The sequence below is a fragment of the Emys orbicularis genome, chromosome 2 (genome assembly GCF_028017835.1).
Source record: "Emys orbicularis isolate rEmyOrb1 chromosome 2, rEmyOrb1.hap1, whole genome shotgun sequence".
Classification (NCBI taxonomy): domain Eukaryota; kingdom Metazoa; phylum Chordata; order Testudines; family Emydidae; genus Emys; species Emys orbicularis.
In genome coordinates this window covers 42,998,444-43,070,532 of record NC_088684.1, presented here as the reverse complement: position 1 = coordinate 43,070,532, position 72,089 = coordinate 42,998,444, and the positions used below count along the sequence as shown (strand labels likewise).

At 42.3% G+C, this 72,089-nt stretch overlaps 1 protein-coding gene across 1 annotated transcript; it reads left to right on the top strand.

Annotated features, from left to right (window-relative positions):
- Nucleotides 1-22,734: 22,734 nt before the first annotated feature.
- On the top strand, nucleotides 22,735-58,465 carry PLEKHF2 (pleckstrin homology and FYVE domain containing 2). The gene is made up of 2 exons (XM_065398736.1): nucleotides 22,735-22,813; nucleotides 55,049-58,465. The coding sequence occupies exon 2, from the start codon at nucleotides 55,063-55,065 to the stop codon at nucleotides 55,810-55,812; it is 750 nt and encodes a 249-aa protein (XP_065254808.1). The 5' UTR covers nucleotides 22,735-22,813; nucleotides 55,049-55,062; the 3' UTR covers nucleotides 55,813-58,465.
- The last annotated feature ends 13,624 nt before the right edge of the window (nucleotides 58,466-72,089 follow it).

Sequence of the window (72,089 nt, the reverse complement as noted above, 5' to 3'; positions counted from 1 at the left end):
AATTTGTCCATATCTTTCCTGAAATGTGGCACCCAGAACTGGACACAATACTTCAGTTGAGGCCATATCAGCACGGATTAGAGTGGAAAAATTACTTCTCATGTCTTGCTTACAACACTCCTGCTAATACATCCCAGAACAATGTTTCTTTTTCTTTCTTTCTTTTTTTTTTTGGCGCAAGAGTGTTACACTGACTCATATTTAGCTTGTGATCCCTTTCTGCAGTACTCCTTCCTAGGCAGTTATTTCCCATTTTGAATGTGTGTAACTGATTGTTCCTTCCTAAGTGGAGTATTTTGCATTTGTCCTTATTGAATATCATCCAATTTACTGCAGATCATTTATCCAGTTTGTCCAGATCATTTTGAATTTTAATCCTATCTTTCAAAGCACTTGCAACCCCTCCCAGGTTGGTATCATTCACTAAGCTCCAGGTTGGGACCCCAGGTTCAACAATTCCTAACCTGGGGTTACAAATGAGTGTAGACACTCAAGCCCTAGGTTAATGAACCATGGTCTTCTAACTTGAGTTCTGCTAACTCCAGGGTTTATATTGCAGTGTAAACATACCCTGTGTACCCAGCAGTTGAATTCAACACAAAGTAGTGCAGAGACTGACCCTATCACTTCCATCCAAGGATCTTAACCATTGCTAATAAATTCTCACAACAGTTGTAGGAGATAGTTGTTCGTATTCATTGTACAGATGTGACAACCAAACCATGAAGAGCTGAGTGATTTGCCTAAGGTTACATCAGAAGTCTGTACTGTAACAAAGACAAGAGGTTCTGACCTATACTCCTATATTTTAACCACAATACTATCCTTTACCTTTTAATGCTGTCTCAAGAAAACAATGTGAAAGGGTTATGGTCTACCTCAAAATGCTAAGAGAGAGCTGAATTTCTGCTCCACGGGTCAGATACTGAAAGACTGTAAGTGGGAGTCTTGAACCCCTTTCTGCCCACTCTACTGGGTGACTTCTGCCATAACAGTCTGTGTAGCAGTGAATGGTGGAGCATTGTGAGCACGCCAGAGGAAGTGGCGGGAACATAGCTAGAAGATTCATGCAACTAGGGATTCACTAGTCTCCAAATTCCACATATGAAGAGTAGTGGGATATATCTCTTGTTCTATATGCCTGCTGTAGAGTTCAGGGAGCATCTACAACCCACTTACTGCAGGCTGCGGCTAAGGATTACTCAATCCTGTATGCATTACTCTGAGCACATGGCCCATTTACGCCTGCTATGAACTGGGGGCCAGATCAAAAGAGATGGGACTGTAAAAAAGTCTATAAATTATCTAATTCTCAACAACCCACGCACATGGCTGGAATTTGCCTAGAAATAGAAATCCTTTCCTTGACATGGTGCACAATCCACAGCTCATTTTAAACTGTATGTAGGCAGAATGTGACAAGCGAGGACATTTTTCTTTAATTTAGCTCTAATTGATTTGTCCTTCTTTAAAATTAGTTCAGTTGTAGCTCGTCAGCCTGAACCCAAATATCATAATTTTTCCTTAAGTACCCAATGAATCAGTCTGCCCCCTTAATCTTCAGATTCACTGGCAACCTATAATGAGTCTCAGGATCTCTTTTACTAAACATGCCAACCCACATTGTTTTCCTAGAATCAAAACCAGACAGGAATAAACACTGGACTTTCTTTAGTAAGCAAATCTATTATACAGACATCCCAATGCTGTTTTCAACCTGATATACATCCATGATGTCTATAAATGGCAGTGTTCAATACTGAGGATTTTTTATAAGTCAATTAAGGATATGTCTATATTGCAGCTAGAAGGTGTGATTCCCAGCACAAGTAGACAGTTTTGTGCTAGCTTAGCTCTAGCTTGTGTGCTAAAAATAGCTGTGTGGACATTGCGGCACTGGTGGCAGCTTAGGACACACTCAAGTCCAAGCCCACCTGATCCCCTGGGTCTGAGCTCAAGTGTCTGGCTGAGCTACTGCCAGAGCCACAATATCCCACTGCTAATTTTAACCCTCTAGCTCAAGCTGAGCTATCTGCACTGGGAATCGCACCTCCTAGCTGCACAGTAGACATACCCTAAAAGGCCCAGATGGATACCAATATCTATGGCATTTATAAGGTGTCTTTTACAGTGGTATCTAAACACAAATACTAATCAAAAACTGGATTTGTACATGTAAACTGGCACTTAGGTACTTATCTGATTTTCACTGCAAATGCAAGATATATCTATGTAGATATAGGATAAGTCTAGCTATATGCACTAGAGATGAGCAGAAGGGAGGGGGAAATATGTGAGTGCAAGAGACTCATTAGGCCAGATTTTCAGAGGCAGGGTGCCTGAGGTGTGGCTACAGAAACTGCATACAGACCTGTTGTGCCTACAAATCTTGCATTTGCAAGTGAAAATCAGATAAGTGCTTAAATGCCAATTTGCATGTACAAATCCAGTTTTTAAGAACAGGTATTGGTACTTAGATACTAAAGTAAAGACGCCTTATAAATACCATGATAGATTAGATTAGATTTACTGATTGTCATGGATGTACACAGAAACGCTGCAGGCACAATATAAGTACTTGCTGATTTGAAATTTTGGTCCAAAACGTTTTGCAAAATGTAGGTTTGCTGTGTTTTAAACATTCACTGAAAAATAAAAGGGAGCCACAGTACACGTGCAGTAGGCTTCATAGCTGGTGACTGTAGTTTAAATCTTGGTTTGTTTATAAAAGTAAAATCAGCTAGGTGGCTTAATCTATTATGTCTCTATGAAATATTGTCCACTAGCCAATTTACCATGATTGACAGAAGAGCTGATGATTATAATGGTTATAATCATTATAATCATTAGGCTATTCAGGTCAGGATTGAGCTGCATTAGGAAAGCTGGTAGAGAACCTGCCTGCGCTATGCTTGGTTATAAACTCCCAGTGTTATTAGTCTCCTACTTGCATAGAATTTAAAAAAGGTCCAAGAAAATCCTCATTTAGTCAGTTTAAAAACAAGGTAAGGTAAGTCTGAATCCCTTTGAGTTGCAAAGACAGCTCTATGAATGTAGTACTGTTATGTTTGCAATACAGACTGAAAGGGTACAGAAACAGGTGTGAAATTCCTCCATTTACATGAAACTGAATTTAAAAGCCTATTTTAAATAATATAATTTCTAACATTTTAAAGATAGATGATCTAAAATCGGAGCAACTGGCTTCAATCCTTGACACTAGATTGCATCTTTAACCATTACATTACACAGTAATATTTAATATCTCTACCTGTGCATGTTTTTTAAAAAAAAACTTATGATTTGCTCCTGACCACACAGACTAGTTCAAATTGTGCTGTGGCTTATTGGTTTAAGTTCTGTGGCAGATAGTGCTCCTAACATCAGAATTCACTGGACTGCTGCTCAAGTGTAAATTTTCTTTCCAAAGAAAGTGTGCTCCTCAAGCAGAAAATGAAGAGAAGGGGAGTAGGATTTGAGATTGTAGGACAGATTAGTATCCATCCTGCCTCAGTTTAAATATGGCACTTAGCAACCAGATGGGAACATTTCACAAGTGCACTTTGTCCCCTCTTGTGTGGGAAATCCATTTCATATCCTTGCAGTGTTGGCAACCATGGCAGGAGAAATCTTTTCAACTACCTATTCCTAGTGAAAAGGGTGCTTTCAGTAAGGGTATGTCTGCACGAGAGCTGGTGTAAATTCCAGCACAAAGAGACATACATGGGCTAGCACGCTAAAAATAGAAGTGTGGTCATGGTGGCACGTGCATTGGGAAGGGCTAGCCACCTCCAGGACAATCCCATCGGAATGTACATCTCCTTGAGTTGGAATTTTCACCTTCCAGTTCCAGTGTAGACATTTCTTGAAGGACCGAAGACCTGCAGTGGTCTTTTCTTGCCATCCAATAATCAACAGTAATCAGATGCTGTTTCTACTGTTTAGGCAAAGGAAAAGATACAAACACAGCATAACATCCACAATAAACCTGCTTTGTTTGTCTCTTCCTCCAGATAGGAGCAATAAAATGTGCAGAGAATGCACTCCAAAGATAGCAGCCAATACATTCCTTTATATCTAGTTAGATTATGCACACTACAGTTAGAATTCTTGTTCACTGCAGAGCAGAATTTGTCCTGTCAAGTCTATAACTCTGAACAAGATAACCTATGAGAGGAATTCCTAACTTCAGTTTATGATTTATACAAAGATAAATGGGGTTGATTTCTTCTAGGTAAGGCCCCAGCAAATTCACGGTCCATTTTGGTCAATTTCACAGTCAGGATTTTAAAAATTGAAAAAGTCATGATTTCAGCTTTTTAAATGTGAAATTTCACAATGTTGTAATTATAGGCATCCTGACCCAAAAAATTATGGGGTGGTCACAAAGTTATTATAGGAAGGGTTGCAGTACTGCTACCCTTACTTCTGCGCTGCTGCTGGCGGCATCTCTGCCTTCAGAGCTGGGCAGCCAGAGAGCGGCAGCTGCTGGCCAGGAGCCCAGCTCTGAAGGCAGAGCTGCCGCCAGCAGCAGCACAAGAGTAAGGATGGCACGATATGGTATTGCTATACTTACTTCTGCGCTGCTGCCTGCAGAGCTGGGCTCTCAGTCAGCAGCCACCACTCTCTGGCTGTCCAGTTCTGAAGGCAGCAGCACAGAAGTAAGGGTGGCATGGTATGGTATTGCCACCCTTACTTCTGCACTGCTGCTGGCGGGGCACTGCCTTCAGAGCTGGGCACCTGGCTAACAGCCGCCATTCTCCAACAGTCTCTGAAGGCAGCACAGAAGTAAGGGTGGCAATATTGCGACCTCCATAAAATAACCTTGCGACCCCCCTGCAACTCCCTTTTGGATCAGGACCCCTGGTTTCCCCTGTGACATCTGTATAGGATAGGGTAAAAACACACAGGATGTACTTGATTTTAACTATTTTGTTTTTTAATGTAAAGTAACAGTAACAGTCTTTTAAGATATAAGTAAGTTTTCTGTAGACTGCCTTTTACTCATATCAGTATCACATGTAAACACCATAACTGATCTATTCTATGTATGTTAAATTGCAGTTCTACTCTGAAGTGACTCTATAAAAATGGCATTGTGGGGCTCCATGCTTGTCTCAATGATTTCCATAGCAAATATGCAGATGACACTAAACTGGGAGGAGTGGTAGATATGCTGGAGGGTAGGGATAGGATACAGAGGGACCTAGACAAATTAGAGGATTGGGCCAAAAGAAATCTGATGAGGTTCAACAAGGACAAGTGCAGAGTCCTGCACTTAGGACGGAAGAATCCCATACACTGCTACAGACTAGGGACCAAGTGGCTAGGCAGCAGTTCTGCAGAAAAAGATATAGGGGTTACAGTGGACGAGAAGCTGGATATGAGTCAACAGTGTGCCCTTGTTGCTAAGAAGGCTAACAGCATTTTGGGCTGTATAAGTAGGAGCATTGCCAGCAGATCGAGGGACGTGATCATTCCCCTCTGTTCGGCATTGGTGAGGCCTCATCTGGAGTACTGTGTCCAGTTTTGGGCCCCACACTATAAAGAAGGATGTGGAAAAATTGGAGGGAGTCCAGCGGAGGGCAACAAAAATGATTAGGGGGCTGGAGCACATGACTTATGAGGAGAGACTGAGGGAACTGGGATTGTTTAGTCTGCAGAAGAGAAGAATGAGGGGGGATTTGATAGCTGCTTTCAACTACCTGAAAGGGGGTTCCAAAGAGGATGGATCTAGACTGTTCTCAGTGGTACCAGATGACAGAACAAGGAGTAATGGTCTCAAGTTGCAGTGGGGCAGGTTTAGGTTGGATATTAGGAAAAACTTTTCCACTAAGGGGGTGGTGAAGCACTGGAATGAAGCACCTAGGGAGGTGGTAGAATCTCCATCCTTAGAGGTTTTTAAGGTCAGGCTTGACAAAGCCCTGGCTGGGATGATTTAGTTGGGGATTGGTTCTGCTTTGAGCAGGGGGTTGGACTAGATGAGCTTCTGAGGTCCCTTCCAACCCTGATATTCTATGATTCTGTGATTCTATGGTCAGTTAACCTGTAAAAACATTTTTTTCTAACTAGTCCTGGGCTCAGAGGGTGGAATTCTGGCTCCATTGAAGTCAACAGCAAAACTCCCACTGATTGCACTGGGGCCAGGATTTCAACCCGAGTCAAGCTGTGTTCTGTTCTTTTCATACACCATCAATAATAGAGCTCTTCTGTTCAAATTGGGCCCTCACTTACATCTGTGCATTGCCTTCAGTGGGTTGGCATAGGTGTAATTCATTAGAACTTGGCAAACAATTCTATTGATGTCCAGGTTGGAGTAGAATATAACTCTCACTCTTGGCTGTGCTTATAGGCATGTGACAATTCTCCAAAAAGGGCCATATTTTTGAAATGTAATGTACCCACGCTACACACACCCACATCATATATAATTTGAAAGCTTATTTTATGTACGTTTAGATGAGGAGCTGTCAAGTGGTGCGGTAAGCCTCTAGGCAAGGTGAAACAATGGTACCCAAAATGAGAAAATGTCATATTTTTCACAGTGCCAGAAACAGTTTAACATGATTATAACTTTTTACTGTTTAATTTAATTTCAACACCTTAATGTGATCTTTATTGGTCAAAGCTACCAAATGACAATGCATTAAAAGATTTGTATTGGTTTTACATGGGCAAGTTTTGTGTTTTTTTTTTTTTTTTTTTTTTTTCCAGAAATGAATAAATTTTTTTACCATGGGGCAAAAATGACAGATATCAACATTTTGCAATGTACTAACATGAAATGTTTCACACTGCACATTCTGAATTATCAAAGTATCTCACAAGCAATTATAATAATTTTCTATATTTTCAATTGAAATTTGCTGACCAGATCTGTCTCATTATGTTGTTCACCAGAAGCAGATTGCATGCCCATAGTTTGTACTGCATAGTGAGTAGATATAAATGTACATGATTTCCTAATCTAATGCTGTAGCAGCATATTCTTCATAGTAATATTATTATGATACGATTATGGCATAACTATCATGTATTTTATGCCAGATAGGTATGTAAGATATCACTGAAAAGGTTATGATTCACTGAATATGATTATCCTATTTGTATGCATATATCATTTTGGTATTTGAAGTTAGGAATATTGTCTATGCATCTATTACAAATGTGTTTATACCTGGGGAAAGTCCATTAGGCAGAATGCAATCAGTCTAGATGGCTGGCTGGGAAGGGCCATTAGGGAAAACAATAGGTCTTAAAAGATGCTAATCTCCCACCGGGGAGCCTTCCTGAGGACCCTACAAACAGCCTCTGAGTCATGGCTGCTGTGTCCCTACAGGGGTATGTGACCTAGTCACCTGGCACTGGACTCCATCTTGGAATACTAGTGTTTTTGCACTGACCGGGCATGGGAACCAAGTGGGGAGACAAAGGGTTCCTGCCATATGCAAAAGCTATTTAAGGCAGGGGAGTGACATCATCGTGGTTCTTCACTGACTCCCCGCCCAAAAAAATTGCTGGAAACATCTGAGGAACAAAGACTGGACTAGGGGAGAAGGGCTGAACCCAGGCTAGAGGGATTTCTAGCCTGTGAAAGGAATACCTGGAGTTTTAAGCTGCAAGCAAGTGCAGCTTACCCTCAAGTATAGGTGCTGGAACTAGAGCTGCGGGGGATGCTGTAGCACCCTCTGACTTGAAGTGGTTTCCATTATATATAGGGTTTACAGTTTGGTTCAATGGCTCTCAGCACTCCCCTATAAAAATGGTTCCAGCAACCCTGCCCTCAAGAACATCTGTTAACTGCCTAAAAAAAACAATTAGGGTGAGAATTTGCTACTTATATCCAATGTCTTTAGTATATTAAGCTTAGATTGCTTTTTTGTTTATTTGCTAAGTAATCTGCTTTGATCTGTTTGCTATCCCTTATAATCACTTAAAATCTATCTTTTGTAGTTTTTGTACCTTGTTGTACCTCTTTTGTACCTTGTTTTTGTTTTGTCTAAAACCAGTGTGTGGAAATCATAACTGGGGGCAGAAAGCTGTTGCATATCTTCATCCACATTGAGGGTGGGGGCAAATTTCATGAGCTTATGCTGCACAGTTCCCTGTGCAGCGCAAGATGGTATAATTTTGGGTTTACACTCCAAAAGGGGGGTGCATGCTTAGGAACTGGGACATGCCTTATCTGAGCCTTCCCATGCAGAGCTGATCTCAGCATCTGTGTGTAGCTGCAGCTGGGTGTGTCCCTACCTATATGTATGCTGGAGGAGGCTTGAGGGCCTGTCATAGCAGTACAGTGTAAAGGGAGCCCAGGCTGGTGAGTCAGGTGGGCTCAGTGGTATCCCAGTTCCAGGTGGCACCCATCAAAAATGCTGCTCCATGTGTAAGCTTTTGTACATAAAATGTAGCATTTAGTCCAGTGGTTCTCAACCTTTTGTACTGGTGACCCCTTTCACATAGCAAGCCTCTGACTGCGACCCCCCCTATAAATTAAAAACACTTTTTAATATATTTAACACCATTATAAATGCTGGAGGCAAAGCAGGGTTTGGGGGTGGAGGCTGACAGCTTGTGACCCCCCATGTAATAAACTTGTGACCCCCTGAGGGGTCGTGACCCCCAGTCTGAGAACCCCTGATTTAGTCTACCTGGTAGAAGGTTTTATTTTGTATTTAATCATAGAATCATAGGACAGGAAGGGACATCAATAGATCATCTAGTCCAGTCCCCTGCACTCAAGGCAGGATAATGTAATAATTAGACCATTCCTGACAGATGTGTGTCTAACCTGTTCTTAAAAACCTCTAATGATGGAGATTCCACAACCTCTCAAGGCAATTTATTCCAGTGTTTAACCACCCTGGCAGGAAGTTTTCCTAATGTCCAACCTAAACCTCCGTTACTGCAATTTAAGCCCGTTGCTTCTTGTCCTATCCTCAGACGTTAAGAAGAACAATTTTTCTCCCTTCTCCTTGTAACAATCTTTTATGTACTTGAAAACTGTTATCATGTCCCCTCTCAGTCTTCTCTTTTCCAGACTAACCAAACCCATTTTTTTCAATCTTCCCTCACAGGTCATGTTTTCTAGACCTTTAATCGTTTTTGTTGCTCTTCTCTGGACTTTCTCCAATTTCTCCACATATTTCCTGAAATGTGGTGCCCAGAACTGGACACAATACTCCAGTTGAGGCCTTATCAGCACGAATTAGAGTGGAAAAATTACTTCTCGTGTCTTGCTTGTTACGAACACTCCTGCTAATAAATCCTAGAACGACATTTGCTTTTTTTTTTTTTTTTTGCACAACAGTGTAACATATTTAGCTTGTGATGCACTATGATCACCAGATCCCTTTCTTCAGTATTCCTTCCTAGGTAGTCATTTCCCATTTTGTATGTATGCAACTGATTGCTCCTTTCTAAGTGGAGTACTTGCATTTGTCCTTATTGAATTTCATCCTATTTACTTCAGACCATTTCTTCAGTTTGTCCAGATCATTTTTAATTACAATCCTAGCCTCCAAAGCACTTGCAACCCTTCCCAGCTTGGTATTGTCCACAAACTTTATAAGTGTACTCTCTATGCCATTATCTAAATCATTGATGAAGATACTGAACAGAACCGGACACAGAACTGATCCCTGCAGGGCCCCGCTTGTTTTGCCCTTCCAGTATGACTTTGAACCACTGATAACTACTCTCTGGGAATGGTTTTCCAACCAGTTATGCACCCACCTTATAGTAGCACAATCTAGGTTGCATTTCCCTAGTTTGTTTATGAGAAGGTCATGCGAAACAGTATCAAAAGCTTTATTAAAGTCAAGATATACCACGTCTACTGCTTTCCCCCATCCACAAGGCTTGTTACCCTGTCAAAGAACGCTATCAGGTTGGTTTGACTCGATTTGCTCTTGACAAATCCATGCTGATTGTTACTTATCACCTTATTATCTTCTAGATCTTTGCAAATTGATTGCTTAATTATTTGCTCCATTATCTTTCTGGGTGTAGTAGTTAAGCTGTCTGGTCTGTAATTCCCTGGGTTGTCCTTATTTCCCTTTTTATAGACTGGCACTATATTTGCTCTTTTCCAATCTTCTGGAATCTCCCCTGTCTTCCATGACTTTTCAAAGATAATCGCTAATGACTCAGATATCTCCTCAGTCAGCTCTTTGAGTATTCTAGGATGCATTTCATCAGGCCCAGGTGACTTGAAAACATCTAACTCGTCTAAGTAATTTTTAACTTGTTCTTTTCCTGTTTTAGCCTCTGATCGTACCTGATTTTCACTGCATTCACTATGTTAGACGTCCAATCGCCACCAACCTTCTGGGTGAAAACCGAAACAAAGAAGTCACTAAGCACCTCTGCCATTTCCACATTTTCTGTTATTGTTTTTCATCCCTCATTGAGTAATGGACCTATCCTGTCCTTGGTCTTCCTCTTGCTTCTAGTGTATTTGTAGAATGTTTTCTTGTTACCTTTTATGTCTCTAGCTAGTTTGATCTCATTTTGTGCCTTTTTGTCCCTACGTACTTGTGTTATTTATATTCATCCTTTGTAATTTGACCTAGTTTCCACTTTTTGTAGGACCCTCTTTTGAGTTTTAGATCATTGAAGATCTCCTAGTTAAGCCATACTTCCTATCTTTCCTGTGCCCTAAATAATATTTCTTTGAAAAACTGCTAACTGTCTTCAATTGTTTTTCCCCTTAGACTTGCTTCCAATGGGATCTTACCTACCAACTCCCTGAGTTTGCTAAAGTCTGCCTTCTTGAAATCCTTTCTCTTTATTTTGCTGTTCTCCCTCCTACCATTCATTAGAATCATGAACTCTACCATTTCATGATCACTTTCACCCAAGCTGCCTTCCACTTTCAAATTCTCAACCAGTTCCTCCCTATTTGTCAAAATCAAATCTAGAACAGCCTTTCCCCTAGTAGCTTTCTCCACCTTCTGAATTAAAAAATTGTCTCCAATACATTCCAAGAATATGTTGGATAATTTGTGCCCTGCTGTGTTATTTTCACCAACAGGTGTCTGCGTAGTTGAAGTCCCCCATCACCACCAAGTCCTGTGCTTTGGATGATTTTGTTAGTTGTTTAAAAAAAGCCTCATCCACTTCTTCTTTCTGGTTAGGTCATCTGTAGTAGCCCCCTACCATGACATCACCCTCATTTTTTACCCTTTGTATCCTTACCCAGGGACTTTCAACAAGTCTCTTGCCTATTTCCATCTCAACCTCAGTCCAAGCGTATACATTTTTAATATATACGGCAACACCTCCTCCCTTTTTCCCCTGCCTGTCCTTCCTGAGCAAGCTGTACCCTTCTATACCAATATTCCAGTCATGCGTATTATCCCACCAAGTCTCTGTGATGCTGTGACGTTGCACTCTGTACAATTGTATGAAGATATGCTAATGAGTGTGAATATAATGTTACTGGAATATGCTTCATGCAAAAAGTCTCTTGTAAGGTATCTTTACAAAGCTTATAATCTACTGAGTGTGGTCATCCTATTTGTATAAATGTAACACTCTTGTATCTGAAATTAGAAATATGATATATAATTCTGAACTCGAATCCATCTTTAACCTGGTGCTTTTCCATTTAGAAGGAGGGGTGGGAACCCAGAGAGGGACAGAGGATTCCCGCCTTGTGCAAAGATATATAAGGGAGTGGAACAGAACAAAGGAGGCTGCAGTCATGAGAAATCCCCTAGCTACCACCTGAGCTGAAACAAGGACTGTACCAGGGGAAAGGATTGGGCCCAGACTAGGAAGGTGTCCAGTCTGTGATAGAAGCTTATTAAAACATCTCTGAGGGTGAGATTTTCATCTGTAATCACTTTCTTACTGTATTAGGTTTAGACTTGAATTTTTTATTTTATTTTGCTTGGTAATTCATTTTGTTCTGTCTGTTATTACTTGGAACCACTTAAATCCTACTTTTTGTATTTAATAAAATCACTTTTTACTTATTAATTAACCCAGAGTATGTATTAATACCTGGGGGGGGGGGCGAACAGCTGTGCATATCTCTCTATCAGTGTTATAGAGGGTGAACAATTTATGAGTTTATCCTGTATAAGCTTTATACAGGGTAAAATGGATTTATTTGGGGTTTGGACCCCATTGGGAGCTGGGCATCTGAGTGTTGGAGACAGGAACACTTCTTAAGCTGTTTTCAGTTAAGCCTGCAGCTTTTGGGGACGTGGGTCAGACCTGGGTCTGTGTTTGCAGCAGGCAAGCGTGTCTGGCTCAAACCAGGCAGGGCACTGAAGTCCCAAACTGCCAGGGAAAATGGACTCAGAGGTAGTCTCAGCACATCAGTTGGCAGTTCCCAAGGGGCTTTCTGTGATCCAACCTGTCACAGATGCCAACTATGTCATAGTTGTGTTTATTTATTAGCATTTCGAGTTCTTGCTTATTCCCCATACTTCTCGCATTTGTGTACAGACATATAAGATACTGATTTGATTCCCCACCCCGTTCTGTCTTGTTTCTCCCTTATCCCTGCTATAACAGCCCATGCTCCCCCTAAATTCTGACCCTTCTCCCAGGTCTCCATGTTTTTGACTTACCTGTGGGCTTTGGTCACCTGACCCCTTCGAACCTAGTTTAAAGCCCTCCTCACTAGGTTAGTATCCAAATATGCTCTTCCTCTTCCTCCACAGGTGGACCCCATCTTGTTTAGCAGACCTTCTTCCTGGAACAGCATCCCGTGGTCAAGGAAACCGAAGAACTCCTGGTGACATCATCCTCGCAGCCAGGCATTCACCTCCAGGATGCCTCTGTCTCTGCCTGGGCCCCTACCCTTGACTGAAAGGATCGAAGAGACCACCACCTATGCTCCGAATTTCTTCATCCTTACTCCCAGAGCCCTGTAGTCACTTCTGATCTGCTGAGGGTCGTACCTCGCAGTATCATTGGTTCCCACATGGATGAGTAGCATGGGGTAGTAGTCAGAGGGCCAGATGATCCTCAACAATCCCTCCATAACGTCTCGGATACGGGCTTCTGGCAAGCAGCATACCTCCTGGGATGCCATGTCAGGGCAACAGATGGGTGCCTCTTTCCCCCTCAGAAGAGAGTCACCAACAACCACTACCGTACGTTTCCTCCTGGGAGTGGTGGCTGTGATCCTCCCAGCCTTGGGGGTACATGGCTTCTCCTCCTCCACCTTTGGGGGTGATTCCTCATTGCTCGTTGCCAGTACAGCATAACAGTTCTCTGAGGGATAGCTCAGTGGTTTGAGCATTGCCCTGCTAAACCCAAGGTTGTGAGTTTAATCCTTGAGGGGGCCATTTAGGGATCTGGGGCAAAAATCTGTCTGGGGATTGGTCCTGCTTTGAGCAGGGGGTTGGACTAGATGACCTCCTGAGGTCCCTTCCAACCCTGATATTCTATGATTCTATAACCCATTTGACCCTGAATCACATTCAGAGGTGCTTATCAAGATACCTACTGGACTGCATGTAACATCAGATGTACACGAGATCTGAAAATAGCTGATATTGGTGAAGAACAAATGGAGAGATTTGTGAAAGGTGGCTTGATTCTGATAGGACACATAGCTTCTTCAGCCCAGTCAAGAAATCTGGCATCAAAACATTTACTGAGATGGCCAATAAGACCATATTTAAGTTTGGCAAGGGAGGGACAATCACAGCAGCTATCAGCCCAGAAATTGTTTTCTGCAGAGCCCTATTCTTAGCAAGATACAGAGATGATGTTTCAATGGCAACTGTTCTTAGTCACTCACTCGGACCAGTGCCTATGTCCCACTTCTATGGTGATGGAACAATGAGAAGAACAGACAAAGCTGAATTAGAGCATCAGCTGGAAGTTCAAGATGAAAGAATCTATGAGCTAAAAGCATGCAACAAAGAAACCACATTGTACATCAGAGATGTCATGGCTGTCATACAAATGATGACTGGAGACAAATTCCTTGCATTCAGTGAACTGGCTGCTGTGTACTTGAGGCAGTCCTAAAAGAATTTGAAAAAGCTAATTCTGTCATCAAAGTCTTTGACAGATATGACAACACTAACTATGTGAAAACTGCAGAAAGACAGTGCCAGACAGGACCTAAAGTTGGATGCAAGAAATACCAGGTGATTGGTGGACATCCTGTACATCCATGGAAAAAATTTCTACACATTGCCTCCAACAAGCAGCCATTTGAAAATTTCCTTTGTGAATATATAGGTCAAAATACACGAGAGTATAGGAGCACACCCAGCACAAACATGCCTTCATGATGGAGGCTTTTCCAATGGTGAAGAAGTAAAGTCCATTACTAGTATAGGTGCTGAAGAAGCCCAGGACTTGTACAATACTCAGGAGGAAGTGGACATAAGGATTCTTCTGCATGCATCTTAAGCAAAGTAATCTGTCATGGGCTAAGAGGGAAGGTTCTCTTATGGATTGGTAACTGGTTAAAAGATAGGAAACAAAGGGTAGGAATAAATGGTTAGTTTTCAGAATGGGGAGAGGTAAATAGTGGTGTCCCCCAGCGGTCTTTACTGGGCCCAGTCCTATTCAACATATTCATAAATGATCTGGAAAAAGGGGTAAACAGTGAGGTGGCAAAATTTACAGATAATACAAAACTACTCAAGAAGTTAAGTCCCAGGCAGACTGCAAAGGGCTACAAAAGGATCTCTCAAAACTGGGTGACTGGGCAGCAAAATGGCAGATGAAATTCAATGTTGATAAATGCAAAGTAATGCACATTTGAAAACATAATTCCAACTATACATATAAAATGATGGGGTCTAAATTAGCTGTTACCACTCAAGAAAGAGATCTTGGAGTCATTGTGGATAGTTCTCTGAAAACATCCACTCAAAGTGCAGCGGCAGTCAAAAAAGTGAACAGAATGTTGGGCATTATTAAGAAAGGGATAGATAGTAAGACAGAAAATATCATATTGCATCTATATAATCCATGGTACGCCCACATCTTGAATACTGCGTGCAGCTGTGGTCGCCCCATCTCAAAAAATATATACTGGAATTGGAAAAGGTTCAAAAAAGAGCAACAAAAATGATTAGGGGTATGGAACGGCTGACAATTGAGTAGAGATTAATAAGACTGGGACTTTTCAGTTTGGAAAAGAGACCGCTAAGGGAGGATATGATTGAGGTCTATAAAATCATGACTGGTGTGGAGAAAGTAAATAAGGAAATGTTATTTACTCCTTCTCATAACACAAGAATTAGGGGTCACCAAATGAAATTAATAGGCAGCAGATTTAAAACAGAAGGAAGTACTTCTTCACACAATGCACAGTCAACCTGTGGAATTCCTTGCCAGAGGATGTTGTGAAGGCAAATACTATAACAGGGTTCCAAAAAGAACTTGATAAGTTCATGGAGGATAGGTCCATCAATGGTTATTAGCCAGGATGGACAGGGATGGTGTCCCTAGCCTCTGTTTGCCAGAAGCTGGGAATGGGCAGCTGGATGGATGGGGATGGATCACTTGATGATTACCTGTTCTGTTCATTTGCTCTGGGGAACCTGGTATTGGCCACTGTCGGAAGACAGGATACTGGGCTAGATGGACCTTTGGTCTAACCCAGTATGGCCATTCTTATGCATGCTGTATGTGCCCATATAGCTTTTGGTTCTCTTGGTGTCAAAGGAACCATGGTAATTATGTCACCTTATACAGTTGTTTTGGTCCTTTCTGTTCACTACTTTCCAAAAATGGAATGCACAGATACCATGTGGATTGAAACAGGCACCATTACCAGCACAACTGACAAGTATTGCTTCATACCTCTGCATGCAATTTGTGACACACTCACTCCTGATTTCTCCAACATACTTCCTGCAGTACATGCATTAACAGGATGTGACTCTGTGTCATCCCTAATTGATACTGGGGGGAAAACATCTGTGTTTAATATTAAATGACAAATGTCAAAACCTGGAAGGGGTTCATTTTGATCGTGTGACTCAGCCGGAAGGCTGAGCCATTGAAGACCCGCCAAATGAGGTCAACAACCTATAGGGGACGCCAGGAGAGGAAAAAGGCTTGCAGTACTGCATGTAGCATTAGGAGGCACTCAAGAGGTGAATGTCCCCCATTACAGATGCAAAAATGACTTTGTGTCCTTGCTTATTATCTTCCAAAGTTCCATGACTGTGCCTCAGGAGGCAGGAAGTCCTCCTGGGGGCTCAGCTTGTTGTGTCCATCAGGGAGTTGACAACATGTTAATTTTAGCAATCTCCTTCCCTATTGTGATAGGAAAGAGCTATCTCCCTTACTCATTAATTTGATGACTTTGTTTACCATTTATGTAAAAGTAACTTCAATGTCTCTACCCGACAACCAGACTGGTCAGACAAGCAAATACATTTCTTTGTCTAAAGCAGACTTGGCTTATACATTGCTTGCCAAACATATTTTAAGAACATAATTCTAGCACATATTTATAACTCTTTGTACACTCCCCATACATACACATGGCTGACTTAGAACAACACTTCCTCAGCTTTCGTCCCCTAGTGCCCCAACTCTACTTGCGCTACGTTGATGACATCATCATCATCTGGACCCAGGGGAAGGAGGCCCTTGAGGAATTCCACATTGATGTCAACAATTTCCACCCCACCATCAACCTCAGCCTGGACGAGTCCACACAAGAGATCCACTTCCTGGACACTACAGTACAAATAAGCGATGGTCACATAAACACCACCCTATACTGGAAACCTACTGCCCGCTATACTTACCTACATGCCTCCAGCTTTCATCCAGACCACATCACACAATCCATTGTCTACAGCCAAGCCCTAAGATACAACTGCATTTGCTCCAATCCCTCAGACAGAGAAAAACACCAATAGGATCTCTATCAAGCGTTCTTAAAACTACAATACGCACCTGGGGTAGTGAAGAAACAGATTGACAGAGCCAGAAGGGTACCCAGAAGTCGGGTGACCAGATGTCCCGATTTTATAGGGACAGTCCCGATTTTGGGGGCTTTTTCTTATATAGGCACCTATTACCCCCCACCATCTGTCCCGATTTTTCACACTTGCTCTCTGGTCACCCTACCCAGAAGTCACCTACTACAGGACAGGCCCAATGAAGAAAGTAACAGAACACCACTAGCCATCACCTACAGCCCCCAACTAAAACCTCTCCAGCGCATCATCAAGGATCTACAACCTATCCTGAAGGACAATCCCTTACTCTCACAGACTTTGGGAGACAGGCCAGTCCTCACTTACAGACAGCCCCCTAACCTGAAGCAACTCACCAGCAACTACACACCACACAACGGAAACACTAACCCAGGACCCAATCCCTGCAACAAACCCCGTTGTCAACTCTCTCCGCATATCTATTCAAGGGACACCATCATAGGACCTAACCACATCAGCCACACCATCAAGGGCACATTCACCTGCACATCTACCAATGTGATATATGCCATCATTTGCCAGCAATGCCCCTTTGCCATGTACATTGGCCAAACCGGACTGTCTCTATGCAAAAGAATAAATGGACACAAATCAGACACCAAGGATTGTAACATTCAAAAACCAGTAGGAGAGCACTTCAATCTCCCTGGACACTCAATAACAGACTTAAAAGTCGCCATTCTTCAACAAAAAAAACATCAAAAACAGACTTCAACGAGAAACTGCAGAACTGGAATTAATTTGCAAACTTGACACCATCAAATTAGGCCTGAATAAAGACTGGGGCCAGGTCTACACTACCGCGGTAGTTTGACGGCTGGCAATCGAAGTTCCGGGTTCGATTTATCGCGTCTGGTCTGGACGCGATAAATCGATCCCGGAAGCGCTCGCCGTCGACTGCGGTACTCCAGCTCGGCGAGAGGAGTACCGCGGAGTCGACGGGGAGCCTGCCTGCCGCGTGTGGACCGCGTCTGAACCACGGTAAGTTCGAACTAAGGTATGTCGACTTCAGCTACGTTATTCACGTAGCTGAAGTTGCGTACCTTAGTTCGAATTTGGGGGTTAGTGTAGACCAGGCCTGGGAGTGACTGGATCACTGCAAAAAATAATTTTCCCTCTGTTGATACTAACACCTTCTTGTCAACTGCTGGGAATGGGCCACATTCACGTTGATTGAATTGGCCTCGTTAGCACTACAAAAAGTAATTTTCCCTCTATTGATATTCACCCCTTCTTGTCAACTGTTGGGAATGGGCCACATTCACGTTGATTGAATTGGCCTCGTTAGCACTACAAAAAGTAATTTTCCCTCTATTGATATTCACCCCTTCTTGTCAACTGTTGGGAATGGGCCACATCCACCCTAATTGAATTGGTCTCGTTAGCACTGACCCCCCCACTTAGTAAGGCAATTCCCATCTTTTCATATGCTGTATATTTATACCTGCTTACTGTATTTTCCACTCCATGCATCTGATGAAGTGGGTTATAGCCTATGAAAGCTTATGCCCAAATAAATTTTTTAGTCTCTAAGGTGCCACAAGGATTCCTCGTTGTTTTTACACCACACAATGATTTTCAGGACCAGTGTGTCACCAGTTTGCATATGATACCTTACACGACACCTTTTAGATACAGATTATGACAACAGTGAGTTGGAGTACATTGAGTATGTCAGGCCTGACAAGTGATGCTGACACAGAATAGTAAACCACCAATAAGCCTCTGTGTCACAGACGGACAAGCTGCAATTTCTGCAGCAAGGAAGTTGATAGCAATGCTGTATGACCAGAGCAAGAAAGAAAAGGAGACCCAGAGACCTGAATTGCTTGTGTTGCCATATGGCCACCAAAAAGGACTACTCACTGGCCAAACCCCCACCATGTGAGGGCAGTTTTGAAGATCATATCAAAAGAGCATCTTGGCAAACAAAGATTTGGAAGTCTTCGCATACAGGCAAGCCAGATATTGGATCACCATTGCAACATGGATGGAAAAAAGTGGATGTCTGCTATTCACCCACTAATAGACGTACAATGCGGTAGAAATCTGGAACCAGATACTCACCCGATGTGAACTGACCCAGCTCCATTGAAGTGGGGGAGGAGCTGTTGGGGCTCCAGCGTTCTCCTCACCCACGATGACTGAAAGCGTGGGGTCCCCGCTGCCGCTGGCAGCAGCTTGGAGCTGTGGAGTCTACCCCTGGCAGTTGGGAGCTGCGGGGTGCCCCCAAGTATGGCAGAGGCTTGGAGCTGTGGGGGTCCCTCCGCTACTCACAGTGGTGGCTTGGGTGGGCAGGGGCTCCCTGCCACCTGTGATGCTGGCTGGGGGGACTGCGAGGGGGGCCCCGCTTTCCACAGTGGCTGGGAGTTGCACGTGGGACTCACTGGCTGACAGCAGGTCCAGCCCTGCCACCCCGGGGCTGAAGCAAAAATGTCACGGAGGTCTCTGGAAGTCACTTTGTGACAAAATCTTAGTCTTAGCAATAGGTGCACACTCCCTGTGCAGCCTCCCAAATTCTGCCCTTCCACCCCAACCCCAACCCCATGCAGCATAACAGACCAGGTTTCACTGTGGCCACTTGGGTCAAGGTAGGATTTGTTCCTTTTTTTAAAAAAATGCAGTCACCTTTAAAACCGGGGCTCTGGGGGACAAATACCAAAAACTTCCCTTTGGACACTCCACCCGTTAGTTTCTTAATTTGGATTTTTCATAGATTAAGGATTTGGGGCCATTTCTTTTCTGCCAAAAAGCCAGTAATTTCACAGCCCAATAATTAGGTGAATATGAAAATTGGAGAACCCAAACCCTACTGTCTTCATATAAGTGAAACCTTCTTAATGAACCAAAAATGTTGTTGCTGTTTTTCTGAGTTTCTCTCACAGCACAAACTTGTACATTTTGATGTTGTGTCATTAGGCTGTGATACAATGTGGTCAAATCTGCATATAACATAATTATATTGCAGGAAAAATATTACCATCTCCCGAAGTGTTTCATAGGCTGCAAAAAGCAATTTCAGGGTCCGTGAACATCCTCTACTGCTTGCGCAATTTACCCTATAAAAATGGTGAGGTGCTAGAAATCTTAGAATAGGTGGTAACCCTACAACCAAGGGATTAGCACAAATGGGTTGCCTAAAACAGTGGTTTTCAAACTGCGGGTCGCAATCCAGTACTGGGTCGCAGAATGTAAGGCACTGGGTCGCGGTGGCTCTGGTAAGCACCGCCGACCGGGCCATTAAAATCCCATCGGCGGTACTGCCCAGCTAAGGCAGGCTAGTCCCTACCTGTTCTGACACCGTGCGCCCCGGAAGCGGCCAGCAGCAGGTCTGGCTCCTAGGCGGGGGGGCTAAGGGGCTCCGCGCGCTGCCCCCGCCCCGAGCACAGGCTCCATACTCCGATCAATGGGTGCTGGGAGGGGGGGCGGTGCCTTTGGGCAAAAGCCGAACAGACCCGCTTGCGCTCCTCCGCCTAGGAGCCGGACATGCTGCTGGCCGCTTCTGGAGCACAGTGCGGTTCACGGTGCCAGGACAGGCAGAAAGCCTGCCTTAGCACCCCTGCTCCACCGCTGACCAGGAGCTGCCCGAGGTAAGCCCGTGCCCCAATCCCCTGCTCCAGCCCTGAGCCCCCCCAAAGCCATAGCCCCTTCCTGCACCCCAAACCCCTCATCCCCGGCCCCACCCCAGAGCTGTGACCCCCTCCCTTACCCCAACCCTCTGCCCCAGCCCTGAGGCCCTCCCAAATCCAACTGAAAGGCTGAAAAGAGTCCCCTCCTGCACCCAACCCCCTACCTTAGCCCAGAGCCCCCTCCCACACTGTGAACCCCTCATTCCTGGCCCCATCTCTCACCTCCACACCCCAACCCTCTGCTCCAGCCCTGAGCCCCTCCCATATCTCAACCCCCTCATCCCCAGCTCCGCTGGGTTGCGGGCATCAACAATTTTCTTCAACTGGGTCGCCAGAAAAAAAGATTGAAAATGTTGTACTGAAAAACTTGGGTGGGCAACTGAAGTAGTCATTTAAAACAGGAGTAAAGGATTCTATTGGGAAAATGAGATCCTTTATGCAGCATTTTAGTATACAGGGTGCAATACAATAGATCAGGTCGGCGAGCGCTTATTCAAAATAAAAAAAATTCAGGACCCCCTTCCACTTTTTACTGTGACAGTAAATTTATCATTGACAACAGTGATCTGCCTATATAATGTGTGTGTGTTTCACGAGGTTGACGGAGAATACTTGATGTGGAAGGATAAGGATGTGCAGGAAGTGAGGGAAGAAGATATTTTTTGCATTAGATTTGCAATAAAATTTGCAATGCTTCATGTCCCACCCACCGCCCAATTGCCTTTCATGATCCTCCCTGGGGGCTGCTCCCCACCATCAGCTGAGAAACACTGCAATATATCACGAGTTCCTAGCTTGGGGACTCTGACTAGCTGTAAGGGTGATGCAATTACTCTCTGCCTTTCCCATATTGCAAAATGGGAGGAGGGTGCCAGATAGATCCTGGCTAGATGAGAGCAGGATCCCAGTATGGAAAAGGCTGAAAAACATTGCAGTAGATGAAGTGTGCTGAATAGTTAATAAATCTCTGCCTCAAGAGTCTTACAACCTCAGGGCTCAGCTTGTACAACTCATAGAATTGCGTGAGTGCTTCACAGAACAATTATTTCAGAAAAGGTGGCTGGATCATCATCATTTTTACTGAAGAGGGGAGGGAGGCTGGCATAATTTAGTATTAGTCTGTTGCAACTGTATGCACTGAAATGCAAAGAGTCGGAGTCTAGATCTAGAGTAGGCAAAAGAGACAAAAAGAGCAGTCAGAAGAGAATCACATGGAGATCAAAGAAAGCAGGAGGAGATGACGACAGGGCTAAGAGTCTCATTAGATTTAATGAGGAAAGAAGCCTGCATAGAAGTGAAGTAAGGGTAAGATGTGGTCAGAGGAGCAGAAGATGCAGATCAGGTTTAATTGTGTCTTGTTTATCAAAATAATCCACTTCTTTCCGAAGTTTAGAACTGACGGAAGTTGTTCACACTGTTTTTATTTGCTCCACACTAAAATCGGGTTGGGATTCAACTCAAACATGATATTTTCCCAGAAGTATACAGAGTCATCTCATGAGCTGTGGGAACAATCCGAAACACTGTAAATAGTTCGTTGACTCACCCGCATCAAGAGGAACCCTCCCTAAAGGAAGACTTTGAAAACACTCAATTTAATAATCCACAATAAGGAAGGATTTGCATCAACCAATGAGGAGACTTGGGGTAAGGTCTGCACTGGGGGAGTCTTTACAAGTGAGGGAGCTGGGGAAGGGCAGCTCTGTACAGGGGATTCTCTCCAATGAGTGTAGGGGGGACTCCCCGGAGAGTGAAGGGGTGGGGGCAGGCAAATTTGGGGATGGGGGGACAGGCAGGTCTGTGGGGCGGGTGGAGAGTCTCCAGAGAGTGAAGGGGCAGGGCTCTAGGGAGGACTCTCCAGTGGGGGGGGGGGGGCAGGCAGGTCTGTGAGGAGGGTGGAGACTCTCCAGTGAGTGTGGGAAGAGGGGGTTGACTCTTTCGCCCATTCCCCACAGCTCAGAGCCCGGTGGGAAGCTCCTGAGCTTCTTCGTCCCCACACCCAGCCAAGCGCTGCGAAGCCCTTCCCCTCCTCTCCCAAGATGGCGATGGCGGCGGCCCCTCCCCCTAGATCCCAAGGGCTGGGGCGGGGCCCCTGGAGCCCGTCCTCCCGCAGCTGCGGCCAGGGACGGTTATGTGTGAGCGCGGCTGGGCGAGTGTGGGACGCGGCTGGCAGTTAGCAGGAGCGAGCGCAGCTGGGGCCCGAGCGGAGAGAGCTGCGCGCGCCGGGCCGGCTCCCCCTGGGTAAGTAGCGCGGTCCTCGAGGCACCGGCAGGCTCGGCTGTGGCAGGAGCCAGGCGGGCGGCGACGGGCAAACTTTCCTTGCGGGCTCTCGCCGCTGCTCCGCGGCCATGTTGGGAGCCCGTGTCGCCGGGCTGGCGCGGGAGCTGCCCCTGTGGGGGTGGGGAGGGCGCGACCCCGTCCTCGGGTGCGGGATCTCGACCCCGTCCTCGGGTGCGGGATCTCGACCGACAAGCTTCGTCCGCGGGAGTTTGCTCCTGGGGGAGGTCGGTGGGGACGCGTTTCCCTCGCATCTCCGCAGGGCAAGGTGCCGGCGCTGGCCCCAGCCCCGTGCGGGGCGGCAATGGGGGGGCTCGGGCGCGACAGCGCTGGGAGTTGTAGGTGCTCCGTGCCCATCCCGGGCCGGTGGTTACTCACCCCTAGCCCCGCTGCAGGCAGTGCCAGCGGGCGGGACTCCAGTCCTGCCTCCCCGTAGGGGGCGTACCGAGTGCCTGGAGCCCCCTGCTGCCCTGGCCGCCTGGCCCGGGGGTTCCGCGCAGCGGGGATGTGAGTGTTGGGCTGCAGGAGGGGGGAGACTCCCTGTAACTTGACAGTATCGGTTATGGGAGTGAATTGTGACTGGAGGGGAGCGAGCGAGCTCCCCTGTATTTATTGTCACTTCGAAAGGACCCTGTGGTTGTGGCAGCCGCAGGTAAACCTCTCACTCGCTTAAATGGGAACAGGGTTGGGCCCATAGTCTTTAGTTGTCTGGATTTGTTGTTTCACTTCACTTATAAATCACCCTATATTCAAACTAAACCCCCCAAATCCTGGGTAGCTGTGTGGAAATAAATATTTGGGTTTAGGGATTTATTTGGGGTTTGTGCACAGTATTTTGCAGGACAGATTTTTTTCTTGAAAGAAATGATTACATTTGTGTAAACTTGGTTGGGTTTTTTGGGGGGTTGTGACAATCATGCAGGGATTGTGTCTCTTTTAAACTACCCTGCTAACTCTTTAAAAAGAGAGAGTGCTTAAGTATATAGTGTGTAAAAATTCATGATGCATGTTGCAACTTATCCCTTGAAGCAACTATATGTTCTATAGCTCAGTAAATGCCAGTTGCCAGAAGAGGGATTTCTTTGGAGCTGCATATATATCTATTGATGTACATTGCCTATACAGACCAGCCTGGTGTGTGTGGACAGACCCCTGTGCAAATGTGGAATACCCTTGAATTCAGTGGGTCTCCATGTGAGTGTGGGGATCTGCCTGTGTGTTATGTTGCAACATCTGGGCCTAAGCACTATATAAATACAAGGATTTCTAGACAAATGCAATAGTATATAGGATTTACACCAGCATTCAGTTCCTGGCCACATTGTATATATGAAGTTTTTAAAAAGAACAGATAGATGTTGGCTGGTCAAATCAGTATGACGTTTCCGTTAAATACAATCCTTAATTGGTACGCCATTTATTGTTACTCTCATCTCCTGTGGGTTTCCATGAAGACATTTGAATAAACATAGCAAATGGAAGATAAGTAATCAAATATTTATTACTACTTAATTTCAGGGCTACCGGGGGGGGGAATAAGTGGGGCAATTTGCCCCAGGCCCCGCAAGGGCCACCGCGAGAATATAGTATTCTATAGTATTGCAACTTTTTTTTATGGAAGGGGCCCCCAAAATTGCTTTGCCCCAGGCCCCCTGAATCATCTGGGCGGCCCTGCTTAATTTGAGGGCTTTGCATAAATGTGATCTGTTTAAAGTTGTTTTCAGTGTTGTTGTAGCCATGTTGGTCCCATAGATTTTAGAGACAGGGTGGATGAGGTAATATCTCTTATTGGACCAACTTCTGTTGATGAAAGAGACAAGCTTTCGAGCTACACAGCTCTTCTTCAGGTCTGGGAAACATCTTAGGGCTTGTCTTCACAGACACTGCTACAGCAGTGCAGCTGTAGCACATTAGTGAAGATGCTCTTACGCCGACGGGAGAACTTCTACCATTTGTGTAGTTTCATCCACCTCCCTGAGAGGCGGTAGCTATGTTGGCGGGAGAAACTCTCCCAACAACATAGTGGTGTCTAGATAGGGGGTTAGGCCATTTTAACTATGTCGCTCAGTGGTGTGGATATAGGTCGGTAGGTCTGTTGTGTAGCCCTGGCCTTAAAGTGTGTGTTGACTACTATGCTAAACTAAGTTCCACCTTGTATTTAGTTGTATTTTCCCAGACCTGAAAAAAGAGCTCTGTGTAGGTTGAAAACATGTCCCTTTCATCAACAGAAGTTGGTTGTATAAAAGACATTTTCACCCACCTTGTCTTTTTAGTTCATCCAGGGCAGCTACTTACCTCTAATCAAATCTATGAATAAATGGTTAAATTTAAAGAGGTTTGAAACAGTTCGATATGATTACTAAATTTTTTTTGTAAAACTGCCTGAATCTTCCGTTTGTCAACATGACTAAGTTTGATAGCATTTCTGTAATTTGTTTATTGAAGCGTATATTTGATCTGTTGAAACAGTCTAATTTTAAATGTGATGCGTTATTCCAGGGGTTCTCAAACTGGGGGTTGGGGCCCCTCAAGGGGTCACAAGGCTATTACATGGGGGGTCGCGAGCTGTCAGCCTCCACCGCAAACCCTGCTTTGCCTCCAACATTTATAATGGTGTTAAATATATAAAAACATGTTTTTAATTTATAAGGGGGGGTCGCACTCAGAGGCTTCCTGTGTGAAAGCGGTCTCCAGTAAAAAAGTTTGAGAACCACTGTGTTATTCTGAAAGCAATTCAAGAAAAAAGACTTAATCATTATACATTTAAAATAAGGCAAAAGAAAGACTATTACTTTCAGTTGCTTTTTTCTCTCTTGGTTTTGTGAATACTTAATGATATTTTTCTATGTTCGGGAACAATGAATTGCACTCCTAGTAAGTACTACTTGGCTACTTTTTTTAGTCTAAAATGTCCCACTTTATTTAGAAATATGGCTGCTGCCCAGCTACTGATTTTAATCCTTGACTTCAGAAGTATTTTTAGTAAGCAAAGCTACTGCACATACCTGGAACTATGGATTAAGGATTCCTTTAATACATTGACTAAATTGACCATAATGGTCTAGAAGCATCATAAGACTTCATATTCATTAAATTTGTTGGGTTACTCTAGAGACTGATGTCGAATACTGCCAAATAAGTTATTTGAGTTTGTAATGCATCTAACATTTTACATTAAAACAAGATGAATTAACACAATTAGGGAAGTGAGACTAAAATTAAACTGATAAACAAATTTTTGACTACTTCCTCCCTTTTCCCAAATAAGAAACTCAAATACTTGCTCAACTTCAAGATTTGTGCAGTTTAATTGGGTATTGGTAGTGATGGACTTCAGAGATGAGAGGGGGAAAAATGATAACAGAAAATGTGGAAATGGCAGAAGTGCTAAATTACTTTTTTGTTTCAGTTTTCACCAGAAAGGTTAGTAGTGAATCTAACATAGTGAATGCCAATGAAAATGTGGTAGGATCAGTGGCTAATATAGGGAAAGAACAAGTTAAAAATTACAAAGGCTATGTCTACACCAGAGACCTTACAGTGGCACTGCTGTACCAATGCAAGGTAAGATCTCCTGTGTATGTAGTTCTCCTGTTGGCATAATTTAACCACCCCCGACGAGCGGCAGCAGCTATAGCAGCGGGAGAGCGTCTCCCACTGACATGGTGCTATCTACGCCAGCACATCTGTCAATGTAACTTATGTCGCTCAGGGTGTGAAAAAAGCTTTACTGACAAAAGTGCTAGTGTAGACATAGCCTTAGACAAGTTAGATGTCTTAAAGTCACCAAGGCCTGATGAAATACATCCTAGAATAGTCAAGGAGCTGACTGAGAAGATATCTGAGCCATTAATGATTATCTTTGAAAAGTCATGGAAGACCAGAATGGTTCCAGAGGATTGGAAAGGGGCAAATATTGTGCAATCAATTTGCGAACATCTAGAAGATAACGTAATAAGTAACAGTCAGTATGGATTTGTCAAGAACAAATCATGTCAAACCAACACAATAGCTTTCTTTGACAGGCTTAACAAGCGTTTTGGATGGGGGGCAGCAGTTGATGTGGTATATCTTGACTTTAAGGCTTTTGATAGTGTCTTGCATGATCTTTTCATAAACAAACTAGGGAAATGCAACCTAGGTGGAGCTACTAAAATGTAGGTGCATAACTGGTTGGAAAACCATTCCCAGAGAGTAGTTATCAGTGGGTTCACAGTCAAGCTGGAAGGGCATATCCAGTGGGGTCCTGCAGGGATCAGTTTTGGGTCTGGTTCTGTTCAATATCTTCATCTATGATTTATAATGGCATAGAGTGTACACTTAACGTTTGTGGACGATACTGAGCTGAAAGGGGTTGCAAGTGCTTTGGAGGCTAGGATTAAATTTCAAAATGTTTTGGACAAACTGGAGAAATGGTTTGAAGTAAATAGGATGAAATTCAATAAGGACAAATGCAAAACACTCCACTTAGGATAGGGTGACCAGATGTCCCTATTTTATAGGGACAGTCCCGATATTTGGGGCTTTTTCTTCTATAGGCGCCTATTACCCCCCCACCCCCTGTCCCGATTTTTCACACTTGCTGTCTGGTCACCCTAACTTAGGAAGGAACAAACGTGCACACACAAAATGGGAAATGACTGCCTAGGATCTGGGGTTCACAAGCTAAATGAGTCAACAGTGTAACACTTTTGCAAAAAAAGCAAACATCATTCTGGGATGTAATAGCAGGAGTGTTGTAAGCAAGACTGGAGAAGTAATTCTTCCGCTCTAGTCCACACTGATTAGGCCTCATCTGGAGTATTGTGTCCAGTTCTGGGTGTCACATTTCAGGAAAGATGTGGACAAATTGGAGAAAGTCCAGAGGAGAGCAACAAAAATGATTAAAGGTCTAGAAAACATGATGTGAGGGATGATTGAAAAAAACTAGGTTTGTTTAGTCTGGAGAAGAGAATACTGAGAGGGGACATAACAGTTTTCAAGTATATAAAAGCTTGTTACAAGGAGGACAGAGAAAAATTGTTCTTCTTAACCTCCGAGGCTAGGACAAGAAGCAATGGTCTTAAATTGTAGCAAAGGCAGTTTAGGTTGCACATTAGGAAAAACTTCCTGTCAGGGTAGTTAAATAATGGGATAAATTGCCTAGGGAGGTTGTAGAATCTCCATCATTGGAGAATTTTAAGAGCAGGTTGGACAAACACCTGTCAGGAATGGTCTAGATAGTACTCAATCCTGCCGTGAGTGCAGGGGACTGGAGTCGACTAGATGATCTCTCGGGTTCCCTTTCAGTCCTATGATTCTGTGAGAGGTGTGTTTCTTTGAACATTATTTTTCATGGGTCTCATTAGTATGTGGTGTTGCTACAGATGATCTATAGTGCTTGGGCACAACAATATGAGAAAGTAGCATCTTTAGCTCTGAATTTAAACTATAATTTTAATTATTTTTAGAGTTAACTTTTAATTGAAGAGTGGTTAAGGAGTTGAGTGCAAAATGAGAATCTTATTTCCGTTATGACCGCCCACTTCAATGGCTTCCTGTACTCTGGGTCGACTAATTAAAAACTGTATATTTCCAGGGGTTTGTTTTGAGTATTAGTTACTGGCTCTAAATGGCATTTATACTGAATCCGGCAGTCCACGGTGTGCTGAATATGAATCACTAATTGCATCAACCCCACATTCTTTTTTTTTACATGGAAAATGTATCACATGGCTCTTAGAGGGGTGTGATGGGACTTATCCCTTACTTGCAGGTGATGGAGGCTAAAACACCAGTTAGTTATGCTCTTCACATTGGGGTGGCTGATTATTGCCTCCTGGTGGAACTAGGCCTTATAAGTAGACTTAGAGTATGTCTACAAAGCAAAGATAAACCTGCGGCTGGTCTGTGCCAGTCGACTCGAGCTCAAGAGGCTTGGGTTGCGGGGCTGTATCATTGCTGTATAGACTTCTGGGCTTGAACTGGAGTTGTAGCTTGAGTCGACGTACCTTAGGTCAAGTTACCGTGGGGTCTACACCCTGTCGACTTACCTTACTCTTCTCGTCGGGGGTAGAGTACAGGGGTCGACTGGAGAACGATTTGCAGTCAATTTGGCGGGTCTTTACTAGACCTGCAATCCACCGGCGGTTGATTTAGATCTCAGAGTGTCGATCCCGGACATAGTGTAGACCTGCCCTGAGTGACCACTGCCACAAAGGGTTTAAGAGGTTAGTGTTGCAAACAAAGCTAGGTAGATGGAGCCACTTAAATTCTAAATCAAAACTGAGCTGTAGAGGCTTGGCATGAGGAGGAAATTGGATTAGTTTCCTCCCTTGTGTCATTCAGAATTGAGAAGGTAAAATTTTTTTTTTTTCTAATATGCATTGATGGCAGGAGTGTTGTTCATTCTGTAAAGAGGACTGAATTCCATTTTTAATTATGAGTTGTGGGCTGGGATATAAACTTAGGGTTACATACGTCCTTGATTAACAGTCAATCTCTCACTAAGGCAGTGGTCCCCAAACTATGGGGCGTGCCTCCTGAGGAGGGTGCAGAGAAACGTTCGGGGGGAGGGGTGCAGTGGGGTCCAGGTCAGCCCTCACAAGGACAGGGGAAGGAGTACCACCCAGCCCCGGCTCAGCTCCTGGCCACGGCCCGAGATCTGTATCGGTCCCTGGCTCCCGCTCCAAGCTCTGGCCCCATTCCTGGCCCTGGCAATCGATCGTGGCACCCGGGGTGGGGGTGCAGACTGGGCAAGGGGAGGTGTGACTGAAAAAATTTGGGGACCACTGCACTAATGTCAGTGGGAGTTTGTACAAAGATCCGGGGGAACCAACCTGGCCTTTTATCTAGTAACTAAACTTTTATTTATTACCATTATTCGATATCTTATTGTCACATTCAGCATAGATTCCAAGGCCAGAAGGGACCATTGATCATCTAGTATGAGCTCCTGTGTAACACAGGCATAGAATTTCCCCAAAATAATTCCTAGAGCATCTTTTAAAAAAAAAAAAAAAAAAAAAAAAAAAAAATCCAGCCTTGATTTAAAAATAGCCAGTGATGGAGAATCCACTATGAATCCCAATCAGTTGTTCTAGTGGTTAATTACCCTCACTGTTTAAAACTTAGGCCTTATATCTAGTCTGAATTCCTCTAAGTTCTCTTTCCTTCCTTTGCATTTTTCTCATTGTAGCAACTTTAAAAATCTCACCCATCTGTCTAAGGTGATCAGCAATGAAATAGTTAATGATAAAATGTTGTTAAGCTAAAATATAGCTTTTAACACACACACCAGTGTGATTAGTGTTGGTGAGGTGGCTCAGAGCTTCACTCAACTGAGCCGGAGTTTCAGGTTGTCTGCAGACTTGAGAAGACAATAGTAGCTCTGATACACACTTTCTTTATTGCCATAGTTACCTGGATTCAAGCTAGCTGGTGTGTAGTTTTGGCCGTGTAGCCATATCCTGGTTGTGGTCAACCCTAGAATTCCCTTACATTCAGTAAACTGCTGTTCAATCTAAAATGCTCAGAATGAAGTCCTGCTTTCCCCATTAGAAGAAAAAGAGCAGTATCGTAAATAACTACATTCCATGGCAACATGCTTTTCATCTTTTCATTGACTTCAAAATAATTTTAGTGATTAAGCTTATTTTTTTCAATTACTTCATATGATTTGTAAAAGCAATAGCGATATCCAGTTAGGGCGCTGTTGTCGACTGTATGGACAGGTAAATTAAATAATTTAATTTAATTCTGATTAAATTTTCAGAGTTTATTTTGTTTGAAAAGGGAATAAAGGTTGTTATACAAAACTTACTTTTGAAATGGAACAACCTAAGCTTAAAAAGTTGTCCTTTTTTCCCTAAACAAGTACAAAAATGTATGATGTGTTGTAATATTACTTGTGCTCCAAGTAATTTAGACAAGTAATTGTTTTAATAGTGATGGAGGAGAAAAGGGATATCTGTAGAGAGTGTGGAAGAATATATTTATCACACTGAAGAATGTTGTAATGTTTTTATAAGTCATGATAATAGCTGTACTAACAAGTCAAGTCCTGCAAATTCTTCTTCATATGAGCAGTCCTGTTGAGGTAAATGGAACTGCTTGAATGAATATGAATTGCTTACTTGGGGGCTTGCAGAATTAGGGCTGCAATTTTGCACAGTAATGCTCTTTTTGGTTAATGAGGGTGGATTTGATTTAAATCATGATTTAAATCACTAGTCAGGAAAACTCGATTTAATCGTGGTTTTCTACATAAGTGCATTCTTGTTGGTTGTTATAACCTTAAAACATATTATTCACAACTCAGAGATAGATGTAGGTTTCATTTTTAGAAGGTACACACTCTACATTTTTTAAACAGTGATTTATTTTGAAAACTTTTCAGATTAGTTTTACAGCTATATCAGAAAATGAATGATTGTTTGGTTATTTCATTTACCAACAGTAATTGAAGCAGGTATTTATGAAGTCATTGGGAGGTGAACTATCTCCAATTCAACAGGTTAATCATTAATATTTGGAGGATTTTCTTGCCATGCTGTATTAGGAGGAGAACACCACCAGACAGACATTTAAATTGTTTTATTTAACTAAAACAACGTTAAGTATTCTGGATTTTTTTCTTCAACATCAAATATATAATATTTTAACATAGCAAGCATACGTCCCTCACTTCTCACATTTATCTCCGGACTTCTTCTCCTTGTCCAGCTCTATTCCGCCCCCAACAATCTTCTATTCATTGAACTTTTTGAAACTTTGCACTTTTAGAGAGAGGTAAGGGATTGACTCTGTGTACACAAATTTGCAGAGGGACAATAGAGTTGAGGTCTGTTATTTCTCACCTCTGTTTATTTACTTTATTTTTAAAACATTTTTGCTGTTAACAAGCATGTTACTTCTGGAGAGACAAATCCACAGTTTGAGAACTGCAAAACTAAGCATCTCTGGTATCTTCTAGACTGAGCACCGAGTCCCATTGGGTAGATAGAAAGATAAACCTAAATAATCTATACGGAAGCCTGTGGAACCCCATAAGATTGGGTCCCTAATCCATGAACTATTGGAACTCATTTACAAAACTTTTCTTAAACATTACATGAATATATTGTCTCATATTATAGAATTAGAATTTATAATCCCTATTCCATGATGAGATATCTTAAAGATACATTCTATCTTTAGTAAAACTCTTTAGATTGCTTTTTTCCTCAAAAAGCATTTTATAAAAAAACAGATTTAAATAAAAACGATATTTTTATTTTTATTTATTTTATTTTTATCCACCCTGATGTTAATATTGTTTTGAGTATTTTTCTCCTGCACGGTCTCGATAGTCTTTAATCTCAGTAGTGTTAGAGTAAATAAATAATTTCTCTCTAGCATATTTGTTTTCACTTTACAAACAAAGACACTCATCTGTTGAGTTTTAAAAACCTTTCTTGAAGTGCAATACTTCATTTTATAGAGGTAGTTGCTTGCGTGGATTTAAAAAAAAAAAATCTGTAGGGCTCATTATCTAGCATGTAATTCAGTAGAATGTACCATGACTTCTGCATATTGTATAAAAATGGAATTCAACCTCTAAAATTTGTGGACTTGAAATACTGGGGTTTTCCTTTTTTATATATAGTAATTTTGAGGCAAGACATAGAAAATAGTTTACTGGAATATTAACATATAGCAGAGGTTCTCAAACTGTGGTCCGCGAGCTCCATTCAGGTGGTCCGCGGATAGTTCCCTCTAAGGTGTGCACCTGGGTGGTCGCACACCTAATTAGTGGAGCCGCGCAGGCGTGGCTCCACTAGTTAGGTGCCTGGACCCTGGAGAGGACGCACATGTAAGGTGAGGTGGTGGCCTTGGGGGGATTAGGGGTTAGGTGGGAGGGTGCAGTGGGGTGAGAAGAGGGGGTGGGAGGAATTTGGGATGTGCAGGGCTGTGGCGGCCAGAGAAAGAGACAACTTTCCCCAGCTCCAGGGCTGCAGCTGACAGGGAGAGACAGCTCTCCTTCCCAGCCTCAGCTCTGTGGGGGGGTCTCTCCCTCTCTCCCCTGCTCCTTCCCAGACCCAGGTTGCGGGCTGCTGCGGCGGGGGAGAAAGGGCACATCCATTGTATTAGAAAGGTGAGACTAGTGATATTAAAATATGAGTTGTGTGCTTTTATTTGTAGAACAAAAAAAGTTTATTAAGGTTTTTTATATAGTGCTTTTATCCAATGCGCTTGCCAATAGTTAGTTAACGGTACAAACAACATTTGGAAAGATCATTAAGTGGTCCGCCAAGACCCTCAGCAATTTTCAAGTGGTCCATGGGGGGGAAAAAAAGTTTGAGAACCACTGACATATAGCCTCTTCACTAGTTTGATTGTACCAGTTCAAATAACTTTGAGATCTTAGCAGGGTCTTACAATTAAAGTTAGTCAATACTCTTAAGTCATTGTTTGTCAAAATGTTGCTTCAGAATGTCCTCTAGTGCAGGGGTGGGCAAACTTTTTGGCTGGAGGGCCCCATCGGGTTTCCGAAATTGTATGGCGGGCCGGTTAGGGGAGGCTGTGCCTCCCCAAACAGCCAGGCATGGCCCGGCCCTCACCCCGTATCTGACCCCCCCCCCCTGCTTCTTACCCTCTGCTGGCCCCCCCACCCCATCCACCCCTCCCTGTCCCCAACCACTCCCACCGCCTCATCCAATCCCCCCTCCTTCCTGACTGCCTGCCCGCCGCCTCATCCAATCCCCCTGTTCCCTGCCCTTTGACCGCCCTGACCCCTATCCACACCCCTGCACCCTGACCACCACCCCAAACTCCCCTCCCCTCTATCCAACCCCCCCCCATTCCCTGCCCCCTTACCGCACTGCCCGGAGCACCGGTGGCTGGCGGTGCTATAGCCGCGCCGCCCAGCTGGAGCCAACCAGGTCAGGCTGCGGCTCTGCAGCTGCGCTGCCTGGCAAGAGCTTGCAGCCCCGCTGCTCAGAGCATTGCGTCGGCGGCGCAGTGAACTGAGGTTGCGGGGGAGGGAGCTAGTCTCCCGGGCCAGGAGCTCAGGGGCCGGGCAGGAGGGGCTTGAGGCCGGATGTTGCCCGTGGGCTGTAGTTTGCCCACCTCTGTTCTAGTGACAGGTTTACTAAAAATCAGAGAAATCCCCTTTCCTATAATCGTCGACCAAAAATGAAGTAAATGTAATCAGAGTGCAATCTAAAACTGTAGAAATAGTCTGACAAACAAGTTATTGCTAGCGTCAAGATGTTGAGGGTGCTCGGCAGCATGAATCTCATTGCCATTGGTGATGGAGCATTTTGAGTACATTCTGTGGAAGTGGGAGGTGTAGGCCTCTCCTCAGTTGCATCATCCTTCCTAATACACATGCCTTTCCATTAATGTAGTGAGTTATTTGCATGCGTTAAGTGGATGAGAGAATGAAATGCAGGACTTTTATGCTGTACTCCACATCTTGGAACTTTTCAGAAAGCAACTTCTTAGAACTGAAGAAGACTGCAACGTATTATACAACTAATTGTGTGAAAAAGGAAAGTTAACTTGCCTCTAGCCTTCCCGATTTTGTAATATGGGGAACAAAATTTGACACATTTTTCCTTTGCCCCTCTTCAAGTGTGTCATACGGAGTGAGCAGGACAGACTCAACTGTGTGAGTATGGTTGTATTATGTATTTGATGGTATACAAACACACAAGAAAATAGTCCTGCTCTAAAGACCTTCAAAATAGGACACAGCAAGTGAATGATAAGCGGTAGGATGGAAGATGAGGATGATAGTAAGAAATTAATATGATTAGATGGGCTAGCTGTGTGCATGTCCTGAAGGTTCAAAATTGAGGTGTTGTTTTTTTTTTAATCGCCGACCTAGCTATCATTAGCTGTCAGTGTTGAACTCCCACAGACTGACTTTTATTGTACACCTGTGCTGGAAATCTGTATGCGAAAGTGATTTTAAGACTATTCCTCTTAGACCAGGAGCACTGTCGTGACTATAAGCTGTTTTTTTCAGGAGATAGGTCACAACTACCACTGTATAAGCCCCTTATGTTGGAGGCCGAGGTAAGAGGCATTGACAGCATTGTTGTTAGAGCTACTCTTTCAGTTGTTGTGAATAGTTGTGGCAGCTATTGGTGTGTGTGTGAAGGACTGGAAGTCCTTGCAGTAACTCGATAGGCTGTTTTTGAGCTTCTTGATCAAGATCGAGCAATACAGCGGTTGGATTAAGTCTTCTAAATGTTGCTGAATGTTCTCATGAGTAGGGATTGTGGGGTTTTGTGGTTGCAGCTCTTGGACCTCGGCCAACTCACTAAAGATGTGGTATTTAATGGTCTCTGTTCAGAGGTCCAGAGTGAAAAATCATATGTGGCATGATACCATTGGCAGTCTGTACAGTGAAGTCATGACGGAGCGATCTATTGACCCCTTGCCTACCCTGGAGGAGTTTTCCACCTTGTTCAGTTGAACTGCTGGGAGCCCTGGTGTAGACAGGGCTTTTGTATCTAGACCTTTGTTTTTACCTCTGCTTTCAATAGGCTTAATTTAAATGGGACTGGCCATGGGAACCTGTTTACGTTATGGCTCTTACTGATGAATTAGTGTTAGCTCTGATAGAATTTTTTTTTTGGTACCCATACCTGGAGTAGACACGGCCACAAAGTCATGTCCACACTACAAGGTTAACCTATACAAAGCGAGTAAATGTGATTGCAAACGGAATGCCCTGGTATCACATAACACTGCTTTGAAAGTGTTCTGCAACAATGCTTCAACAATATTCCAACCCCGTTAAGCAGATGATTAGATTAGCCATGTTGGCCATCTAACAATATTGTAGAAATATTGTACTGTGGCTGTTTTTGAAAGTAGAAATATTTTTTTATACTGGTTCAGCTTTCTGTTACTGTTTGCAGGTCGAAAGAGACTGATCCCACCAGGTCAGAAATGGAAGTTAAAATTGTGTTTTTTAGAGCATTCTTGCTACTGCATTTGGGCCCAGTTTTGATCTGTGAGAATGTGTGGAATCGTGGGACCGATATGGTGGTAGTATCCTCTGATTATCATAGAGTTTCGCACCTTGAGTTATGTGAATGGCCAGACACTTTTGTACACTTAAAAAATTGGCATGTGCACTGAATTATGCCCAAATCATTGTGTATTCATTGGTTTAGACATGCCGTCTCAACTTGCACTTCTTAGTGTTCTCACTATGTGAATTGTGGAACTGCCTAAACGGCTAAATAAGTTCTTCTTCAGCAAATTATGACTGTTTACAAGTGAGGGCCCTTCCAGGCTACAACTCTCTCTTTTTGTAACCATTTCACGACTCTTATCTGATCTGGCTACAACAAACATGGTTGAATTTTGACAACACAGCAGCTTCATAACAAAACTATGTTGAACCAAGTCAGGTGAGTCATGAAATGATTACAAAAACACTCTTGAACTTGTTGTGTGGCAGAGCGCTTACTGGTAAGCAACATTCTTTTGTCACAGAGTTGAATTAATCTTCCCTGGCAATCCCGTGTTTCCTACAGCGTGGCACCAAAGAGTGCAAGCCCAGTAAAGAAAATCAGAAGTGTATGTCTGAAAATGTAGGCAATTCATAACACTGAGAGAAAGTAAGGTTCTCTGCATTACATTAACTAATGTAAACAACTATTATTTAAAGTATTCCATTACTATTAAATTATTATGGATTAGACGTCCGTTCAGGTGTCTGGGAAATGTGTTTTCTTGGAGGTAAAGATTAAAGGCAGTCAAGTATTTTATTTTTGACATACAGGAAGCTTAGTTGAAAGTAGGTGTGTATAGTTGAGAAGTGCCAAAATAAATAAGCATCTTCCTTGTATTCTAGATACCTGATTTTTATGTATAAGAGTGTAATGAAAAGGTTTGTTTTAATAAACATTTGTATAACGTGGTACTGTAGAGAGATTAAAGACACTGTTCTTGCTTCAAGCATACAAAGCAGTATTATCTTTTACTTTGTGCATTTGGGACCAACTTCTGTTTTTCAATGACTTTGAGTCACTGAAAGCCTTTAATACATTTAGTCAGTTTCTGACCTGAAGTACATGAGGGAAAATGTAATTTGATAAATCTTTTACTTGAGAGGTTTTATGGTAGGCCTTATATTAATGGGTAACTTAGACGTACAGTAGAACCTCAGAGTTAAGAACACCTTGAAAATGGAGGTTGTTAGTAACTCTGAAATGTTTGTAACTCTGCACAAAACGTGATGGTGGGTTCTTTCAAAAGTTTACAACTGAACATTGACTTAATACAGCTTTGAAACTTTATTATGGAGAAGAAAAATGCTGCTTATAACATCTTAATTTAAATGAAGCAAGCACAGAAATAGTTTCCTTACCCTGTCATATTTTTTTTTAAGTTTTCCCTTTATTTTTTAGTTTACATTTAACACTGTACTGTTCTGTACAGTATTTGCCTTTTTTTGTGTGGCCTCCACTGCCTGATTGTGTACTTCCGGTTCCAAATGAGGTGTGTGGTTGACCGGTCAGTTTGTAACTCTGGTGTTTGTAACTCTGAGATTCTACTGTATTTGTATTGCATTAACATCATAATTAGTTACATAATGTAAACTGATGTGTGTGTGTGTATGTGTATATATATATATATATATATATATATATATATATGTGTGTGTGTGGGGGTATATATATGTATATCAAATCTGATTAATAAATGCTTACAAAATGAGTCTGGCAACATTTGTAAAGATATTGCAACATCTAAATTGATTTTTTTTTATTCTGTAGTTCAGAATGTTATGGCCACTAGTGCAGTGGGTCTCAAACTTTTTTACTGGAGACCCCTTTCACATCGCAAGCCTCTGAGTACGACCCCCCCCTAATAAGTTAAACACACTGTTTAATATATTTAACACCATTATAAATGCTGGAGGCAAGCTGGGTTTGGAGTGGAGGTTGACAGTTGGCAACACCCCCATGTAATGACCTGGCGACCCCCTGAGGGATCCCAACCCCCAGTTTGAGAACCCTTGCACTAGTGCTTCCATGGTTCTGCAAAAAGTTAAACTTATTTTAGGATTTAAAACAAATGTTTTGACTATGGGTTCCCTTTCCTTAGCCATATATTGTAGCAACATTAAGGTTTCTGTTCTGCAAATACCCATTTGGGATGCCATCCAACTTGCAGCAAAAGCAGTGAAATTCTTTCCATTGACTTTAATTTGAGTTGGATCAGATCCATGCATAACAAGGATGGGAGAACTTGCATGTGTTAAGTTGATCACTTGCACAGGAGTTTGCAGCACTGGGTCTTAATTTGCAAACTTTCCCAAAACTGAGTTGAAATTACTGATGCTGTTTCATAAACAAAAAGCCTACACTAGTCGCATGATGTTTGCCAAATATGGCGTTGGAGGGGGTTATGTAAATTATCTTTCTAAATTTCCTGGCTCCAGATGAAGTCACTAACAGTCTCGAAAGATATTATTGTGAACAAAATTGTTCAGATTAAAATTTCTAACTTGTTCTATGAAACTGGAAAACAAGTAAAATAAAGTTGAGTGTAAAAGGCATATCGTGTGTACATATTTGCACCATTTAAAGTGTGCTGGATAGGTGAAAATGTGTATCTGAACACTGACTTTAATTTTCAGGATTCCTCCTTTCTAGACCTTTTTAAAAAAAAAAAAAAAAAAAAAAAAAAATCTACTTGCCAGTGGAGAGTAGGAAACTTTGCTCTTTTTTTTTTTTTTTTTTAATCCAACCTTCTCATCACCTCATTGTTCATAGTTCTGGTTATCCAGCTAATTTTTAACATTCTTCTATAACACCAAGACTGAGTTGTCTGTGTGCTTCTTGAGTCCAGCTCTCCCATCCATAGAGGAGCACTTAGTAATTTAGTGTGTATGTGCAGTTTGAACTTTCAGCAGCTTTGGAAGTTGTTGAATACACCCCCCCCCCCCCCCCCCAGCTGTATCCTTCTCTTAATTTCTTCGTCACATTTTCTGTCTGATGTTGTTATGCTTCCTAGGTAGAGGAAACTATTTTCTTGTACTACCATTTGACTGTCGAGATATCAGTGTTGCCTACCTTATGCATAAATGTTTACTTGTTATATTTTTTTCTTCCTAATGTTGATTGTCATTCTGTCTTTCTTGCAAGTATTTTCACAGTAATAAGTATGTTCTGAAGTTCTTCCCTAGTCAAAGTTATGAAGACTGGGCCACTGGCATATTTTATGTTCATGTATATGCCATTGAACTGTATGTTCTCTTTGGTGTCTTATGAACTTTCCCTCATTATACCTTCTAACTATGTATTAAATAGTTGCTGAGATAGGATGCACACTTTTCTTGATGTTGCAATACTCAATTCATAGTTTGTTTGGCTTGATGCTTTCTGTCCCCATACAGGCTTTTTATTAATTGTAGATCTCGGAAGTCAATAACCTATTCCTGAGGAATGTAAATCTTCTTGTGTTGGATTTTATCAGATGCCTTCTCAAAATCCACCTATACATTTCCCTTTGCATCTCTATCATGTGATTGCATAAGATCCTCAGGGCAAAGATTGCTTCCCTTATGCCTACTACTGGGTGGAAACCAAACTGACTTCTGCTACATTTTGTCTGAAGATGTTGATGTATCCATGTGCTGACAAGCCACACACTAAGTTTTGTTGAAAGTTATCAGGCTTATAGTTCACTGTTTATATATCCTAGCATTATTAATCTTTGGTTGAGTAATTAAGACTGAAGTCTGTTGGAAGTTCTCCTTGTGTATATATCTGAAAAGTTTTAGCAGGTGTGGTTTTTTTTTTTTTTTTTTTTAAATGGAGATATCCCATCTCCTAGAACTGGAAGGGACCTTGAAAGGTCATCAAGTCCCCCCTGCCTTCAGTAGCAGGACCAAGTACTGATTTTGCCCCAGATCCCTAAGTGGCCCCTTCAAGGATTGAACTCACAACCCTGGGTTTAGTAGGCCAATGCTCAAACCACTGAGCTATCCCTCCCCAGGTTAGTTTTTGACTCTTCATTCAGGGACTGTAGCATTTCAAACAGAACACCATTCACTTAAGCTGCTTTTCCTCACTTTATACTCTTCATCACTGTTTCTATCTTCCACATTGTAGTATGTAGTGCTTTTTCTTCTCCTCTTGCAGTGTCTATATCTTCAATTTTTCAGGATTGTCAAAAACTTCCTTCACGTATTCTGTCCATCTGGAATACTGTCGGTTTTGTGGCACACTCTGCCATCCTTAGACTTAATGCAGCTAATTCCTTTTCCTGACTTCTTGATTTCTCTCATGATTCTTTTTGTGGTGTGGTGAATCTTGTGTCTGTATCTAGTTTCACGTTTTTTGATTTCCTCACTTTTCCCCTAATAGATTTCATAAAAAGGAATTTATACTGGATTTTGATGACTTACATAGAATGTTAATACTTTTTCCTGACAACTCTAAAACCCCCTCTTCCCTTCTCAGAGTATGTTAGTGTAACGGGATCCCTGGGGTACAACCTGGAACTGTGGAACCGCTGTGCTTCCTTAACTCTCTAGCCTTGACTGTCTCACACAATGCTATGCCAGAGACAGGCAGCAACACCCCTCCAGGTGCTGTGATCACTCAGCCATCAGAATGTGGAGCCCCACACCCAACTAAATTGCACCAATGCTCCCTGAGCCACTCATGAATCATACAGAGGGAGGCACCCTTCACCTCAGCCTTGCACCCCAGAAATATAACCACTTACTACTTAGGACTCCACTGGACAGTGCAAGCTCATTAATTAGTTTGCCACTCTGACAAAAGGGTAGTGGATGTGCAACAGCCCTTGTTAACCTGAGCTGAGATTCCCCAAGTACTTCAACCAAAGCCACTCTGTTTTAGGTAACATATAAAAAAGCCTTATTAACTACAGAAAGATAGATTTTAAGTGATTACAAGTAGCAGGAAAAGAGATCAAAGTTGGTTACCTAGAAATAAAAATAAAAACGCAGTATAAATTCTACAGACTAAACAATATTTGAATCAAGCAGTCTGTCTCACCCTAATAGATGTTACAGGCAGCTCACAGTTCTCAATACACAGGCTGGTTTCCCTTCCTAGCCTGGGACCAATCTCCCCAGTTCAAAGTCTTTGTCTTCCAGACTGTCTTCCAAGTGTTGAGATGGGGGAGAAGAGAGGCCAAATGATGATGTCACTGTCCCTCTTTTATACTTTTTCCAGCTGCTAAAAAGAGCCTTGCTGTGACGTGCGGTCAGGCAGTCCTCATTGCCTGTCCTCTCTGAGAAGTCTCTGGGATCAACGCCTGTCTGGCCAGCGATTGTTGCTCCTTTGTCCCTACTGAAAGCCAGCTCTGGGTGTCTCCCAACCTGACAATGTATTTCAGTAACACATACAGCAGTACTTCATAATTTCATGTACAATGATAATACATACAATCCAACAGGATATTAAGGTTCAACAGATCAAGACTTTTTAAATGATACCTCACAAGGCATACTTTGTATAAAACATATCACATGACAGTGGTGAATATGGGGGGGTCCAGGGTGCTACTTTGAGGTACAGAGTGTCAGTTATTAGTTATATTTGAGTGAAAACTGTATCTGTCCTCTTAAAATAGATTGTATATAGTACAGGGGAGACATTTTACTGTAAAAGTTGAAATTGGACAATGATGGCTCTCATGATCTACAAGTGGGAGTAAGGGGAAAAATAGTAAAATAATAATCTTAATGGTATGACAGTAGAAAATGAGAGACCACATGCGTGAGGTAATGTCTTTTGGACCAACTTCTGTTGGTGAGATAGAAAATTTCAAGCTCACGCGGAGCTCTTCAGGTCTGGGGAATGTACAGTACTTGGTGTCACAGCTAAGTACAAGGTAGAACAGATTGTTTTGCATAAGTTAACACATTTCAAGAGAGCATCAAAGGTGAAGTGACCCATTAACACCTCTCCAGTCATGGAGGGAGAGGAAGCTGCAGGGGTGGGGTGTTTAGCAGAGATTGTTGTAATAAACCATAAATCCAGTGTGTCTATTCAATCCATGATTTTTAGAAGTGTCTTGCAAAGTTATGGATTTAAGCTCCCGGACTCCACAAACCTTCAATACACCTTCGTAAGTAATCACTTTGTGAAAAGTTCACCCATAGGTGGTGTTTTTTGTCTATCATTTCCTGTGAGTTCATTTTCGAGAGTAGTGATTGTCTTGTTTCACCATATAGTTGTTATGGGGGTATTTAGTGCACTGGATGAAGTACACCACATGTTTAGGACTCATGGATCTTGAAATGTGTGTTGGTGGGATCATTGTAACAGTGGAGATGTCTACAGGTTTTTCATCTGAGAGGGGCTGGTGCTGCTTTGACTTGGTACCCTGGTCTGTGGGGAGCTTGCTTCTGATGACTAACTTGCTGAAGTTTTTGTTGTTTGAAAGCCAGAAGAGGGGGTTGAGGAAAGATTTCTTTCAGGATGTGGTCTGGGAAGGTTATTCCATAATTGTCTGCTCCAGGGGTTCCTGCATCTTGCTCTGAAATGTTTGGTATCTGCCACTGTTAGTCAGAATAATAGACTAGGTCAGTGGTTCTCAAACTTTTTTTTCACAGACCTCTTGAAAATTGCTGAGGGTCTTGGCGGACCACTTAAGGATCTTTCCAAACGTTGTTTGTACCATTAGCTAACTATTGTAAAGCGCTTTGGACAAAAGCGCTATATAAAAAAAACTTAATAATAAACAACATTTTTTTTGTTCTACAAATAAAAGCACACAACTCATGTTAATATCGGTAGTCTTACCTTTCTAATGCAATGGATGTGCCCTCTCTTCCCCCGCTGTGGCAGACCCTGGGCTGGGAAGGAAGGAAGGTGTGTGTGTGTCTGTCTCTCTCTCTCTCTCTCTCTCTCCCTTTCTCCCCCACCGCGGTAGCCCCTGAGCTGGGGCTGGGAAGGAGTGGGGTCGCTCCCCTGCCACAGAGCTGAGACTGGGAAGGAGGGCTCTCTCTCCCCGGCAGCCGCAGCCCTGGAGCTGGGGAAAGTGGCCTCTTTCTCTGGCCACCGCAGCCCTGCATGGTTCATTTATGTGGGTGGCCCTTCATTTACTTGTATGCAGCCCCCCAGGCGTGCACCTTAGAGGGAGCTATCCTCGGACCACCTCAGTGGAGCTTGCGGGCCACGGTTTGAGAACCTCTGGATTAGATGGACCTTTGTGATCCAGAGTGGCAGTTCTTATATTCCTGAATCTGCAGACAGCTTTAAGCTGTAGCTGTGAAAGATGAACTGTTCAATTCATGTAAATAGATGAACTCTGGATTCTTAAATATTAAATATCAGCATTAACTTCTTCACTGCTAATCAGTTTAGCAGAAACATCAAGCTGATGTGCTTATTGATAGCCTTATTGCCTTACTGTATCTGCTAAAACACCTATGTCTACACTATGAATCTTACAGTGGCACAGTTGTATCACTGCAGCAGTGCTGCTGTAAGGGCTCCCATGTAGCCGCTCTTTGCCAACAGGAGAGCTCTCCTGCCGGCATAATTAAACCACCCCAATGAGCAGCGTTAGCTATGTCGTCAGGAGAGTGTCTCCCGCCGACATAGCGCTGTCCGCACTGGGACTTATGTCAGTCAGGGGGGGTGTGGTTTTGTTTTTTTTCACACCCCTGTCAAGATTTGCTCCTTCCAAACATAGTCTTCTCAACCTTTGCCTAAGAAGGGGAGGGAAAGACTAGCTTTGTTTCTTACCCCAGTGTCAGAAGCTTCAACTACATCATGCAAAAAGAAAAAACCCACCTCACCCTCTAGAAGGCTTATCCCCCATCTGTTCCTTAATCATTTGATAAAACCGTTTCCCCCGATAGCTTCTATAGAATGCTTTTGCATTATCAATAAAAAGACCTGCAGCACACTGAAAACTTGAAAAAACATGCCCCTGACCGACCTAAGTTTCACCGACAAAAGTGACTGTGGACAGCATTATGTCAGCAGGGGAGGCTCTCCTGCTGGCATAGCTAATGCCACTCATTGGGGGTGGCATAATTATGCTGGCAGGAGAGTGGTCGATGGGAGAGCTTACAGCGGCACAGCTGTAGCGGTACAGCAGTGCTGCTGTAAAGTCCATAGTGTAGACACATCCTTATAGGTGGCTTTTTACATCAAGATTGAGGCAGTAAGGTCAGTTTGATGGTAGTTCTGAGTCTGCCGTTCCTGAACCTGTTTAGTAGAGAAATAAAGGATTTCAGGCACAACTGCTGTCAAGCTGGTATCTTTCTTAAGCACTAACCTCACTCACTTCTAAAAATTAGTTGTATGCGTGCTTAGTTTGCTTTTAGTTTAGTTTTCCAGTTACTGTTGCATTGCAGCAGCATTTCTTTCTAATATAGCACTCTTAAAGTAAAACAGTAAAATTCCCATTATCTGAACTTCTTGGACAGCATCAAATACATTTGGGTAATTGAGAGTCAGAACAGGAAGTCAGCTGGTTCTTGGTTGGAAAGGGAGGGCCAAGCAGTTGAGTTTTGGATGACAGGGTTTCTGCTGTGTAACAAGATTTTTCTTTATTGTCCCCTTCCCTCTCCGTTTCTAGCGAATTACTTTTGGTACATTGCGCAAGCTTTAAATGACTACAGTGGCAGGCTGCCAAGTTTATGGTAAACTTGGTGTGTTACCTGAAAGCTATTGTTGGAATATTTTCACAGTGGGAGTTTGATAAAATGTTTTGGTGTCGCTCATCTTAAGAGAAGTTCCTCTTTTTTTTGTCTTTTTCTGCTCTCCCCAGTCTGAGTTAGTGGTAGAACATAAGCACGACCATACTGGGTCAGATCAATGGTCCATCTAGCCAATGTTCCCTCTAATTTTTTCCATCCATGTACGGAATAAATTTTATGTGCACCGAAGTAATGTGTGGATGTGCACCACTAGTAGAAACAAAAAACCTAGTTTTAATATTTTTTTAAAAGTTACCCCAGGGATAATTACTCCAACCAGGACAGGTTAGGCATTTTAGAACTCAGTACTCAAAGAATTAAATTTAAGCATAAGAGAAATAAAAATTATGAAATGTATAGACCAGTTAAAAAACTAAAATAACACACTTTGAAAGAATAAAATTACAGAGAATATATGTGCATTGCAGGAAGTAACAATAACAAAAATAATAGTATGTGTTGGGACGGTGTGTGTGTGTGTGTGAGAGACAGAGACTGTGTGTGTGCTGGCTGCTGGGGAAGTCTGAGAGATGCTGTGCGCTGTCTCTTTAAGGCACTCTCACTTGCCACGGGAGGGCTCAGAAGGCTCATTCAGACTTCAGACCACTGCAGCTCTCCTGCTCCTAAGTCCTGTCCCCCACTCCCCAGCTCTGTGGAGATGGGGTACATGGCTGGGAGGGAGGCGGGAGGAGCAGGAGAGACAGAGTGAGTGAAAAACAGAGATTGTGTGTGCTGGCTGTTGGGGAAGTCTCTAAGGCACTCACTCACTGCGGGAGAGCTCAGAAGGCTTGTTCAGACCTCAGACCACAGCAGCTCTCCTGCTCTTGAGCCCTGTCCCCCTTTCCCTGCTCTGCAGAGATAGGATATAGAGGGGGAGGGGAACACCCTGACATCCGCACCCTCTTCTCTCTCCCCCACTCTGCACAGCCAGCAGGAGGGTCCCAGGAACAGCTGGCCCTGGGCTCCAAGGCAGAGGGCAGGAACAACATGGCTGCAAAGCAGCGGGGGGGGCACGTGAACACATGCTGCCAGATGTTCGCAGTTCTGCTAATGAAGTGCGCGGCCCTTGAATCACTCCTGGGCGGCCGCCCGACTGCGCAGCTTAGAGGGAACGCAGCATCTATCCCAGTATCCTGTCTTCTGACAGTGGCCAATGCCAAGTGCTTTGGAGGGAATGAAAAGAACAGGGCAGTTATTGAGTGATCCATCCCCTGTCATCCACTCCCAGCTTCTGGCAGTCAGAGGCTAGGGATCCTCAGAGCATGGGGTAGTGTCCCTGAGCATCTTGGCTAATAGCCATTCAGGGACCTATCCTCCATGAACTTATTTTGATTCTTTTGTGGACCCAGTTATAAGAAGAAACACATGGGGATCAAAGTATTACTTATATGGTGACTAAACGGTGAGGTCGTTTGGGTCCCAAGTTTTCTAGGCTCCTAAAAGTTCCTCAAGAGACCAAATTTTGGCATATGTACGACAGTGTTAATGTGCTTCAGGAGACATGTTGAGTCCTCCTTACTTAGAGGAGGGTCACCATGTTGCAAGATTTTTGGGGGGGGGGGGGGTGATTGGAAATAAGTCACGTAGGTGGCAACTTCAGGTTTTTCTCCCAGTAGGAAAAAAGTAATCCCGTCTTTTCAGTTTCAGTTAACTTGAGTCCCATCCTCACATACAAACCCTTAATGTGAGTATGATGGTAAACTTGTGCACTAACACCGCTGTGTGTAGCTGGAGTGTTTTGCAGTATGGCCATTCTTGCTTGAGCTAGGCTAACTCAGAGGAGTTAATTTGAGTGCGGATAATGTGTTTTCATTGCAGTTAACTCGTACACTAAGGCAACCAAAATAGGGGTGGCCAGGAGCTCATTAAAGCAGGGATATAAGTAGAGAGCACTGGATAGCTTGTGGAAGGGCCCTGAAATAGAATAGGAAGAGTTTTCCTTGTCAAGGGCAGGAAGTAAGGAGGAATTGGAGAATTGGCAATATAGTAAGATTGCCAAAGAGAGTTCAAATTAAATCTCTTTGCCTTTTGTTACTCCATTCATGACTCCCAGTACATTGTGGCCAATATGAAGTAATGCTCTATGCAGAGCTGTGTGCAACTTCAATTGTCAGGGTACAATATCCTTGTTCTTTATCATTCCCTCCACCCCCCAACTGTTAATTGTGGATACAGCCTGGGTATGGCTCCTAGAGAGCTGCAAAGATGGTAATGTAGTGGTAGGAGGCTTTATGAAATGCTAATGTAGACATGGCCATCATGACTATTATCAGCAAGTTAGAGTTAAGGCTAAAACCAGAAGTTAAACAGCAGGATGCTATATAGATCAATAGAGAGACGAGCCTGAGTTTTCTGCTATTTGTTTTTCACTCTTGCTTGACAGAATTAAGCTTCAATTTCTTGTTTAAATGTAGACTTAAGGATGAACATGAACTATATTGACGATATTTGTTGCTTGTTTATTTGGCTGGTTTTAACTTTTTGGGATGTTGAGATGGTGAAATGAAAATACTTAGTTCTAGTATATAGTATATAGTAGCTATCAAAGCTGTTTTGTGGCACAAAGGCAGCAAAGGTTCGGAGTCCAGTTATTATTGAACTAAAATTTCTGTATGAAATACTAAAGTGTGTAAAGGGGGGGGAATTGCTTTAATCATAAGTGCAGCTTGTTGTGTAGTGTTTAATGTAATGAAATTTACATATTACAGCAAGATACTAACTTAAAGAAGTCATGATAATTAATACAAGTAACCTCAATAAAATGAAGTCTTTGCTCAGAATCTTCAATTAGAAATGGTCTTAAAAGGTGTGAAGCGCCGATAAAGTATTTTTGCACTCTGTGTTAATAATTTATCTATTTTACATTCTTCAATAAGGCTGAAATACCAAAAGGCCTGTAGGGAGGAGGTAATTAACTTAATGCACTCAAGGAGCATCAAGTAAAATCAGTGTTTATTGTCTCATCGTGTTACTCCCGAGGGCATTCTACAAAATTCTGCAAATTGTATTTGTCAAATAAATGTGGAGGCTCCAGCATGGCATTGGGGAGCACAGGCCACTGGCTGCACAGAGGTGGGAGTTCACTGTGCAGCTCCCTCCACCTCCAGGACATGGACTCAAGGGTGAGGTTGAACCTGAGGCTCCACCCCAATCATGACAGAGCGCAGGGACTGGGCCTGCCCCAGAAACACCCTAGGGTTCTGCCCTCCCTGCCAGGTGGGCTCAGCAAGGCAGGATCCAAGTGTGGAGAGGCTTAGTGTGGGGAGATCCATATGTGGGTTGAGAGGGTTCTCTGTGGGACAATCTGGGTGTGGGCGGCTCAGTGGGGGACCTGGATGCACAGGGGCTTGTTGGGAGGGTTCTGGGTGCACGGTAATAGGACTCTGCAGGGGGGTCCAGGTGAAAGTGGTTGGGCTCAGTGGGGGGGATAGAGCTTGGCGGGGGTGTCTGGGTGTGGGGAGCTCAGTGGTGGGGTCCAGATGCTGGGGGGGTGGGGATCCAGGTGCAGCCGGTTGGGGCTCAGTAGTTTGGGGATCTGGCTGGGTGGCTTGTTGGGGTGGTGCAGGTGGAGTGGGACTCGTCAGGGAGGGTTCTGGGTTCTGCCCCACAATGATTTACCTCTCTGCCAGCTGCCCTGGGCACCCGATACTACTGCTGGGGAGGGTCGCATGATCACTCTTGTTGCTTCCCTTTGCTTCCTTGTCAGAAAGTCATTTTTTCTGGGGTGGAAGCAAAGAAATCTGCGGGGGACATAAGTTCTCTGCATATGCAGTGGCACATAATTCCCCCAGGAGTAATCATGTACAGTGAATTCAGCTAGTGCTAATATGTAGTACTTGTTTCACAGGAGTGTTCAAGAATGGATGCATAGCAAAATGTGGGTTGATTGCATTTGTGTTCAGTAATTGTTACCATATGGGTTAGGAGCAAGAGAGGAGGTTTGAATTATGCAGAATTTGTGGCCAGTCATTTTGTAAAATAAAAATAGATCCATAAGTCTGAATGACTTGGAGCATTTTCTAAAGAGATTTAAAATACATTGCCCAGTTTTTTTTTTTTTTCCTGTTGAAGGGGTAATTTACAGTATGTTGTTCAAGAGCAACATTATTGCACCAAGGTAAGAATATAGTGAAATGCTGCAATGGCTCAGGTTACTGTGCAAGATCAGAATTGGTTTGGACTATGATAAACACAGTATGTCAAGATTCAAAATGTTCGACTTTCACAGCTACAGAACTTCTGCCTTTAAATCTATTATATTCAGGAGATCGAGCCATTTTTTGTATAATGTGCTGGCTAACACACTAGTACTCTTGTTTATCTTGATTTATGTATTATGGTGCATTTAGTATCACTTGTCAACTGATCCTTCAGACAAACTTGCTTTTTGTTTCGGTATACGTAGCCTCTTGTTTGAATTCCCACGAAAAACTTTAATTAAATTTGCAAATGTAGATCAGTTGAATTAAAGATGAAGAATCACAAGCATTGGAGCATGCAATAAAGAATTACAAACCAAGTTTATACACAAGATATTTAAACGGCAGTTTAGCCTGTCACGCTTGAGGATCAGCATTTTGGCCCTCCACAGGGACTCTAATAAAATTTGATTATGAAAGGATATGACCTGCAAATTTTAAACTGAAGTATTTTAATCAACCCTGTTGCTATGGGGAGAAGTTGGTGGTACCATGTCCAACTGTCTCCCACTACTTACCCTGCATCCCCAAGAACATAGGACTTTCCATCCTCGATCAGAGCCCAAGTCCATCTAGTCTAGCATTCTGTCTCCTACAGTGGCCAACTTCAGATGCTTAAAAGGAAGGTGTAAGAACCCCAGAGTAGGTGGATATGGGATAATCTGTACTGCACATCAGGTCTGATCCTGTTGTTTCACAGTTGGAGATTGGCTTAAGCCCTGAAGCATAAGGTTTAATGTCTTTTATGCAACCCTTTTATTATGACTTTTATGGATATTCTTGATAGCCATAAAATTATCCAATCCCTTTTTAATCTTGCAAAGTTTTTGGCCTCAACAGCTTCTTGTGGCAGCGAATTACAGAGGTTTATTATACATTGTATGAAAAAGTATTTCCTTTTATTGGTTTTTAATTTCCTGCCTTTTAATTTAATTGAATATATCCTTATTTTTGTGTTTGAAATGGGGAGAACCTTCTCTATATACCGTTCATTATTTTATATACTTTTATCATATCTACATGTCCCTTCCAAAGTAACTTTCCGATCTTTTCGGTCTTGCTTTTTTCCTTGCCTTCCATCATTTTTGTCACCCTTCTTTGAACCCCTGGTAGTTCTGCAATATCCTTTTTTGAGACAGAGTGAGCAGTATTGCACATAAGATTTCAGATGAGACCACACCATTGACTTGTATAAAAGCCTTCTCTGTATTATTCACCATCCCATTCTTTTTGCAACTGACTGTTTTTATTTTTTTAACCACAGTTGCACACTGAGCAGAGGTCTTCATTGAGCTTGTTACTATGATGCCTCTGTCCCTTTCCTGAGGTCATAGTTAATTTATAATACTGTAAGATGATAAAATTTTACCTCCAATGTGCATTACTTTGCATTTATTTACATTGAATTTCATTTGTTATGTTGCCTGGCGTGAGACAGGAGTGTTCTGAGCAGCTCCCTGTTGGCCTTCTGTGCAATTGCAGAGGCAACAACAACTGTCCGTTTGAATGCCTGCTTCCCTGCTGGGCTGTGGAAGCCTCATGGTGGGTAGGATAGGTCTTGTGGGAACACAGGATGGCTCCCCACCCCCACAGAGCCATTTGGGACAATCCAGGAGAAGGCGCTACAGAGAAGTTTGAGAATTAGCAACCAGCTGTAGCGTTGGGAATAGCTGGAATGCAGCACGTGCCAGCCATTCCTTTCAGCCCCCAACATTCCTGCCCTTCTCCTCCTCCTCCTCCTCCTCTTTCCCCCCCCCCCTCCCCCTGAGCTGGAGCTGCATGGAGGGAAGCATAACAACAGAATATGAAGGCTCTGCTCCCACTGGGAACTCTGCCTCCCTGCAGGAGGCTTGTAAGTGTTTTTTTGTTTTGTTTCCCTTTGTGTCACTTGTGGGGTGTTAATTTTGGGGTCTCTTTATCTGACTTTGGTATTATCTAAAGCTGGAGGTTGCACTGGTTTAACTTAAATCATCTTATTTAAACCAGTGACTATCGTTTGTGGACTTTTTTTTATATCTGTTATAAACTGGTTATGTTAAGTTGGCTTGCACCTGTAAACTTACAGAGAAATTGCATCAGGTTAGAGCATGACCTGGACAGCATTTAGAAACTGACACAACGTTTAAACACTGCTTAGCATTTGGTGTAAATGGGGGTCGTCATGTTTAACATAACTGAATGCTAAATTGTTTTTAACGTTTTTAATTCTCAAGACTGCTCAAGATCATGGTTTAATATGATATAATTCTTATCTATCGACAAGCCCAATAGGTTGTATCTGGAAGGCTTCAAGAAACCAGTGTCTTGTTTTCAGTCTGCTTCTGCCTGTGAAAGCTCTTAGCAGTATCAGAGGCACTGAAGATGGATGTTTGTAGTTTCAGGAAGAAACCCCCTACATTGCTTCATGTTCAGAAAATTCTTGACCATAAAGGTTAGAAATGTTTTGAATGAGTTCTTGTAACCAATTTCTGCAGGCTTTATGTCACTGCAAAATGCAAGGTGGAAAATATTGTTTAGCATAAGTAGTTGGCACACATTGTAAGAGACCATTCAAGGTAGAGTGGCTTGTTAACACCTCTGCAGTCATCAGACAAAAAGAGGGAGTTAGTGGATAGTGTCTATCAGAGTATGATTTAAGCTTTCAGGGTTTTGAAAGTGTTGTGCAGGTTTTCTTTGAGGATGAGGACTGATAGGCCAGATATAGAGTGATGGCTCTGTGAAGTGTTCACCCACAGGTGATGTGGTGTGTTTGTCTCTGATAATTTTCCTGTGTAAATTCAATCAAGAGTGTAGTGATTGTTTTAGTTTCACCCACTAAGGACTTGTCTACACTGCCACTTTACAGCACTGCAACTCTCTCGCTCAGGGGTGTGGAAAAAACACCCCTATGAGAGCTGCAAGTTTCAGTGCTGTAACATGGCAGTGTAGACAGTGCTACAGCGCTGGGAGCCACTCCCCTCATGGAGGTGTTTGTTTTTGTTTATAGCGCTGGGAGAGCTCTCTCCCAGTGCTGGTGCTGCAACTACACAGCCACATTAAAGCACTGCCGTGGCAGCACTTTAATGTTGCTAGTGAAGACATGCCCTTAGTTGATGGGGCCTTTAGTGCACTGGATGAGGTACACCACATGTGTAGGGCCCATGGATCTTGAAAGATGTGTTGTGGGGGTGTTGATTATTGTAGCAGTGGAGATATGTCTGCAGGTTTTGCATCTGTCGTTATGGCATGGTCTGGGGCCACTTTGAGTTGGAATGAGCTTAGAGACTTTCTCGAACCCTCCCACTTCTTAGAGAGGTTGGAGAGTTGTTTGAGCCAGCTCATGAGAAGCAAGCTGCTCCCCCCAAACCAGGACATGCCAACTCAAAGTGGCACCAGACCTAGTCTCCTGCCCTGCATAACACAGGCCATAGAACTTCCTGCACTGAGCCCAGTAACTTGTGGCTTAATAACAAGCTATAGGTGGAGTCACTAAAACCCATGTTCTGGAACCCATACATCTTAAATTGTCTTTTATCTTTAATTACCCTGGTTAGAATTTACTCTTCAACTCACTTTGAGAAGCTATCCTATTAAACTTTACCAAAAAAATTTGCTGAACAAAGTACTTTTTACAGGTCTGCTTAACTCTTTGTGAACTGGATCAGTGAAGCTATGCTGTGTTCTTCAGTGGGTTAGTTAAAGCATGCAGCCACCTGGGCACAAACTATGACATTTACAGAAGAACAAGTTTTGTTCTATACATTTTCATAGCTTATTCTGTGCCCAGTTGGCTGTATGCTTTAGTAATGTTCGCCTGTGAACTCGATAGATACCCTTTGGACCAAATCTGTGACTAACTTCTGTTGCTTTGTAAATTTAATTACAAATGGCTGCTGGAATGAACATGCCTCAGCTTTGGCATCTAATCATTCACAAAAGGTTGCTTATTACAAGTGTACCATTAAGCAAGAGTGGTTACACAACTAACTCTTACACAAACAAGAAATTTATCCTGTTCTTCAATAGTCAACAATCTGGACTGGTGATTTTGATCCTCAGACAGCAGCTAACAATCATAAGACTTATTGGTGCCAAACCTCATTTGCATCACATCCCCAAAACTAGCTGTCAGGCAGGGTATAGTCAGGCAGCAAGCAATCCTATTACTTATTGTTGCTAGTACTTCTCCAGAAAGTAAATGATCTTCATGCTGGCAGTTGTGAAGCTGATCACTTAGTTTGAAACACTACTTACATTTTGAATTCTTCTTGTGATAGTTAGAGGTGTACTTACTGCTTGGGTTTAGGACACCTCAGTGGCACATATATCTGGGAGGTGTGGCTAAAATTAATAACTGTAGGTGGAACTTAATACTGAACAAGAATTGTCTTTGGAGTATAGGTGCATGCCATAGTAATTCGAGCAGTATGTTTGGATTCCTTGAATATGAATAAAACCCCAAATTGTCCTATTTGGGTAAACTTGAATAAACAAAAGAAAGTAAAGAATTAAACAAATATTTCATTTTAATGTCTCAGGCATTTATGGGCACAAAATAATGTGAGATACTGTGGAATTGTAGTTTACACTACAGGTTAGTCGGTATAACTTGCGTCGTTCGGGGTGTGAATAAGTCATCCCCTGAGCAACACAAGTTACATCAGCCTAAGTGCTGGTGTGGACAGCACTATGTCGGTGGGAGAGCTGCTTCCGTTGACATAGCTACCGCCTCTCGGGAAGGTGGTTTTATTATGCTGACAGAAGAGCTCTCTCCTGTGGGCAGAGAACATCTTCACCTGTAGCGCTTCTAGTATAGACTAGCCCAGAGATGCCATAAGAGCAGTTACTGCAGTATTTAAACCTCATAAATGGGTCACTGAGGGATTATAAAAGCCTGTGATAAATGTAAACAAAACCCAAGAAACCTCTCTTGTCATGTACCTTTTATTTATTGGCTTCCTCTGGAGCCTGTTGCTGTCGTATGAGGCCCCCCACCAGTGAGAACCAGGGGCAGTACTCTGGTGAAAAGCCCAGCCCACAGAAGCTAAGATTTCTGCTGGTATAGTGCCTTTGAGCCCAATTTAGGGAAGTGGGGCTCTGTGTTTTTTATATTAATCTCTGGCTAGTAGGTGTCCATAAACTTCTACCCAACCACCTTTTAGCAGCTGAAAGAGAAGAGGGGCTTTTTGTTCTCCCCCTTCAGTGCCTCTTTGTTGTGATGAAAGGTGGGAGGAAAACAGGTCTCCACTCTCCACCTCTTTTGAGGAGGTAGGTCTTCTCTGTATAGAACACCAATACTTGCTTTTGTTCAGATCTTTCCCAAGCATCAGCAAAAAGACACAATTCTTGAAAGTTTACTGTTGACCTTAAAGTTCTGAATAGCAACTATGAAACTAATCAGCCTTCACTTCCTTTTTTCTGCCTGTTGGCAAAGCTCTGAACAACAGAAGATGCAGTGAAAAACTATCTGCAGATGCATGAAAACACTTTTGCAACAGTTTTCTTTTTGTTCATATTTGAAAGACTACTATATCTGTGCAACCATAAAGGCTAGAAACTTTTTTGAGCACTTCAATTCTGTGGAAATTGATGATTGTTTAGAAACCTATCCGCACCAAGAAAAACTTCACAGTGAGGAGTAGGCAGGTGTAGAATTTTCAGCCCATGACTGAAATGTATGTACAATGCAACTTAGCAATATTATATGTGTGTGTAAGATACTAGATACACTTAAGAATTAAGATAATGGCTAGCTGTATTAACAATATTTATGCTAGCGTGTCCTGTGATGTTCCTGTTGGTGTTAACTCAATTTCTAAACAAACCATCAGTTGTGTCAAACTTGTGAATGTTAGAGCTTGCGAATAGTGTCAGACATTCAGAAATATAGTCTAGAGAACAGGTACAGCTCAGCAGTGGCTGTGCAAGTCTTTCTATGCTGGTCTACCAATGGGCATTTATCCGTACCTGGAGAAGGGACCACCTCTAGGGATAAGGAGGGTCATTCAATCGCCTACCCTGTCTCCGAATATTATCAACAAGGTTGCTATTGGTGTCGTTTATGGTGGTGGTTTCTGTGATGTGGACACCTGTCCACTGGGAACTAGACAGATCAACTTTCTTTCAAATAGCCTACTAAAAAGGCATCCATTGATGGAAACTTTTAATTGTTACTGACCTGAGCAGGAATTGAATACAAAAGTGCTATCAGTTAGCAGTGCCCGGAGCCATCAGTCTTGTTAGCTGTTTCAAATAATTTGTTTTACTAAATTATTTGACTATAGAATGCTTTTGTGAATCAGTCTTATTCTAACAAAATATTAATTTTTGTTTTAGGATACCTGTAAAAGATGGTGGATCGCTTGGCAAACAGTGAAGCAAATACTAGACGAATAAGTATAGTGGAAAACTGTTTTGGAGCAGCAGGTCAACCTTTGACTATTCCTGGTCGTGTTCTGATTGGAGAAGGAGTGTTAACAAAGCTGTGTAGGAAGAAACCTAAAGCAAGACAGTTTTTCTTATTCAATGATATTCTTGTCTATGGCAACATTGTTATCCAGAAGAAAAAATACAATAAACAGCACATAATTCCACTGGAAAATGTCACTATTGATTCCATCCAAGATGAGGGGGACTTACGGAATGGGTGGCTTATCAAGACACCTACAAAATCTTTTGCAGTTTATGCTGCCACTGCCACAGAGAAGTCTGAATGGATGAGCCACATAAATAAATGTGTTTCTGATTTGCTTTCCAAAAGTGGGAAGACTCCCAGTAATGAACATGCAGCTGTCTGGGTACCTGACTCAGAGGCTACTGTTTGTATGCGTTGTCAGAAAGCAAAATTTACACCTGTCAATCGTCGTCACCACTGTCGCAAATGTGGCTTTGTTGTATGCGGACCCTGTTCTGAAAAGAGGTTTCTTCTTCCCAGTCAGTCCTCCAAGCCTGTGCGGATTTGTGACTTCTGTTATGATCTTCTTTCTACTGGGGAGATGACTACTTGTCAGCCCACTAGATCAGACTCTTACAGCCAGTCACCTAAGTCCCCTTTAAATGATGTATCCGATGATGACGACGATGATGATAGCAGTGATTAAGGACCAAATATTGTTTTCAGGCATTGCAATTGGTGTTTTGAACTATAAAGAGCTGCTTTTGGGGAAACCTGTAGCCAGACTCCTCTGAAATTCTATTCTAGCCATAAAATTTGCCTGAGTATCTTCAACTACAATGTGCCTCAATATGAATACTCTAGACAATAGGCTTTTCACTCTTCTGCAGGGATAGACTGTTGCAAATATATCCGATAACTTTCCAACTTCTTATACTTGAGTTATGTCTAGAGTAGACTTTTTGTTGAAGATTGGAAAATTCAGCGTAGCTTTCTTTATTTAACAACCATGCTACATTATTTGATAGTGATACTTTATCATTTCTGGTTTTTTATATGGTAAAATAATAAACATGCATGAAACTATGATAAATATATTTTGGTTAATTCCATCAAATGTTTAGCTTTTTCTAACCATGTTATGTAATGATAAATTGAATTGACATTTCGTAACATATATTCATACTTTAAATGTCACTAATTTGGGGGGGAAATTGTTTTGCATTTATTTATGACAAGCAGTGCCTTGTAATGACTGTGGTGTTTCAGGAAGAAACAAACCTGTTGCATACTATCTGGATTTGCATGGCACAGATATCTGAGAAATTGATGGTGCTATTGAAAATAATTGCTGTGGTAAAATAAGGTTTTGGAAAGCACATTATTGTATTCACACCAATGCAGTGAGTGACTATGGCCCCAATCATGTAACCTAATCTGTGAGGGCAGCCCCAGTACATGTGCAGATTCCCACAAACTTGAGTGGGCTTCCACAAAAGTTGTAGAGGCTCACTCGCATGCATCAAATTACTGGGTCAATATCTCTGGTGGATAAATTTAGTCTGATGTTCTCCACATGGTTATACAATCTTATTTCTCTTCAAAATAGTTTTAAGATTTTTTGCATTTTTATATTTTATAGGTATCAGAAATAGTAATTGACAATTGCATTGTTAAATTTTGACTGGTGGTTTAAGTAACATTTTGTTGCTGAAATTTATTAAATTGTTCTGAATTGCTTCCCAACACAACACTAATTTGTTTGTTTTCACATTAGCGGGAGGTATTTTTAGGTGAAGATTGGAATTTATTTTTAAATAAGCTAGTGTGAAAAATTTCTGACCAACAATCTGTGAACACCTTTGTAAAAATGGCTCTTCTTTATACACAACTGACCTCAAGTTAAAAGGGGAATGCAAATTATTTCCTTTTAAACATATATATATATATATATATACACATGACCAAGAAAGCTGTAACTAAGTTACAAAATGGTCAGTGCAGAAAATGTCTCTAACAGAGTTCACTTTACTTTTATCAAGTTCTTTTCTACAAAAGTGTGATATTCCTATATAAATGTAAAAGTTAGCTTTGTGAAGATTTGTAAAATCCTAAACGTTGACATTTCTATATTTTTATAATAGTCAATTTTTATGTGAAAAAAACCTCTGAAATAATTGTATGGGAATATAGTAGCAACTGATTTTATAAAAAAAAATTGTTAAATTTATATATAGATCTTTGTTTATTAAGTGACAATTTCTGCACTGTTTGCCTTGGCTGGCAATAATTGGGATAAAAGTATTTATTGAATAAACAGTCAATGCTGCATATTGCACTAGTCTCCCAATCTGTACATTGTAACTGTATGTTTTTAGCAAAATTACAATGTAAAGCAATAATTCTCAATTCAGTATCCAACTAGCTAAAGAGTGCAATTAACATAAGAATTGTTATAATTTTAAATTGAACAAAGAGATGCTATTTTCTTTAAAAAGCACGGAAGTAAAAGGTTTGATCTGCTTTAAAATAAATATTGAAAGGGGGAAAACACTTTCTGTAATTAGGGCTTACAGAACAGGGGTACTCGTTAATATTACCTGATAAGCAATAAATGGGGGAGTGTGCTCAAAAGGATAGCTGTAATAAATCAGTGTGCTCCTACTTTGATTCATAGGAAACAGTGACTTGCAGAACTAAAGGAAAATGTTCTGTTCTTTAGAGTATTTTCAGGCAACAAATCTTACCTTTGTGCTTATGCAACAATGTTTCTGTTTCAGAAATGGAAACTAAATTTTATTAGCTTAGTTTTTCTATAGAAACATAATTCAGCGACTTTCTGTGTAAATATCTGTGCTAATGATTAACAATATAATTGATATACTTTAGTTTTCTTTTCTTAAGCTGTGATACAAGATTAATATTCATTTGTCTTGTTTCAGAATTCCATCCTTTGTATATCTTTCCAGTATGTTTGTAAGTTGCACATACGTCTTCAGCACTTTTATTTTATTTTTTTCTGGGAGGAAACATTTAAATTTCTTAAGTTATTTCTGCAGAATGTTCTTGCACCTACCCGAATCCATCATTACCTGTTAACAAAATTTGTACTATGCTGCACTGATTCCTGAAGCTGTAACCAAACTGACATCTAAAGGGGAAAAATCATTGTTTCATCTGAAACTAATGTATGACAGTCAAAGCTTTTAGGGAACATAAAAATGTTTTGGTAATATTCCATTGTGGTGTTTCAAATTTTAAATTGTCTTGTACTTTCAGATTCTTCAAAGGGCTCAATACATGACTTGTAAACTTGTTTTCGGTCAAATCTGCTTATTTTACTTACAAATATATGGTGTAGCTTCAAACCTGTATGTGTTAGTAGTTCTTTAACTACAGGCCTTCAAGAGTGACAAAGGGTACAGCAGTAGCATGGTAAACATGGGTAGTGGAGCTCTCTATGCTGATCAAACAAGAAATGAAAATTCAAAAGTTCCCAGGGCTTTAACAGGAGAGGGGGGCTATTTCCTGTGTACCTGGCTGCTGTGCAATGGAGTTGAAAGTGCTCTCCAGAGCAATCACAGCGGAGCACTGTGGGACACCTCCTAGAGGCCAATTAATTAAAATTACACAACATAGTGTCTATACCAGGGGTAGGCAACCTATGGCACGCATGCCAAAGGCAGCACACGAGCTGATTTTCAGTGGTACTCACGCTGCCCGGGTCCTGGCCACTGGTCTGGGGGGTTCTGCATTTTTATTTGATTTTAAATGAAGCTTCTTAAACATTTTAAAAACCTTATTTACTTTATATACAACAATAGTTTAGTTTTATATTATAGACTTCTAGAAAGAGACCTACAAATGTTAAAATGTATTACTGGCACGCAAAACCTTAAATTGGAGTGAATAAATGAAGATTCGGCACACCACTTCTGAAAGGTTGTCGACCCCTGGTCTACACTATCCCCAGGTCGACCCGTGGATGTTGAATCAAGCGCTACACCTCACGCGGAGGTGGAGTACAGAAGTCGACTTTATAGGTAACTTAGGTCGGCAGAAGGGACTTGGTAGTGTAGACAGGAACATTATTAGATCCACTTAATGCTGCTTCCTTCGACCTAAGTTTGTAGTGTAGACCAGGCCACAGTAATAGAATACTTTATTTTCCTGCCTAAGTAAATTAAATGCAAGTAGGTTCAGTTTCAGAAGTGGCTAAATCTAATAAATTGGTGGGGAGCCAGTAATACAGGGGATCAAAATTGACAAATCAGAATAGGCAGAATGTGGATTCATAAATGATTTATGTAGTTAACCAGATTCACATTTAAAAATAAGACTAAGCAAGAAATGAACAGTAGCAGGGTGCACTGATTTAAATCAGTGGTTTAAATCAATTTTAATAATTTAAATCAGGAAGCCTTGATTTAAATAGATTGTAATCGTATTTTGCATTTGTACTTTTTAGGTATTTTCCTAAAGAAAGGTTGACTCTTGTTAATTGTTAATAATTAAAATGTTGATTTGTAACTAAATATAGCTGAACTTACACTAAACTTGTTGCTTTTTTTTGCTAACCAGGAGGAAACACTGTATCTATACATTTTTAAGGAATTATATAGTTTAACACACATTTATTCAGATTCTCAATTTTTATATTTTTATTGTGTTAGAAAGTGGTGAACTATGCAGTTTTTTATTTACTAGAATTAGATTAATCTTTTACTTATGATTTGTGTCAAGCTGTGGATGGAAATTCAATTAAAATGCACAAAAATGTCATTTTAATTTAAAAAAAAAAAGTGCTTGGTACAGAAGAGAATTTTTCAATACATAGCTCAGTGGTTTGAGCATTGGCCTGCCAAACCCAGGGTTGTGAGTTCAATCCTTGAGGGGGCCACTTAGGGATCTGGGGCAAAATCAGTACTTGGTCCTGCTAGTGAAGGCAGGGGGCTAGACTCGATGACCTTTCAGGGTCCCTTCCAGTTCTATGAGATAGGTATATCTCCATATATTTATATTTTTACATTTAAAACTGATTTATTAAACTAAGGAAGTACTGTATGTGTAGTTAATAGGGCTGTCGATTAATCACAGTTTTAATTGCACTGTTAAACAATAGAATACCAATTGAAATTTATTACATATTTTGGATGTTTTTCTACATTTTCATATATATTGTATTCTGTGTTGTAATTGAAATCAAAGTAACTCCTCACTTAAAGTCGTCCCGGTTAACATTGTTTTGTCGTTACATTGCTGATCAATTACAGAACATGCTCGTTTAAAGTTGCGCAATGTTCCCTTATAACATCGTTTGGCAGCCGCCTGCTTTGTTCACTGCTTGCAGAAAGAGCAGCCCGTTGGAGCTAGCTGGTGGGGGCTTGGAACCAGGGTGGACTGGCAGCCCCCCTATCAGCTCCCCACTCCCCTAAGTTCCCTGTGCAGCAGCTGCCCAGCAGGCTAGCAATTGCAGCTGTCCCTCCCCCCACTGCCATGTGTTGCTCCTGCCCTCTGCCTTGGAGCTGCTCTTCAGAACCTCCTGCTTGCTGTGCAAGGGGGAGGGAAGAGGGGGGGCTAATGTCAGGGTGTCCCCCTTCCCCCTGCTCGTGCACCCTGCTCCATCTCCATAGAGCAAGTGGGGGACAAGACAGGGCTCAGGACGGAGGGAGCTTGCTGGCAGGAGCTGCTGTCTCAACTTGCTAATCTATTTAAAAAGGCAATGTACTTAGAGTGGAGTCAGCATACTTAAAGGGGCAATGCACCCCTCTCTCTCTCACACACACACACACACACGGTGTGTGTCTCTGTCTGCCATGCTGTTTCCCCTCCCTCCATTCGTGCTGCTTTGTAGAGTGTGAGGCTACATTAACAACAATTTGTTAACCCTTGAGGGCTCAGCCGAATGCTAGTTCATCATTTAGCAGTAAGGCATTCCCTGGGAAATATCCCACCCTCTGACTTCATTGCCTCAACCAAGCTTCACAATCATCATCGCTGTGTACCAGTATTAAATTGTTTAAAACTTATCGTGTGTGTGTGTGTGTGTGTATATGTATGTGTGTATGTGTGTATATGTATGTGTATATGTATGTGTGTATGTGTGTGTGTGTGTGTGTGTGTGTGTGTGTATATATATATATATATATATATATATGAATGAGTCTTTTGTCTGGTGAAAAAAAATTCCCTGGAACCTAAACACCCCCCCCCCCCCCATTTACATTAATTCTTACGGGGAAATTAGATTTGCTTAACATCGTTCACTTAAAGTCACATTTTTCAAGAACATAACTACAACGTTAAGTGAGGAGTTACTGTATATTTTTTATTACAAATATTTGCACTTTAAAAATGATAAAAGAAATAGTATCTTTCAATTTGCCTCATACAAGTACTGTAGTGCAATCTTTGTCCTGAAAGTGCAACTTACAAATGTAGGTTTTTTTTGTTACATAACTGCACTCAAAAACAAAACAATGTAAAACTTCAGAGCCTACAAGTCCATGCAGTCCTATTTCTTGTTCAGCCAATCGCTAAGACAAACAAGTTTGTTTACATTTACAGGCGATAATGCTCCCTCTTCTTATTTACAATATCACCAGAAAGTGAGAACAGGCATTTGTATGGGCACCTTTGTAGCTGGCATTGCAAGGTATTTACGTGCCAGATATGCTAAACAATCATATGGCCCTTCATGCTTCCTCCACTATTCCAGAGGACATGCTTTCATGGTGATGACGCTCGTTAAAAAATAATGCGTTAATTAAATTAATGACTGAACCCCTTGGAGGAGAATTGTATGTCCCCTGCTCTGTTTTACTCACATTCTGCCATATATTTCATGTTATAGCAATCTCGGGTGATGACACAGCACATGTTCATTTTAAGAATACTTTCACTGTAGATTTCAAAAAACTCAAAGAAGGTACCAGTGTGGGATTTCTAACCGACACAAGGTTTAAGAGTCTGAAGTGCCTTCCAAAATCTGAGAGTGACAAAGTGTCGTGCATGCTTTCAGAAGTCTTAAAAGAGCAACACTCTGATGCGTAAACTACAGAACCTGAACCACCAAAAAAGAAAACCAGCCTTTTGCTGGTGGGATCTGACTCAGATGATGAAAATGAACATGCATTGATCGGCATTGCTTTGGATTGTTATTGAGCAGAACCTATGCGCATGGACGCATGTCCACTGGAATGGTGGCTGTAGCATGAAGGGACATATGAATTTTTAGCACATTTGGCAGGTAAATATCTTGCAATGCCGGCTACAATAGTGCCATGCAAACACCTGTTCCCACTTTCAGGTGATACTGTAAACAAGAAGCGGGCAGCATTATCTCCTGCAAATGGAAATAAATTAGTTTGTCTTAGTGATTGGCTGAATAAGAAGTAGGACTGAGTGGACTTGCAGGCTCAAAAATTTTACATTGTTTTATTTTTGAGTGCAGTTTTTTGTACATAATTCTACATTTGTAAGTTCAAACTTTCATGATAAAGAGATTGCACTACAGTACTTGTATTAGGTGAACTGAAAAATACTGTACATTTTTTTTCTGTGTAATTGAAATAAAATATATTTGAAAATGTAGAAAACATCCACAAATATTTTAATAAATGGCATTCTATTGTTTAACAGTGTGATTAATCAAGATTAATTTTTTAATCGCATGATTAATTTTTTAAATCACTTGACAGCCCTAGTAGTTACTGAATTGAACTGATCCTGGTAATAACTGCCTTCGAGACTTTAGAACTAGTAGATTGTATCCTCACACCTAGTTTTTATTCATAGATTGGAAGAAGAAAACAAGCTTTCCTGCTTTTCAACTCCCAATTGGTGTCTGAACTTTGAATGAAATAGTCATTGAACTGAGCATCTTGAATAAAATGAAATTAAGATAATATTCTGTCTGCACCTGCAGAAAAGGCTAGTGCTGTCAAATGCTGTTTTAGTACTTCAACCAACTGTGGTTCCAGGTGCTTAGCCAGTGAGTTCAGTGGTTTGACTTTCTTTAAAAATTGGCAGCAAACATGAGCTGCTAAATATCATTTTTATATATATAATTTAATTTAGTAAGTTTAAGCCTTAACATAGGTTGTCAATTTCAAATTTTAAATATTGTTTAAAAATAAACTTGTATTTAATTTATAGAATCATAGGACTGGAAAAGACCTGAAGAGGTCATCTAGTCCAGTGCCATGCACTCATGGCATGACTAAGTATTAGAGGTTCTCAACCAGGGGTACATGTACCCCTGGGGGTACACAGGTCTTCCAAGGGACACAGCAACTCATCTAGATTTAACAGGCTACATAAAAAGTATTAGTTAAGACAGTACAAACTAAAATTTCATACAATGACTTATTTATACTACTCTATATACTGAAATGTAAGTACAATATTTATATTCCAATGATTATTTTATAATTATATGATAAAAATGAGTCGCAATTTTTCAGTAGTAGTGTGCTATGGCACTTTTTTGTATTTTTATGTCTGTTTTAAGTGAGGTGAAACTTGGGGGTACACAAGACAAATCAGATTCCTGAAAGGGGTATAGTAGTCTGGAAGGGTTGAGAGCCACTGATCTAGACCATCCCTGACATGTTTATCTAACCTGCTATTGAAAATCTCCAAATGACGGAGATTCTGCAACCTCCCAGGGCAATTTATTCCAGTGCTTAACTACCCTCACAGTTAGGAAGTTTTTCCTAATGTCCAACATAAACCACCCTTGCTGCAATTTAAGACCATTGCTTCTTGTCCTGCTCTTAGAGGTTAAAGAGAATAATGTTTTTCTCTCCTCCTTGTAACAACCTTTTATGTACTTAAAAACTGTTATCATGTCCCCTCTGTCTTCTCTTCTCCAGACTAAACAAACCCAATTTTTTCAATCTTCCTTCATAGGTCGTTTTCTAGACATGTAATCATTTTTGTTGCTCTTCTCTGGACTTTCTCCAATTTGTCCACATCTTTCCTGAAATGTGGTGCCCAGAACTGGACACAATACTCCAGTTAACGCCTAATCAGACACTTCTCGTGTCTTGCTTACAACACTCCTGCTAATACATCCCAGAATGATGTTTGCTTTTTTTTTTTTTTTTTTTTTTTTTTTTTTTTTGCGCAAAGTGTTACACTGTTGACTCATATTCAGCCTGTGAACCACTGACTCACAGATCCCTTTCTGCAGTACTCCTTCCTAGACAGTCATTTCCCATTTTGTATGTGTGCAACTGATTGTTCCTTCTTAAGTGGAATACTTTGCTTTTGTCCTTATTTAGTTTCATCCTATTTACTTCAGACTATTTCTCCAGTTTGTCCAGATCATTTTGAATTTTAATCCTATCCTCCAAAGCACTTGCAACCGCTCCCAGCTTGGTATGGCCACAAACTTTATAAGTGTACTCTGTCATTATCTAAATCATTTAAATAAGAAAAACACATTTTTTTAAATGAAAAAAATCAAGTTTTTATTTAAAAAGCCATGGATTTTTATCCATTCTGCACACTAATATGTTACTTTTCTGTAGCATAAATGGGGTCACTTTGAAAAAGTTCATGTCTATATGCTTTTTGAAGTAATACCTCTTATTGGCTTAGGTATTTGCTAGAAAATACATGAGTATTCCCAGTCAGTGATACTGAATTTTGTTCACCTCTAAAAGTGGTGGTAGCTGGTTCATTTTGAAACAAAAGCAGTAAATGACATCTCTTGTAAAAAGAAATTGGAGAATATCTACTAATTTTGTGCCTTTGAGCCAACCTGTCTAAAAAGCTGGTTTAGCAGTTAGTACATGCAGTAGATCTCTTCGCTTCATATTGTGTATTTCCTGTTATTCACTTGCAGTAGGCTACAATTGCTGTTTATCTGATATATATTCTTAATGTTGACTTGAAACAACTGGAACCAGTGCCTGGAGCAACTATCCTCCAAGGCTCTCAATCAATTTTATTTATCAAAGGGAGAACAGATCCAGCATCTCAAATTTCAGAGATCATATTAAAGAAATACATGTTTGCTAACTTCTAGTTGAGTTCAGATTGTGAGCCTTAGAGCTCTTGTAAGTGATAATGTATAAAGAGACTTATAGAAGATCTAAAATAATTCCTAGTTCCCTTGCTGGAACTGTAAAGGTGAAGGAAAGAGGACATCATATGTTTGTATGGTTTTAAATAGAATTTAACTAAAGATGTCTGCATTTAAACAACACTACCTCTGTAAGCTGAAAGCCCTATCTTGAGGGGGGAACATCAAATATGGCTTTTCTTTTAAGTTATTACAATCAAGTAACTCCTTGACTAAGGCAAATTTCATATGTATCTAATCAGTCACTTAAATTGCTCCAATTAAAAAAATGCTGAAGCATAGTGAAAATGTGGAAGTGAGTTTAATACAGCTTGGGGCTCTGTTGAGGCGCTTGTGCCCTGAGATCTCTGCACATCTAACAGGCAGAGAAATAAGAGTTTGAAAATGATCTGGAAAAACACTAGTTTCTAAAGCTTAAATTTCATCTAGCAAATGAAGCTGCAGATACAGTCAGTATTGTTAAATATTTAGAAAGCAGAAACAGATTATGGTTTGTATTGTTGCAATTTTGCCTATAATATCTCTAAATTGATGGAGCTTGTTTCTATTAGCAGTAGAGACTGAGAACTGGAAAGGAGCAGACATTTTGTAAAGATTAAACATTGTCTTTCAACTGCAAGTTACTGTAGTACCTGCAACAAGTTGGTTGGCGTGTTACTGCCCTTCATTTGTGTCAGAACTGCTCATTTATGTCCTTAGGTCCTCTATTGCTAACACCTACATGGGATTCTCCTGCAACTCAAACTGTAGCTCTGCTTTTGAAGCAGAGAATCTCTTCTCTATTTCCTCTGTTGCAATTAAGTTTTGAGTGGCTGTGATGTGTGGCATAGTAAACTGTGAAGTCCTGTCCTGACCGGACACAGATTTGTTATAGAATAGCACTCTATATAAAATGCTACATTTTAGTGTGTTCATTACCAACCTGAAAAATGGAATGGGGAATGTTAATCAAGGGGCCATTATGAAAGTTCTGAGTGATTTCAATAGGAGTGTTGAGGGTGCTCACTTACTGTTAGGATTGGGCATAAGGCACATAAGCAGTGAGCAGTGGCAAATATTTTGGAACATAGGATCAAAATAGTCTCTACTGTACCCAATTGAAAAAATGGGCTGATTCCCATAAAATGTAGTTCGATAAGGACAAATATTGCAGATCATGAAGGACTAAGAAAGTATGTAAATATAGAATGAATGAGAATTTTGAAAAGGCTCTGGGGTTTATAATCAATGATAAATTGAATCAGCTTTATCATATTAATTAACAAATCCTGTATTGGAGTGTTTTATGTCAAACAAATGAGCTAGCTTTACATACCTTACATGCCCTAGCTTTACATTAGGATTCAGCATACTACCTCTTGGTTTTTTAAATATCAGTTTGACAAATGGGTTGATATCAAAGGAATTGTTTTATAATTGTAATATAGATTCTACTTTCCTGCTGTACAAAAACAAGGTACCAGTTGATCACTTGGCCTGGCTGTGACCCCCTTGCCACTCACCCCCAGCTGTTCAAAGGATAAGGGAGTTAAGTGACTATGAATGATCTAAGCCAAATGGGAAGGGTCTGAGTATGAAAAATACCTGCAGAGGGCCTTTGATGGACATCTCCTAAGAGTGTCGTACACGTGAGGCCCTGTTCTGAGCTTGAACCAGACTGAATTTTAGGCTAGATAGCAAGGTAATTCAGTTGATCTCAATTACCTTGAAGCATAAGACTAGAGATGCAAAGGCTTTATCTGTAAATAGCAAGATATTGAAGGGTGTCTGTTAAATTGATTAGGTTTTTTGATGGACCTGTGGTAAAGTTGGTAGCATGTTCAAATTCATATACAGTGTAGCAGTAAATATCTGTTAAAATTAACTGGCAGTTAGGTTTTTAACAATCATTTTGAAACTCCCCATAGTTGCCACCTACACTTATGTTTCATCTTAGATATGTCATGAGTGGGATTGAAAAGGTGGGGTTTTTTTTCGTTTTTTTTTGTTTTTGCTAGCTGCTTTGCACAAGATGTGATATTGCCACTATGCAACTCTACTCTTTGGGCTTCTCACTAGCTCTGTGGGTGTTCTTGAAACTTCTTTTGATAGAGGTGGTCAACTGTGTGGAAGGGAAACCCGTATGTTCCACTGCTTGTGATAGATAGATAGATATAGATATATAATCAGCTCTGCTTCATGTGGGGTTTTTCTTGGCCATCATTTGGGTTCTTGTAGTTTTTCAGAACTATGGCTTTGAGATGAGCTGTGGTAATTGCTCCCTTCTTCCATATCCAGGGTTGATCCTGTGAGTTTTCTTCAGTACTTGCCTAGACTATGACATTCTTCTGGAATTCAAGTTACATAAATGAGGCAAGATCCTATCTCTATCTGACATACTGGCCACAGACATCCAACTAGTACTGGGATGGAGGGTGGGAACCATCTGGCATATAACGGATTACATCAGTGATAAAGGGGGGATTTTGGAGGAGGACGGCATGGCAAACTTCTTGCACTTGGAAAATTAATGCATTAGGATCTTTAACAACTTATAGCCAAAAGGACCAACATTTTAGTGTCATCTGAAAAATCAGCACAGAAAAATTGAGGGCCCTGCAGTTTTCTGTTGAAATAGAATGAAGGGCAAATAACTCCTGTGAAAATAGACTCTGAGGACCATAGACTATTCTAGGGATTCTCTTCTGAAGCTAATGCTACTATTTAAAACAAAATTAAAACAGGATGTACAGTGAGGCTGATTCTGTAATAGTATTATCATTGAGCTCACACCTATTCTGACCTTAATGTTATAAATAACTTGGTACTTTGAGTCCTAGGATTTTAATGGATAAGAAGAAAACAACTCACTTCCATAACTGATGTAGGTGGGTGGTATTTTTAACAGTGGGTGGGGGAAATTGATGGGCTGGTGGTGAAAGGAGGACAGTTCCAGTAGCAAGGGAAGGAGGCACTTGCCAAGGGACAATAGGTAGCTCCTTCCATGGGAGTCTCCAGCCAATCGCCTGTTTAGAGGGTCAGGAAGGAATTTTTTCTCCCATGGGCCAACTGACGGAGGACCAGGGAGTTTTGCCTTCCTTGCAGCATCTGCAAGCCACAGTGGGTTATGTAGGCATGCACATGGTATCTAAGTAAGGTACTGAGATGGTGGTTTTACTTTTCACAACTCGTAGCTGGTTTCCAGAGCATTTAAGAATAAAATGAATGGTTCCCATAGGTAAAAGACCTGGGGTTCTGGTGATTGGGCCTTGGGCTCATGTGATCGGGGGTGAGACCTTGTGGCCTTTGCAAACTGAGGTCCCCACCCTGCTGTACCCTCTGTCAGTGTGGATATTGGGAATCAGAGAGAAAGCTCAGCCCTGGGAGGTAGGCTGGGTTATATGGTAAAGAGCCCTGTAAGCCCCACGCTGGAACCAATTAAATGCTTGGTATAGGAGAGTATGGGTGGTGGGCAGGTAGTGCCCCTCTTTTGTGTAAGTGGTGTGGCCTGCCACGTAGTTCCAGGCATGTCTGTCCTCATTTTGCTACTGTTAACATCAAATTTAACTGCAGCTTTTTAATTGTGTGAAATAGTGGAAGAGAATGGAAAAACACCTATTGCTAAGGGTATGTCTACACTACGAGAGTAGTTCGATTTTACTTAAATCGAATATGTGGAATCGATATTAGAAAGTCGAACGTGTGTATCCACACTAAGGACAGTAATTCGACTTTGAGTCCACACTAACGGGGCAAGCGTCGACATTGGAAGCAGTGCACTGTGGGCAGCTATCCCGCAGTCCCCGCTGCCCATTGGAATTCTGGGTCGAGCCCCCAATGACTGCTGGGGAAAAAAATGTGTCGAGAGTGGTTTTGGGTAACTGTCGTCATCCAACCGTCACTCCCGCCCGCCCGCCCTCCCTCCCTGAAAGCGCCGGCGGGCAATCATTTCATTTCGCGTGCTTTTCTGGTGAGTGACAGCGCGGACGCCACAGCACTGCGAGCATGGAGCCCGCTGCGACCATCGCTGCAGTTCTGGCCGTTGTCAACACCTCACACCTTTATCATCCACCTTTTCCAGAGGCAGATGCTAAGAAATCGGGCGAGTAGGCTACGGCAGCGCGGTGAGGACATGAAGTCTGAGAGTGGCACAGACCTGTCACAAAGCACGGGACCCCGCGCCGTGAACATCATGGTGGCAATGGGTCATGTTGATGCTGTGGAACGGCGATTCTGGGCCCGGGAAACAAGCACGGACTGCTGGGACCGCATAGTGCTGCAGGTCTGGGATGAATCCCAGTGGCTGCGAAACTTTCGGATGCGGAAGGGGACTTTCCTGGAACTTTGTGAGTTGCTGTCCCCTGCCCTGAAGCGCAAGGACACCCGGATGCGAGCAGCCCTGACTGTCCAGAAGCAAGTGGCCATAGCTCTCTGGAAGCTTGCAACGCCAGACAGCTACCGGTCAGTGGCGAACCACTTTGGCGTGGGCAAATCTACCATGGGGGTTGTTGTGATGCAAGTAGCCAACGCAATCGTTGAGCTACTGCTGTCAAAGGTAGTGACCCTTGGAAACGTTCAGGTCATCATAGATGGCTTCGCTGCGATGGGATTCCCAAACTGCGGTGGGGCTATAGATGGAACTCACATCCCTATCCTGGGACCGGACCACCAGGCCAGCCAGTACATTAACCGAAAGGGCTACTTTTCAATGGTGCTGCAAGCACTGGTGGACCATAGGGGACGTTTTACAAACATCAACGTTGGCTGGCCGGGCAAGGTTCATGACGCTCGTGTTTTCAGGAACTCTGGTCTGTTTAGACGGCTGCAGGAAGGTATTTACTTCCCGGACCACAAAATAACTGTTGGGGATGTGGAGATGCCTATAGTGATCCTCGGGGACCCAGCCTACCCGCTAATGCCCTGGCTCATGAAGCCCTAAACAGGCGCCCTGGACACTGAAAAAGAACTCTTCAACTACCGGCTGAGCAAGTGCAGAATGGTGGTGGAGTGCCCTTTTGGACGTCTCAAGGGGAGATGGAGAAGCTTACTGACTCGCTCTGATCTCAGTGAAACCAATATCCCCATTGTTATTGCAGCTTGCTGTGTGCTCCACAATCTCTGTGAGAGCAAGGGGGAGACCTTTATGGCGGGGTGGGAGGTTGAGGCAAATAGCCTGGCTGCTGATTACGCCCAGCCAGCCAGCCGTGCGATTAGAAGAGCCCAGCGGGACGCGCTGTGCATCCGGGAGGCTTTGAAAGCTAGGTTCCTCAGTGAGCAGGGTAACCTGTGACTAAGTTTGTTACATACCCCGTTCACCCCCTTCCAACACACGTTTAAAAATAAAATAACTGGAAATTTGTTAATGAACACCATTTTCTTTATTACGGTTTTCACGGTAAAGTGTTGAAACTGGGACGCAGACTGTGGTGGGGAGCGGGTGTAGTGTAGTGATGCAAAGGACGCTTCTAAACTCGAGGAATGACAGGCTCCTGCTCCTAGAGCGGTCCGCACTGGTGGACTGGTTGTTTCAACGGAACCTGCCACCCCTCCTGTTCGGGACTCTGTGTGTGGGGGCTATGTGACTTTCTGGCAGGGGGGGACGGTTACAGATCCCCTGGTGCGTGGCTCTGTGATCCAGGATAAGGACCGCAGCATAAGATCTCTAACCGCCCTCCCCCGCCACAAACTTACATAGCCCCCCACACACACAGAACATGAAAACCACCTCCCAGACTGACCAGGGTGCCTAGTGACTGCAATGTGTGTGTGACCTGCTGCTGAACCTGCCCCCGTGTCTGTACCCTGGTAAAGGTGACTGTCCTGTCCAATTACCAACTCCCTTCCCCCCCTTCAAACACACTCTCCTCTAAAAGAACATGATGGAAACAGTAATTCACAGAAACGTATTTTTTATTAGCAACAACACAGTTAGGGGTTAAAACTGGGACGGGGGCTTGGGTGAGGCGGGAAGGAAAGGACTTATCAAATTTTGGGGAATGACAGCCTTCTGCTACTTGAGCAGTCTGCAGGGGTGGAGTGACAGTTTTCACGGCCTCTGCCGCCCCTCCTTCTTGGGACTTTGGGTGAGGGGGTATGGGACTTTGTGGCAGGGGAGGGCGGTTACAGATAGACTGCAGCGGGGCTCTGTCCTCCTGCCTCCGGTCCTGCAGAACATCCACAAGGCGCCGGAGCGTGTCCGTTTGCTCCCTCATTAGTCCAAGCAGCGTTTGAGTCGCCTGCTGGTCTTCCTGCCGCCACCTTTCCTCCCGTTCGCTGTGTGCTTGCTGGTATTGCGACATGTTCTCCCTCCACTGGATCTGCTGGGCCGCCTCGGCTCGGGAGCAGCCCATAAGTTCTGAGAACATGTCGTCCCGTGTCCTTTTCTTTCTGCGCCTAATCTGCGCCAGCCTCTGGGAGGGTGATGCCAGGGTAGGTCGGGAGACAGTCGCAGCTGTGGGATGGGAAAAAGGGAATGAATTCCTCAGAAAGATAATTTTTTTTTGTGAACAAAGAACATAGTCTTTCTCTGTGAACAAGACCATGCACAGCACCTATCACATGCGCACTCAGGACAAGATCGAATTTTCGGCCTTCGCATTCAGTGCCTGGGGTCTTGCAGTGCAGATCAGACAAGCGGGGCAGGACAGCGGAATTTGGGTAGCAGGCTGACATGGTAAGCCGTAGACTTATGGCTGCTTAAAACTTAAATTATAGCACTGCCCTTCTTTCACGTTCAAAGCAATGCTCCCAGCGTTGGCCAGTTCCTGCTGCCAGCAATCTGGCAAGCATGAACTCTGCCCCTGTCCCACCCCCTCGCGGCTGTCCCCGGGAAAGATCCCTGTATGCTGCCCCTCTCCCGCCTCCACCGCGTGGCTGTAAACCGCCGGTTACAGTTCTGTAAAGGAACTGGC

Bases quoted from the DNA above. Each gene is read 5' to 3' on its own strand.
- PLEKHF2 (XM_065398736.1), top strand. From the start codon at position 55,063: ATGGTGGATCGCTTGGCAAACAGTGAAGCAAATACTAGACGAATAAGT.